Here is a 67,924-nt window from a genome sequence, read left to right as displayed (position 1 = left end):
GGAATTCCCAGTCATGGGTCTAGAGTATGGGCTGTGTTCAGGTCCTGCCTGGCATTTTGCCAATGAGGTTCTAATACAGGGGGCACTGGGACCAGAGGCTCTGAATTTCTCATGCTCCTGGTGGGCCATGGTGACAGCTGGGACCACAGCAAGAATCCAGCCAAGGGATGTACCTGAGCAGCACACAGAGGGTCCAGGTGCTGGATACCCACCCCCACCTAACAGTCTGATGGTCCCTTTGCTGTGGAGCTGACAGGAAGAGCTCCAGGTGACCCAAGTGTGCAGCCATGTCAAAGCCCCTGTGGGGAGGTTACACGTAGCAGGTGCCTTGCCGTCTGTGGGCCAGCGGGTCCACCTGTGAGGGCAGTAGGAAGGGGAGGCCAGGCAGATGGACATGTTACATTCTTTCTATGAGTACCTAAGGCAGAGTCCAGTTGGAATAGTCTAGGTGTAGAATACCTAGAGTACGTACAGCTAGAATTTTGTTTATTATCACATCTAGGCTCTCCTGCTCGGGCACCCATATAGTCAAACTGGTTTCTGTGGGAAGGAAAACAATGAAAATTCTCTTGCCACTACTTTGCCCTTTTTTTCCTTTGGGGCAGTTGAGTCAGTCTATAATAAGCACCTTCAAATTTAAATGCAACTACCTTATTTTTGTAAGGTAGTTGTAATTTCTCAATGAGCGAGTCCTACACATGTTCTTCAACACTGGAACCATTTATGGCTTTGAGATGTTAGGGCAACGGAGCAGAAGTGTGGGAGCACCCTGTGGTCTTAGCCGTTCTCAGCACTGGGGCCCAGTGTGTGGGTATTTGAAAATACCATCATCTGTTTGTGAGTATAAAGATGCTCTCCAAAAGAGCAAAATGTGAATTCTTTGAACCTCTCTGAACTCTGTCTTCATGACTTGTCTCTGAGTTTCTGGAAGGAGGCACGTGGACTGCACACACATTATCACAATGACCTGGACACAAGCCTGTGGGAGGAGGGGCTGAGACCTTGACAGAGGGCAGTTTGCCCACAGCTCCAAGGACACAGAACTAGGTGCCCCACAAAAACACCTCAGGGGATGGGGGCCCTAGACCATCATCCACCTGGCAGCTATAAAGCACCCCTCTCCCTCCTGACCTTAGAGGCATCAGGATGGTCAGGACTGTGACCTCCACAACAGGAGCACAGCCATCCCCTGTGGTGTCTGTGGAACCCACACAGGAGCCAGAATTCTATCACCCAACAGTGATGAGGAGCCCACCCTGGGCTCACCAATGGGGAACCTAGACTTCCACACAGACATACCCTTATTTCCCAAGTGATATGAAAATGCCTAGTTTCAGTTGGTGATTGGTCATCACACAAAGAACCAGGGAGGTTTCAAAGTGAAGACGGTCAAGAGGCACCAATAAGAAAGTGACATGTTTATTACCTGAGCATGATTTTAAGGCAGCCATGATTAAAACGCTTGGATCAGCAATTATGAATATGCCTGAAGTAAATGAGAAAATAGAGAACCTTGGCAAAGAAATAGAAAGCTTAAGGAAAAAAAGTTAAAAGAACATAGAAATTTTATTTGAAAAATGCAATGATCAAACTTAAGAGAGGGTTTAATAGCAGAATGAAGGGGACAGAGGAGAGAATCACTGACACACAAGATGAAACAGTAGAAGACACGCTTTGGGTGTTGGGGGCCCATGCACCATAGCAGAAGAGCTTCCATCCGTGTCATCAGAGTCCTGGAGGGGCACAGAAAGATAACAGGGCTAAAAAGGAGGAGGAGGAGGAGGAGGAGGAGGAGAAAGAATGCTGAAACTCCCTAAACTTGGCAAAAGGTGTAAACCTGAAGCTTCAAGAAGATGAGTGAACCCCAAGCAGGACACCCTGCAGTTCATACCAAAGTGTGTCACAGTGAAACCTCTGAAAACCAGACAAGAGAAATACTCGAATGTAGCAGAGCTCATCAGACACTGGGGACAGAAGGAGATGGCACAATAATATTTGAAAGAAAAGACCAAGCAGAATCCTAAAGCTAGAAAACCCCTCAGGAATGAAGGGAGAATTCGGACATTCTGAAATGAAGGAAAAGTTACAAAATTTGTTGTCACCACACTTCCTCTATAAGAATATGTAAGGGAGGTTCTTAAAACAGGAAGAAAATGATAAAGAAGGAGCCCTGAACACCAAGAAGGAAGGAATAACACATGAAAGAACATGAGTAAATTTTAGACTCATTTACTTCTTGAGTTTTAAGTTATTTCCAATGACTGAAGCAAAAATGATAATATTGAACAATTCTAAATGTGTGTACAGGAAATAATTAAGATAATTACATTATTATGAACAGGGAAGACAAAAGGAGGTAAGGTTTCTATATTTCACTTAAACAATAAAATGACAACATCAATAGAATGTGATAATTTATGTATATGTGATGTAATGCGTAGAGCAGCCAATAAAAAGATATAGACTAAAACACTATAGATAAATCAAAATTGAATTCCAAAAACTGTCCAAGTAACTCATAGGAAAGCAGGAGGAAGAATACAGAGAAACAAAAAAGAATAAACAGAATAAATAAAACAGAAGAAATGAGCCCTACAAATCAATAATTGCATTAAGAATAAGTGGTTTAAATACATCAATCAAAACACAGAGATTTAGTCAGGTGCCAGTGGCTCACACCTGTAATCCTAGCTACTCAGGAGGATCGTTATTCAAACCCAGCCTTGGCAAATAGTTTGAGAGACACTATCTTGAAAAATACCCAACACTAAAAGGACTTAAGTGGTAGAGTTCCTGCCTAGCAAGCATGAGGCCCTCAGTTCAAACCCCAGTAGAGCCAAAAAAAAAAAAAAAGATTTATACAGTGGATAAAGACATAAGAGCCAACTCTGTGTTATCCATAAGAATGTCTCTTTAAATTTGATACAGGAAGGCTGGATGGGAAAGGCTATGCCATGCAAATACCAATCCAGGGAAGCAGCTCTGACTCCCTCAATATCATATAAAGTAGACTTCAGAGCAAGAAAGCTAGCAGAGACCTAGAGGGACTTTGTGTAACAATCAATCTGCCAAGAAGACCTAGCAATCCTCAATGTCTATTCACAAATCAAAGAGCTGCCACATGTGAAAAGCAAACGCAAAGAACTGAGAGGAGAAATAAACTCCGCAATTACAGCTGGAGACTTCACTCCTCTTCCTTCAACAATTGATAACAAACCGAACAGAGAGTCAGAGGGGGCGGGGGGAAGGGGGGAGAAATGACCCAAACAATGTATGCACATATGAATAAAATAAAAATTAAAAAAAAGCAACAGAGTCAGCAGGGATAAAGAAGTCAACAGTACCACCAACTGAAGGATGTTATGCCGAACGCTCCAGTCAACAACAACGCAAGTGGGTGCAGTGGCTCACACCTGTCATCCTAACTACTTGAAAGGCAGAAATTGGGAGAATTGTGGTTTGAGGCTAGCCATGGCAAAAAGTCAGAGAGACCCCATGTCAACCAATAAAATGCCAGGCATGGTGATGCATGTTTGTCATTCCAGCTACTCAGGGCAAAAAAGTGATGCCCTGCTCAAAAAATAGCTAAAATAAAAAGGGCTGGGGGCATGGCTCAAGCCGTAGAGCACTTGGAATTCCAATTCCAGGACTGCCAAGACAAACCAAAACCAACCAACCAACCAAAAAACCATAGAGTACTGTGACTCACGAAAAGGAAGGAACTGTGGATACACCACCGCCTGCGTGAACCTCCAAAGAATTACGCCAGCGAAAGAGCCAATTCCGGGGTCATGCGCGGGTGGTCCCGTGAACAGTGTTCTCGCAATGGCACGGCGTAGCAACGAACAGATCGGTGGTCTCCAGGGCTGAGCGGGTGGGTGGGCAGGGGGTGGCTGCAAAGGCAGCAGCAGGGTCCTGGTGGGACGATGTCCTGCGTCCATTGCACTGATGTCAGAATCTGCCGAGATGCTGTGCTGTGGTTTGGGGAGCACTGGGGATCTCTCGCTTGTTCCTCACAACTTCAAGAGAATTTAACATTATCACAAAATAGAAGTTTAATTTTATTAAAAAGGATTCCCAGAGACGAGTTTGGGAGATGCTGCCTACTGTGCCCCTCTTAGAGAGCCAAGTGTGCTATAAAATCTCTGATCAAGTCCTGGGGTAGAAAACAATTCTAATGCCGGTAGCCAAATGCTTTCCAGCATAGCTGATTATGGGACAGCCTGAAGTGGTCTCCTCAGTCCCGTGTCTCATGCAGTCCTGACCTGCAGCCTCCACAACACCTGGGAGTCAGAGGTGCAGGTGTGAGACCCACGCGGGCTCACTGGCCAGAATCTGGACTTGGTCTGGCTCAGGGTGCACTGGGAAATGAAACAGAGGCCACCCTGGCCATCACAGAATCACAAGAACCATGTCCTCTGATCCCAATGGGGCAGGAAGGAGTTAATGTGTCTGGCCCAAGGTCACCAGCTGCTAAGTGGCAGGGCTGGGATTAGCACAGGTCTTCTGGGGACGAGGGATGTTTGCTCACCTCAAATATTTACTCACCAGTTCACCTCCCATAAGCCCTTGATAGGAGGCTGTGGGGCCGTGGCTGCTTGGCCCAGAAGGCTCTAGTTTCTGCCTCATTGGTCACAACAGAGGTCCCTATCCCCACCTGCAGAATCCCAGTGCCAACCTAGATGAGGCAGATGGGTTGGACGGTCCTCCCCTCTCCCTGGCTCAGACCTGCTTCTTTTCTGAGGCCCCTCACTTCCTCTCCTCTGTAAGCTGGGGCAAACTCCTTGCTTACTTCCTTGTGGTTCTCCCCTAAACCATTATCAATCACCTACCATGTCCTGGAACGAGACCCACGTGGCTGTGCCCTCTTGGAGCTGACACTCCTACCATTCTACCATGCCAGGTGTGCCCCCCCTGAACCTCGGGTGTACCTCAGATGTGTCTCAGATGCATCCCTGGTGTGCCCAGGTGTTTTCTGGGCCTCTTCGTTCTGCGTATGTGTCTGACTCACTCCGATAACCCTCAATCAGAGTGTAGCTCTGCCAGGAGAGTGCACCTGTTCCCTGATCCTGTCACCTGTCTCATCCCTTGCAAATTGGAGCTGGTTATTCAGCAGGTGCCCACGGTCTCATCTGTGGACTGTGGGGGTTTCACTCAGATTCCTGTTATCAAGAGAATTGCTTCTTGCTATTTTCTTGAAAATAAACCACCCTGCCATGTATACAAATGAGGGATTCTTGGGACTCCTCCTCTCCCTCCAGACCTGAATCTCTTGAGGAAACAGACAGGTCTCTGTCTCCTCTGCTGAGGGGTGACAGTCTGGAAGGAATCTGGTGCCCTCCCAGGGGCCCGGGGCTTGCCCTTCCTACAGGAACATAAAGGTAGCCCCAGGAGGAGGGAGCCAAGCCAAACCCTCTGTCTAATCTGATTTGGAGTGGCTTAGAGGATTGTCTTTTTCTGGCACCTACTGGTCACCCCTGTAGTGTCCTCTGTGACCTCAGTGGGATTTAGCTAGATGCTGTGTTAGCCCTGGGTTCTCTGGGGTTTCCCAGCGGGTCCCCAGGCATCCTTGCCACAGCTGGGACACTTTCCTTGTCCCACAAGGACAGAAAACAGGCCATAGGCCAGGGGCGTTGGAGCCAGGCCTGCTCTGGCTGCAGGTGCCGCGGGCTTGGCTTCAGCTTATGGCTTCTCATGCCTAAAGTGGACAAAAGGCTGCGTCAGGATGGATTTTGGGTCCTTGGAAACGGTGGTGGCCAACTCTGCTTTCATCGCCGCCCGGGGCAGTTTTGATGGGAGCAGCACCCCATCTTCCCGGGACAAGAAGTACCTGGCCAAGCTCCGGCTGCCCCCGCTGTCCAAATGTGAAAGCCTCCGAGACAGTATCAGCCTGGGGTTCGAGAGCATGTGCTCAGAGCAGCCCATTGGCAAGCGGCTCTTCCAGCAGTTCCTGAAGACTGACGAGAGGCACGTGCCAGCACTGGAGCTCTGGAAGGACATTGAGGACTACGATATGACAGACGATGACCTGCGGCCACAGAAGGCACAGGCCATTGTGGCTGAGTACCTGGACCCCCAGGCCACACTCTTCTGCAGCTTTCTGGATGAAGGCACTGTAGAGAGGGTGAAGGAGGGGCCAGCCGGGAGCCAGGACGGGCTCTTCCAGCCCCTGCTGCAGGCCACGCTAGCACACCTGAGCCAGGCCCCCTTCCAGGAGTACCTGGACAGCCTGTACTTCCTGAGGTTCCTGCAGTGGAAGTGGCTTGAGGCCCAGCCGATGGGCGAGGACTGGTTCTTGGACTTCAGGGTCCTGGGTAAAGGAGGCTTCGGGGAGGTGTCAGCCTGCCAGATGAAGGCAACTGGCAAGATGTATGCCTGTAAGAAGCTGAACAAGAAGCGGCTGAAGAAGAGAAAGGGGTACCAGGTAGGCTGTGCAGTGAGCTGACAGGATGCTCTCGGGTTGCAGGTGGGCCAGGAGGCTGGTGGGATGGAGGGTACCTGCCAAGACACCTGTGGAGCTCTGCACCTCAGCTGCCTCATGCTCCCCTGCCTTAGGAGCCTCCTGGGTCTAGCAGTCCTCGGCAGGGTCCTAGTCCATCTGTCCGTACATCAGGAGCAGTTTAGGGGAAGAGCTCCTTGTGGGGAGCTCTGAGTGTGCACCCTGCTGTCTGGAAACCTCTCCCCACAGCCTTGCTTGCACTGTGGCCAGACACACAAGGAATTGAGGCAGGACTGCCATGGCATCGTTTACTCAAGGCAGAGCCTGTCTGAGACGCTGGGTGCAGGTTTTCCAGGGAACAGGAGGGAATGGGAGGCAAACACAGGCTGCCTACCTTTTACCCACCCCACACTGGTGCCAGAGCGTGCAGCAAGGACAGAATCACTGGAAGCTGCTTAGTATCTGAGGGGTACAGCCCTGAGGCAGCCCCCGCTGGAGGTTCATCAGTGCTGACATCAGGCTGGACAGAGCCCATCGTCACAATCTGTGGGCCCCTGACCCTTTGGTGAAAGGTCAAATTCGGGTGCTAATAGCAATGGCTGAGTGGAAGTGCCTGGCAAATCGAGGGCATCCTCACCAGGGACCGCAGGGTTGGAGTAATAATGCTTCGTGTGACCTACCAGTGTCTTTTAAAGACCAGCTTTGTCAAGATGCAATTCACACCCCAGGGTGTTCACGTCTAACTGCGGTGTTAGTGCAGCCAGTAGAGTCTCTCTGACTTCAGTACCCTGAAGGGACGTGGCGGGCAGAGTGAGGTCAGACTGCTGCCTTGTCCCTTGCACAATGCGCACGTCACAAGGGCTTCGATGGAGAAAATGGTGAAGCTGGAGGATGGAAGGCAGATCAGGGATGGGCGATGGCCCATGGTGGGTCACCCGCTTCAGCAGACCCCACCTCTGCCCCGAGTGAATTTGCACGTCCAGTGTACTCTGAAGCAAGCACCTGAAACGCCTTTTTAGGTTATTTTAATTATTTTTGAAAACGTCTTGCAAGTTTGTCCACTGGCTGCAGGCCCCTTGCCACAGTGTCCTGTCTGTGGATGACCTGGCACCCAGTCCCTTCTGCTCCAGGGCGCCATGGTGGAGAAGAGGATCCTGACCAAAGTGCACAGCAGATTCATAGTGTCTCTGGCCTATGCATTCGAGACCAAAACTGACCTCTGCCTGGTGATGACCATCATGAACGGAGGTGACATAAGGTAAAGGCTGTCCATCATGTGGGGCTGGAGCCCTGGGGGGCCTGGGACCTACTGAGTGTTCCACATCCCTGTGCAGCATTCATGAGGTATTTGGTGGGGGGACGACAGTGGGTATGAGGTGCTGTGGACGGGTGTGGTGGAGCAGGACATTGCTGCGGGTGAGGGCCTTGGATGAAGAGGTGGGAGACAAAGATGAACGCCATCAGTGCCCACTCCTGGAGGGACAGAGAGCTGAACTGACTGTCAACCCAGGAGTCTAGCTTGCTCACTGCTGGCAGGGGAGGATACCACGGTTGGCCCTGACTCTGGGCTTCGCCTCACTCTGGGGCTGGCCCTGGGCCTCCAGAGAAGTCAGGCCACCTGCTCTGAGAGGGGAAGGAGTCACTTGCCTGTTGGGTGACTTGCTTGCTCTTTGCTTCAGTTTCCTGATCTGTAAAGTGGAGGTAAATAATAATCCTAAGTCCAGAGGTGTTATGAGGACTAAGTTGACACAGGCTAGACCCTTGGGTGCTGGTGCATGTAGGATTTCACCAAAGGAAGCCATCGTCACAGAGGTACTGGGCCTGCACACCCTTGTCTGCCTTCATTCCATCTATACTCCTCAAGCGTCTGGAAGCCTGTTTTCCACATGGGCCAGACACACAGCCAGTCCGAGGTCCCCAGGAAGGGTCCCTAGAGAGAGGCAAGGCTGTGAGAAGGGCAGGCGTGCTGGCTTGTGCAGGAGGACATGTGCGGCTCTTTCCAGCAGCATGGGTTGTCTTTCAGGCTCCCGTCCATGCCCACCCTCCCTGAGGTCACTCATGCCTCCCGGCTGGTGGGCTCTGATTCTCCGAGAATTGTGAGAGTGGCCAGCATAGGAAGGGACAGACATTGTGAGAGAAGGGACTGTAGTAAAAGCTGCTGCAAAGGTTCAGGGTTGGCCAGGGCAGCCGGCATGTCAGAGACTGTGAGCGCTCGTGCTGGTCCAGCCTCCATCAGCCCTATTCATCCCCGCGGCTGCCTTACAGTCAGGAGGCGAGGTGTACACAGGGTGAGCCTCTTCTCCCTCTAACGTTGTAGGGTGTGGGACAGCTGAGGCCACCAGCAGTCACTTGGGCTTCTCCAGATGGATGTGGAGACTGAGCGATTGTGTTCTGTGCCGACACAGTGGGCTTCGAGGCCCTCGCTCTGTGTCTGGGCTTTACTCCCCTTTCGCCCTGGCGTGAGCCTCCCTGCTGTGCTCTGCCCCAGGTACCACATCTATAACGTGGACGAGGAGAACCCCGGCTTCCCAGAGCCACGTGCTGTCTTCTACACGGCCCAGATCATCAGCGGCCTGGAGCACCTGCACCAGCGGCGTATTGTCTACCGTGACCTCAAGCCGGAGAACGTGCTGCTGGACAGTGACGGTGAGGACTGCGCCGGGGCGGACAGAGGCGGTTCAGCCTTGCAGGCTCTCGCAGTTTAAGCCGTTCTTGATTTCCAGCCACTTTTGACAATTGTTGCAGAGGCTCTGAGGGACAGGGTCGGAGCTGCAGTGGGATGCAGGTGCCCAGGACCCTGCACTGAGCAGAGCTAGCAGTTTGCGGCCATGGCAACTGAGCCCCTGGACACACACTAAGGCTGTGGCTGCAGTGCCGGGAGACAGAAAGTGGAGGAGGAAACCAAGTCCCAGTGCAGCCTTGGCTCTGCGGCCCTTGGTCAGGCCAGGGAGTGTGTGTGCATGTGTGTGTGTGTGAGATGTATATGTGCATTGTATGTGGAGTGTGGAGTGTGTATGACGTATGTGTGTATGGTGTATTTGTGAAGGGTGTGAATATATTGGCCCACATGTGTGTGCATGGTGTGTGTATGTGTGTGATGTGAGTACATGGAGTGTGTACATGTGTGGTATGACTGTGTACATGGTGTGTGGTATGTGTGCATGGTGTGACTGTGTACGTGGTGTGTGGTATGTGTGCATGGTGTGACTGTGTACGTGGTGTGTGGTATGTGTGCATGGTGTGACTGTGTACGTGGTGTGTGTACATGTGTGGTGTGACTGTACATAGTGTATTTGTGTGTGGGGTGTGTATATCGGTGTGCATGGTGCATGTGTTTGTACGTGGTGTGTGTGTATGTGTGTGATGTGAGTACATGGTGTGTGTACATACGTGGTGTGATAGTGTGCATGGTGTGTGGTGCCGGGCCCTGGGCTAGCCACGCACTTCATCTGTGGAGCTGTGTGTGACTCTAGTGTCTGTTTGCTTTCAGGCAATGTCCGAATTTCTGACCTTGGACTGGCAGTGGAGCTGAAGGAGGGGCAGAGCAAGACCAAAGGCTATGCAGGGACCCCAGGTGAGGCCTGGGAGCAGCAGCCAGGGAGGCTCTGTGTCCATCCTCTCTGCAGGGGCCAGAGGCAGCAGTTTCCCATGGCCTGGGAGTGGAGGTTGTGGGGAGCGCTTCCTTACTCAGAGCCAATAGCACAGTCAGGCTGCACCGTGCCTGGTTGTCCCTGCGGTCACAAACCCCTCCCTACCTGAACAGTCCTCTGAGTTCCCTGACATGCTCTCTGTGGTGCCTTGTCGGGGTGGGTGGCTGGTCCTACAGACTGCAGCAGTTCTCTGTGCCTCAGCAGAGCAGGTTTATCTAGTGTACCTGATAGTGGGAGTTGTGTCACAGAACCTTGGGGTTAGGGACACATTTCAACTGTGCACACTCAGCTTTTTTTTTTTGGTGGTACTCAAGTTTGAACTCAGGGCCTACACCTTGAGTCACTCACCAGCCCTTTTCAAGATAGGGTCTCATGAGCTATTTGCCCAGGCTGGCTTCGACCTGTGATCCTCCTGATCTCTGCTGGCTCACACTCAGCTTTAATAAAGCCCTCATGAGCATCCACCAACATACAGTGTGTGCACCTGTGCACAGCATGCATGTATATGTGTCTGTGTGCAATAATATCTGTGCGTGCATGAACAAGTATGCATATGTGCACTTGCATTTATGTGTGGACATGCACACACGTGTGTTTTGAAGGTGTATGTGTGTGTACACATGGGTGTCTTTGTGAGCGAGCATATGTACACGAGCATGTGTCTATGCATGTATGCACCTGTGTGTCTGTGTCTGTGTGCCTATGTGTAGGCATCTCTATATTCGTGCACACATTCATGTCTTTTGAGCATGTGTGCACAAGTGTCTGGATGTGCATACATCTGCTTGCAGGAGTGTCTGTGTGCACACACGCATTCCTATGCATCTCTGTATATATTTATGTTTGTGCATGTGTGTACTTGCTTATGCCTGAGTGTGTGCATGTGTCTGTGTGTGTGTGTGTGCATGTGTCTCTGTATGCATGCCCAGTTCATGTCTATGTGCACGTGTGTGTGGACACACAATGTGCACACATGTGCACACACGTGAGCTCTGCGATGTGTAGTTGTGCACGTGTGCACTGGCACACACGTGTCTGTGTGTATTGTGTGAGTGGACTCACACATGTATGTGTGACTACATAGACACATGTATTCTGCTTCCCATCCCATTCACCTCCTCTCATCCTCCCTCAGGCAGGGAAGAGGCAGTACATGCAGAGGAGAGAAGAGACCTGAGTCAGGTGAAGCGAGTGCATGCCCCAGGCCTATTGTTAGTGCTGTGTGACCCTGGATGATTTACTTAACCTCTCTGAGTCTTTGTCTCCAATGTTTTCTATGCTGGCTTATTGTGAGGCTATCCTGTGGCCTGGCACCTGCATTTTAGTCCTTCTCTCCACAGTCTGGATGGCTCTGTGTGTTCAGGCTTGTTTCTTAGGTTTTCCTTCTTCTCCTGGGCTCTTTTGGTTTTGGAGAGCACTGAAGTTGGGATTTTTGAAGACTGGCAATTTGGATTTTGTTTTGTGTCAAAGGATCCCTGGTTCTTGTGCTTCCAGCACTGTCAGAGACTGTCCTCACTGGCAGCCTGATTGAGGGGAAAGGCCTCTCAGGATGAGGGATGAGGGCTGCTTCCCCTCTGGTCCGAGGGTGGATTGGACATTGAGCTCCTCACATGGATGTAGCTCTCGTTTGGGGCTCAGTAATCAGTGTGTGATGAAGGCCCTGTGCAGACCGCACAGTGCTGGAGATCTGAGAAGATGGTTCTGGAAGCAGTTTGGCCTGGAGCCATTCCACAGCCTAGAGAAGCCTTGGCCAAACCTGCTTTTCATGAGATAGTTCAAGCCACACTGTGTCTGCAGAGGTGAATGAGGCCTTCCCTTGAATCTCCACTGTCTTCACCAAGTCCTGATCTGAAGAATTTGCTTCAAGGGTAGAAACGGACCCAGCTGTGCACTGAATGTGAGGCCTGCTGGCCACTAGAGGGCCCCATTGTCTTCACTGTGGCCACAGAGTCACAGATGGACTCGGGACTCTGGTACTTCTCCACCCTGTGCAGCAGGATCAGGCTCTGGCTGAGACCTGAGCAAGTTGCCAGAGATGCTGGAGTCAGGATGCAAACAAGGAAGCTGGGGATCCTTCAGGATCATTCTCCCCTCTGCAGCCTCCCAGCTCAGGCTCCACCTGCAGAGCAGGAATCTGTGCCCCCTTTGCTGTTACTGTTGCTGCTGCCAATGCCTGGAAGGAGGGGTTATCACTCTTCTGTCCTCCAGCCAGGAGGGGGTGAGTCAATGACAGAAGAAGCAGTAATCCACTCACTTTCTCACCCAGTAACACTTGTGGGCACTGGCTCTGCTGCAGTCTCTGTGGGAGAACCCACCATACATGGCGCCACCATACAGGTGCCATGTCCCTGTAGGGCCTGGAGTCACAGCCAACATGTGCCCCTGTGCTTGGGGTGGGAGGCAGCTGAGGTGTCAGGTGCACCCTTCAGGAGGAGAATGTGAGGAGAAGAGCTTGGGAGAGCAGGCTATGCAGGGTTGTGTCTGCCCTGGCAGTGTGAAGGGAAGAGCAATGCAGAGGACCAGCAGCTGGGTAGGGACCACCCAGGCTTTGTGTTTGTCCCAGTGGCATGACCGAAGAAGTAGCTGGAGAAGGCGGTTCTAAATCCCAATCCCAGACAGAGCAAAGGAGCTGCAGTAAGGAGGCCAATCATGAGCCTCACTGAGAAGGGACTCAGGAGGCATCTGGCTGTTTTGGAGTCAGGCCAGGCAGAGGAAGGTGAACCCCTGGGGTACAGAGGACAGGGGTGAGATCAGTAACAGTCTAGAACAAGTGACCACAGGTCGGCTTGTGGTGGGCCCAGCCTCTCCAGCATTCCACGGTCTGGCTTACCAAGAAAGAGCCCAGGCAAGGGAGCAGAGCTTAGCACCAATCTGGTGAAGCCCTTGCAGCAACCCTGAGCCCCAGCACATGTATCATTCCTGTTCCCCCTGAAGTCCCAGACAATGGCGAAGGGATTGCACTAACAGCAAACCCCGGCATACAGAGGAGTGGACGGGTGAGCTCTGGGGGAGTCCAAGCTCCCAGCACCAAGCGCGCCTGGAAGGGACAGGAAGGCTGCTGACCATGGGACACCTGCTGGCTAGCAGTTGCATCTCCAGGCCCGAACCTCCCTCCGAGGACCCGGCAGAAAGCAGAGGCTCATTGTCTGGAGAAGACGCGTGGGCAGCGTTGCAGGATGGGAGCAGCGTGACGGTCAGCTGTCCCAGCCCTCGGGCCGCGCGGCTCCTGGTAGGTGGAGGCCAGGCCAGGTCCGAGCTCCCCTCTGCGTATCCGACCAGCACCCCGGAAAAAGCCGGAAGGTGATGATGCAGAGGCCAGAATAAGAGAACCCAGGAAGACTGCCTGCAACACCCCTGTCTCAGCCCCAGCCCTGCTCCCGCCTCACCTCCCCGGTAGCCCAATCCTGTCCGTAGCCCCGCCCCTTCCACGGCCCTGCCCACAACCACACCCGCCCCTCCCCAGCCCCGCCCCGTCCGCGGCCCCGCCCACACCCCGCCCCCACCAGCCCCGCCCCGTCCGCGGCCCCGCCCACATCCCCGCCCCCGTCCGCGGCCCCCGCCCACATCCCCGCCCCCACCAGCCCCGCCCCGTCCGCGGCCCCGCCCACATCCCCGCCCCCACCAGCCCCGCCCCCGTCCGCGGCCCCGCCCACATCCCCGCCCCTCACCAGCCCCGCCCCCTATAGCTCCACCCCAGCGCACAGTCCTGCCTGTCCTTGGGACAACCCCCACCCCCACCCCAAGCTTGCAGCCCTATGCCCAGAATCTGCCCCATTCCACCTTGGACAGAAGACAGGAAAATGTGAGGCGTCACTTTCTCAAAGTGAGAGGAGACATTGTGTCCATCTGTAGCCACAGAATTTGACAAAAATGAGCATCCAAACAGCTTTAGAAAATAAGAAGTATGGCAGAAATGAAAGGGAAAGAGTTGAAAGACAAACTCAAAAGAAAGTAGATCAAAGTACGAAGTGATGGAACGCAGGAGAGGCTCACAAGAAAGCTGAGGACTGGTCCAGAAAGCCCAGCATTTGAACGGTAGTCACACCAATTGTCATGACCACACTGGACTGCAGTGGGTCAGGAAGATATCTAGAGGCACAGCAGAATTTCCATTCTGAAAACACCCTCTCAGCAGAGCACAGATCCCAGAGACACCCCACGAAGAGGACACAAAAACATCCCACAAAGAGAGCTAGGGACGCTCTCTCACAAGGTTCAGGGGTCAGGTGGTAGTGGCTTTTCTCCCAAAGAAATACCATGGGGGAGAGACAATAGAAACATCTTAAAAATCCAGAGAGAAAGGAAGGGCCTAGGACTTCACCCAGACAAACCATGGGTTCAATGTCAAGGCAAAAGAAAGGAATTTCAGATAAGAAAGTCCTCAATAGTGAGCACTGCTCCCTTCCCAAGAAACCTCGACCGAAATGAAGAAGCCCTCAGGAAGGTGGAGAATCCAGGGTCAGAACAGAGAGACAGGGCTTCAGGACACAGGAGCGTGCACACTTGTCCAGACCAGAGCAGGAAAGGTTCTGGAGGACTCTGCTGAGGTGACATTGATAACATATTTACTGTGTCAAAACAGGTCAGAGATTAGTCATCATAGAACGTAGCGTCAAATTGGTGACAAACACCCAGGAAACCAAGAAAATGGGAAAAAACAAAAGAAACCCAATATAATCTGTGAAAAAAATACATTGACAAGGGGTGACATAATTGCAGCTTAGTTTTTGGGCCAGTTGGGAGTGAATTTGAGCCCAATGTTGATGGCCTGCAATGACCTGGAGGGAAAAGGTTATAAGCAGGACACTGGGGGAAATGGCCAGTAGCTTGTCCTCCAGAAGGGATACCATCAGGGAGCCCACAACTCCACAGTGTGAGTGTGTCATCTGGAGGTCCAGAATATTCAGCAAGAGAATGGCGGCGAGGGAACCAAGGTGGATGGTCAGGACAGTCCTCTGTTGTGGAGCTGTCTGGTTCTTCATGTGTGAACAGACTGGCTTTGGAGGGTTTGCCCTGAGCTGGAGGGCAGTGCAGTGACTGGGAGCTCAGATGCTGCCTGGGGAGCCGGGATTCGAGCCCCTGCTTTTAGTACCTGTGTCCTGAGCGAGTTGTACCACAGAGAAGCCTCATATTCCTACTCCAGGAAAGGCTTCTCTCTCTGTGTTGAGGGCTGAATGTGATAAGTGTGTAGCTGAATGTGGCAAGATCACGAGGGGACTCAGCTGCAGCCAGGTACCAACAGGTGGATTGTGTCATGAGGGGACAAGGTCTCCTTCCTGGTGAAGGTGCAGACCTGCCTTGCCAGTGTCCCCAGGTTTCAGCTCCCCAGCACACACCCGGGTGTCCACGGACTCTTGAGGGTGCCTGGCACAAATCCTGCTTTTCTGTCCTTGCAGGGAGACAGGAGTCAGGAAGCCACAGCAGTGCCAGCCTCACCTGCCTCCCTGCATGTGTCATGCACACACCGTTTTGCTTGTCCTTGAGGTGTCAGAAAAGGGGAAGGAGACTTCACATCATGCCATGTTGGGAGACATTTTTGGTTGTCATAGCTGGGTGGTGCTATCTACTGGGTGGAGGCCGGGGATGCTGTTTTCTGTCCCCAGACATCAATGGTGTTGAAAGTCCTGGGGTGGTGGCCATCAGAGCATCCGTAACTCTGGGGCAGGGTAAGAGCTGTGTGGAGGCTGCTGAGGCTCTTCACTGCAATGTATTCCTGCTGGCAGGCTTCATGGCCCCTGAGCTCCTGCGCAGTGAAGAGTATGATTTTTCTGTGGACTACTTTGCCTTGGGGGTCACGCTGTATGAGATGATCGCAGCCAGAGGACCCTTCCGAGCACGGGGAGAGAAGGTAGGCACTGCCCAGCAGTCTCTGCAGGGATCCTCCTTGGGGCCATGGTGTGTTTGTCCCTTAGGCAGAGCTGGTGTTAGGGTTGTGCTGAGGATCAGGTGAGGACTAGGTTGGGGTTTTGCTCCTGTGTGGTGTTATGTCTCGAGGGTGACCTTCCTGGCCCACTGGAAATGTGAACAGGCCTGTTGGATCCTAAGACCTGTGGGTGGAGCTGGAGGGGTTTTACCTCAGAGTGAGCAGGTGGCAGGAGCTAGTGAATACCTCCCAACTGAGAGCTTCTACCCTCCATGTGCAGTGTTGGTTTCTCCCAGGTCTTCCAGGGCAGGAGGTGGGGGACTCACCTCACCACAGCTCTGGACAATGAGCAGTGTTCAGGACAAGAGAAGCTGGGACCATCCCAAGCCCCAGCCAAAGCAGGTCCTCAATTTCTGGGGGCTGCCAGGTCAATGCTGTTAGAGACATGGCCAGGGCTCCCACCCCTGGGATGGCCTCGGTACTCCTTGTTTCACAGTAAGCTCCTCCCCCGCCCCAGATGCCAATGCCTTGCTGCCCACCACAGGCATGGAGCTCCCCGAATGTCTGGGAGGGAGGTGGACATCCGGTGCTGTGCCCCCTTGCTCTCCTCACGTCTTATCTGTTGCATGTCCCTGAGTGTCCCAGGCTGCCCCTGGCTCTCTGGCCACCTGAACCACAAGTAAAGTGAACACGGGGAGGCGCCAGTCCCCTACTCAAGACAGTGGAGCAGAACTGGCTTCTTCTCCATAGACAAAGCTGATAGGGAGCTCGTGGGCCTGTGACTGAGGAGGGCATGTAAGGAGGTCTCCTGCACAGCCCAGTGGGAATGGCATCCACCTGTGCTGCTTTTAGATGCTGCCCTGTCCCAGTCCAAGCTGTGGCTGTGTGGAGGTGCTGGCCCTGAACTCACAATCACCCCTCTTCATGCCTGTCAGAGGGTGACAGAAGTGTTGGCTGTGACACTGGGGCTCCATGGGCACCAGAGCCAAACTGACCACACCACTCACTTACAGGGGCCTTCCTGGTCTGGACTGTCCCTCAGTAAAGCTGACCAGAAGTAGATGGGTAGAGTGGGACTGCAGAACCAGACACACTCTGCAGCATAACTCTCACTTCTGGTTTTTCTTCTTTTTGCGATGGAATATTCTGTAAAGGTGTCAATAACTCAGCCAGAGTTCCCTAAAAATACCCTGTGCCCAACTGTGGCGGCTGGGGTTCACCTTGAGGATTTCATTTCCTTGTCTCAGGGTCTGAGTTTTTCCAATGCACCTGCCTGGGAAGGCGCACTGAGACGCTGAGGCATCTCCACCCCGGCCTGAGGGTGTGAGGCTCCAAGGCTTGGCCTGGGCTCTCAGGGGCTCCAGTGATGTGTGTGCATGCTGCCCTGCAGGTGGAGAACAAGGAGCTGAAGCAGAGGATCCTCTCTGAGCCCGTCAAGTACCCAGACAAGTTCAGCCAGGCCAGCAAGGACTTCTGCGAGGCACTGCTGGAGAAGGACCCTGAGAGACGCCTGGGCTTCCGAGATGGGTCCTGTGATGGGCTTCGGGCCCATGCCCTATTCAAAGACATCAGCTGGAGACAGCTGGAGGCTGGTATGCTTCCCTGAATGCCCTACCCTGTCCAGAGGCCATAATGTCTGCAGAGCAGGGGTGTCCACGGTACCCCAGCTACTTTCTTGCTGTCCACCAAGCCCACTGTTCATCTCCAGTGTGCCCAGGACTGGGCTTTAAGGTCAGACAGGGACACATGGGGAATATATAGGCCTTGCTTAGAACCGAAGTTCCAGGACATCTGTGTCTCTCTTCCACACTCCTGAGCTCCTAAGGGGCCCAGAATCCAAGTGAGGCAAGGTCTGTCTGTCTGGGAAAAGTCACCCACCCCACGGTGTTTATCAAGTTGTAAGCACAGGATACTATGTGTGCCTGTGTGCCTGTGCACACCTGCAGATGTGCTTGCCCATGTGTACAAGGGTGCACATGTATGTGTGGGAGCCTGTGTTGGTATGCCATTTAAAGTATGCTTGTACATGTGTGTTGCTATGTATGTGTGTACCCATAGGTGTGTGCATCTGTGGGCCTGTGTGTTTGTATATGTAGCTGTGTGTCTATGTGTGTGTGTCTGTCTGTGTGTCCTGTGTGTTCTGTGCGTGTCTGTGTGTCCCCTTTGTGTCTGCATGCCCTTGTGCACGTGTCTGTGTGCCATGTGTGTGTGACCCTGTGTGTCCTGTGCATGTCTGCACATCCTTGTGTGTGTGAGTGCTCCTGCATGTGTGTCTGAGGGCCCCTGTGTATGTGTATGTGTGTCCTTGTATGTGTGTGTCTGTGTCCCTGTGTGCTTGTCTGTGTGCCCCTGTGCATGTGTCTGGGTGTCTCTGTGCCTGTGTGTGTGTGTGCGCTCCTGTGCTTGTGTATGTGTGCCCCTGTGAACGTACCCATGACAGGAAGTGCAAGACACAGCCAAGCCCTACAGGAACCTGTGGGTGGGTGATAGAGTTAGGCAGCCTTTACAACAGAACTACAATCAGTTACAGTGGGAAGGGTCTGAGGAGAGCATAGGGATGAGGGCTGAAATGTGTTCAAAAAGATTTCCCTGACTTTGGGAATCTCCTGCTCCACCCATCTGATACTTGCCCACCTGACTGTGTGGCCTGGGGCTCCTTAGGGACACTGGCTTTCTTGCTAGCTGTTGAGAAGAGCAGCTTGGGCCTCTATTTCTGCAGAGTCTAAGTGGGACCTTGACTTACCGTGTGCATCTGGTCTGTGTCTTCCGTGTCTTCACAGGAATGCTGATCCCTCCGTTCATCCCGGACTCCAGGACTGTCTATGCCAAGAACATTCAGGATGTTGGTGCCTTTTCCACAGTCAAAGGCGTTGTCTTTGACAAGGCAGACACAGAATTCTTCCAAGAATTTGCCTCCGGCAACTGCCCCATTCCCTGGCAGGAGGAAATGATTGAGACGGGCATCTTTGGGGAGCTGAATGTGTGGCGTCCTGATGGGCAGATGCCAGATGACATGAAGGGGATCACTGCAGGGGCAGCGGCCCCTGCATCCAAGTCAGGAATGTGTCTGGTCTGCTAGCCAGGAGTCCTGAAAGAAGCAGGGGTCCAGGCTGGGTAAGGAAACCAAAGTGTGTGGAGCTCATAGAGACGGATACAATGTCTGACATCAGCCTGGATGGTGTGTGTAGGCAATGGTGTGGTCAAAAACCCACCATGACCCTTAACATCCCAGGGAAGACCACTTGGTGGGAGGCTTGCTCCCCGTTCCTTCAGAGGCTGGTGAACCACAGCCCACAGGTGTTCATGCACCTCTGAGAGGGCTGGAATCAGCACCCACCCCCACTGTCCTCATCTGGCCCTGGCCTCCTCAGCCACCTGCACTAGCTGCCATCTGCACTCTGAGGACTTGCACTCAGGAACGTTGAGTCCTGCAGGGAACAGGAAAGATAGAACCACCCTGGCCTTAGCTGGGAGTCCCTGTCCTCCCCCAGCCCTGCCCTCAAGGAGTGGTGGTGACATCTGCCTCAGATGGCCAGCATTCTGTCCTCAGTCAAAACCACCTATGGTGGATGCCTGAGTCCTCAGACTGTCCCTGAGCCACCAACTTCTCCCTACCTCCTGGGAAAGGTGACCTGCAACCAACAATAATGATGGACGATTGCTGGCTGCAGCCAACACTGACCCAACAGCGCCATCTGGTTAGCACCCTGGAAGGGAACACAAGTGTCCCCTGAGCTGTGGCACAAACACCTGTCAGGAGCATGTTGATAACAAATCCCAGGCCACTGTGCTGTGGAGGGTTCCAGATGTTTCTGTAGCGGTATCTTGTGCACTGGAGAGCGATGCTGGACCCTGAAGCAGTCCCCCAGAGGGACCTTTGTCTTCTCTGAATGGCTGACACTGTGGAGCCTCAGGATGCTCTGAAAGGCCCTTGGGGCGATGACCATGCCTCCTGGACCATGATCTGAAACCCTTGGGCAGCTCCTGGCAGGCCTGTGACTGGTGAGCTTGTGCTGTCTGCAGGACAAATCACCTGTTGTCTTTCCTCTGCCGTTCCGCTCTCTAGAGCTCAAATAGTAGTTACACACTTTACTTCACCGCGTTGTGGAGCGAGAGAGAGTCCACTGCTGCGTTTCTTGGCTCATCTTAATCTGCTCTGGGTTTAAGGCCCTGGGCAGGTGAGCAGTCTAGTCCCAGGCTTCACTGGGATCCAGGGGTCTGGAAAGGGTGCATTTAAGCAGCCGCAGCTATGTCGGTAGAGACCTGGCCCACATCACTGTATCGGCTGCCTGGTGCTCAGGGTGCTGAAGGTGGGGCTCACACAGGCCGACTGCCAGGGTCTCTCTGCCTCACCTGTGCTCGGGCTGCAGACAAAATACAGGACATCCAATTGATACTGAATTTCAGATAAACAATTAGTATTTGTCCAGTGTGTATGCCATGCAATATTTGGGATATACTTCTACTGTAATACAGTCATTGTCTATCTGAAATTCAAATGTATTAGGTGCTCCGTAGGTGTTTCTTTTTCTAAATCTGACAAGTGCGTTGCAGACAGTGAAGACCTGGGAAGTCAGCAGCTGTTCCATGCACTTGCAGAGGTGCTAGGACAAAACCATAAAGCAACTCTGCTTTGGCCGTGCTGTCTCTTTGGGTATGATTAGGAGAGGTCTTCTCTTATCCCGGCTCACACAGGGAGACATGTTTCAAGGCTCAGTCAGTGAGCACACAGGCGCTCAGTCATTCCATCCCTGGTTCTGGATCCAGCATGTGCTGGCCTCACCCATGATGCCCCCATCACTCCCCCAGGCAACTCCATTTCTGCCTGCAGAAACACTGTAATCACATCCCAGAGCAGTGACCTCAGTGTGTCTAGCCTGTGTAGTAGCACAGCTCACACAGACTGGGGTTCAACTCCCCTTGTTAGTTGGGCAGGTGGCATCTGAGTGGAAGAGGGTGAGTTAGTGGCCCTGGGCTCTGGGTGGGAGCTTCTTCAAGGGTCTTTGAGGCCGTCTGCTGTGGTGGCCTCTCGGGCACATCCCTCTGCCCTGACCCACAGATGTCCTGCCTTTCCACTCTCCCTCCTCAGCTCTAGGACTTATAGCCTCCAAGGTTGTAGACTCCATGTCCTGCCTGGACATTGGCTCCTGGTGGCTGCAACACTCCTGCTGTTTTTCCAGCAGCCAGTGTCCTGCCTTGGCTCATGGTCTCTCAGGAAGCAGATGGCAGAGGCCAGCTGCCCAGCTGTCCAGCTTCAGGAGGCTCATGCACCTCTTGGGGAGTCTGGATGGCACTTGCACCAGGCCTGTGCAAAGACCAGCTTGGGGTGCTCTGCAGAGAAGCTCTTGGTTCCAACCTTTTTATCCTGTGTGGGGAGCCGGCCACAGGGTCCCAGAAACCTGCCTGACATCCCTATGAGGCCATGAATTTGTTATTTCAGCCTCTGATATCAATCAGCTCATGCCCTGGCAGATACACAGTGAAAAGGGTTTCACTTCTGTCCGCCCGGTCAGGGGGCACGGAGCTGTGGTGAGATTGTGATCCCTTCATTTCGGTAGTAATCTAATGATTCTCAGCCCCCAGAGGCACCCCTGGGGGTGCTGCAGTCAGAAATGACTGCACTATGACTTTTGTTTAATAGAAGAAAATGCAATTTTTATTCAAGTAAAAAAGGATTTTAAAAAGCTGAAAACAAAGGGGCAGATTCTCTGGATTGTGATGTGTATTACAAGTTGCATTCTTTCCTTCAAAATTACACACTCATGTATGTACCTACAAATGCACACATGCATGCACACACCCTACTCATGTGCACACCCCCCATACACAGCTCTACACATCTGCATACAGCTCTACACACATGCACACATCTCTATACACAGGCACCCACATCTACACACACGCACACAGTCCATACACACATGCACATGTCTCTACACACATGCATGTATCTCTATGCACAGGCACACACCTCTACACACATGCAAACACTCATACACACAACTCTACGCACATGCACACACTTCTACACACATGCACAAAGCTCTACACACCTGCACACAGCTCTACACACATGCACACCCCTTTACACACATGCACACATCTCTACACACATGCACCCACATCTACACACATGCACACAGCCCATACACATATTTACATGCCTCCACACACATGCACATATCTCTATGCACAGACACACACCTCTATACACATGCAGACACCCATACACACAAGTCTACACACATGCACACGTCCATGCACACACATCTATACACATGCACATCTCTATATACAGACACACACCTCTACACATGCACACAATTCTACACACATGCACATACCCCATACACAAGCACACACCTCTATGCACATGTACAAATTCCCCACACACATGCACACACCTCTGCACACATGCACATATCTCTATATAGACACACACTTCTACACACATGAACACACCTCTACACACATCACACACCCTCACACATGCACACACTTCTACACATGCACATAGCCCATACACACAGGCACACGCTGCTACACACATGTATAGATCTTATGCACACATCTCTACATAAATGCATACACTTCTGCACACAGGCACACACCCCTATACACAGGTGCACACCCGTACACGCTGGTGCACACCCCTATACACATGCATACCCTTCTGTGCAAGGCACACAACCCTAACACATCCACACACCTCTACATATGTGCAACACCCCATACACACTGCACACATCCTGTACACACATGCACACATAAACACACAACTCTGCACATGTGCACACCGCCCATACACATATGTACACACATACTGACACAACACACAGTTATATTTCTCCACATGTCAGTACTCAGTGCACCCTTACACACATACCCAAATCCCTACACACATGCACCCCTACATTCATACACATGTACACAGCCTCCTACACAGTCAGCTCTAAATGTGAGTGTACACACCATGCACACACCTTTACATGTGCCCCCAGCCTCCATGCACATGTGTACACTTATCCCTACATACGCACATGAACATAATACTTACATAATTCACATGCACATCCCTCCACCTGTCTACACACACCCCACCCCCACATGCACTCCACATCTATATGTGTGCACATGTCACCACATACATGCACAGACCCCTAAATAACATCTTGGCATGTTCCCCACACTGCTACATGCTCACTTACATATACACACATACACATGCATACACATCCTATGCACATGTACACCCCTACATACATGCCCAACATGCACCCCACATATCCCTACATGCTCACTTACAAATATGCATACATATGCACACCCCTGCAAATATCACCACAGACATGCATACACCCCTACACACATGCATGTGTGCACGAGCACAACCCCTGCATATGCATGCGTACATGAGCATACACCCCTTACACACGTGTGTGCGCACGTGCACACACCTCTACACACATGCATATTTGCATGAACACACACCTCTATACACATGCATATGTGCACAAGCACACACCCCTACACACATGCATATATGCTTGAGCACACACCCCTGCACACATGCCTATTTTCATGAGCACACACCTTTACACACATGCATATTTGCATGAGCAAACACCACTACACACATGCAGATGTGCACAAGCACACAGCACGATACAATGCAGCACTCACATGCACTTGCACACACATGTGCACACACCCTACATGATTGCACACTGCGTGCACCTGCACACATGTAGTACACTCCTACACATGTGCAAATGCTTTCCTTGTCCCCTCTCTTAGCAGCAGGTTTTAAGCCTTGCTGGGCCTGCCATGTTCTCAGGTGTGGACTCCAGGCGCCTGCACTCAACACTCTGCTTTGTCCTTGAAGCAGGTCTTGGGCACCTCTTCCTGTGGCTCATGTTAGCCAGTGGGCCACAGTTTACATGTGTAGCTCCTTCCTGCATCTCCGCCCACTCCCGATGAAGATTTTACTGTGACCTGAAGCATGCTGTGCAGAGCCTCCTCAGAGATAGAGGCCGCCTCTTCCACCTGCCCCGCACGTCCAGGGATTTTCTGCAGTGACGCAGGCACGATGTGCAGAGGTGATGGTCAGCACAGCAGTGAACAGGACCAGAGGCCTCGGCTGCAGGGTGCAGTGGTAGGAAGTCACTGGGGTCAAAGTATTTGTATCAGCTGCTGTGGAGAGAAGCACAGAGAAGCAGACACAGTGGTCAGGCCGGGCGCCATGGAGCATGCCTGCGGTCCCAGCAGCTCGGAAGGCTGAGGAGGAGGATCGCATGAGCCAGGAGCGGAGGCCAGCCTGGACACATAGTGACACTCCATCTCACAATAAGAAACGAAATAGGCATGGCATCTCTGACTGACCCACCTGTTACTGTTCATCTTCTGGTCAGCTAGCCATGAGCACCTCGGGGTGAGCAGACTGTCCTGAGTCTCTCCCGTCTCTGCTGTGCTCAGGGCCACTTGCTCCACAGACACCTGCCCAACTCAGGAGAAATGCTTCCTCAAGGCTTAGGTCTGAAAGATGTGGCATTTGTCATAAGTGAGACTTTAAATGATCCTGTTTTTCCCACTGCTCTGTGGGCCTCGGGTTAAACAGAGGACATTTGGGGGCAGGGAAAGGCACATGGAGGCACTGTGAGTTGTGGGGCCATTATGTAGGTCTTTGCAGCTCTGTGTTCAAATCAGTTTTGGTCTTTATTTCTGTGATTACCAGGTAATGACATTTTCTGACGGGCCTTGCAACTCTTCCCAAACCCCACAAAACATTGTTCTGAGGAAGCTCAGCCTGAATTACTATCACATAGCATCCTGTAGTCTAAGAGCTGAATTCACCTGCTACAGTTGAATATGACTTTACTGTGTCCCCAAAGGTTCATGCTTGTGGAGTTTGGTCCCCAGCATGGTAATGTGGGAGGTGGGGCCTAGAGGGAGGTTGTCTTGTCATTGGATTCCCAATTGGTCCCCAAGGCAGTGGACTGTCCGTAGGAGTGAGACTGACCCCTGAATCTCTCTGGCTCCCTGTCTCCCATGTGGTCTCTTGTTTGCATGTGCTCCCATCTTGAAGCTGTCACCTGAGGTCCTCTCCAGAGTTCAAACAAGTGGGCTGCTGATCTTGGACTTCCAGCCTCCAAACTGTGACACAATAAACCTCTTTTCTTTACAAATTACCCAGCCTCAAGCATTTTGTTATAGCAATGGGAAGAGGAGTAACCATCCCCTTTTTAATTTTAAATCCATATGAAGTAGATTTCTGGTTCTAGACCACATGGTGCATGCATACTTTTCCATATTCTGCTTGCTAGGTACAGGTAAACACACTGGGTGGAGAGCACAAGACAAAGATAAGAGGACTGTGAGGATGGGGAGGGGGCACAGGTGGTGAAGGTCCCAAGGAATAACATGGCAGTGGGTTTCCTGGAGTCCTTTGCCTCATGTGCCCTAATGGGTGTAGCAGAAGCCACCAGGGGCACAGGCACAAAAGGCCCCAAGAAGAGCCTAAGGACAGAAAAGGGGCAGGCCAGCAACTAAGATGACCACCACCTTCACCATAGGGCACTGTAATTAAGACCACTACCCTTGCCACAGGACACATGTATTGCAGCCAGCATAGCATATGGGGAAGGACATTCTTCTACGTTTGTCCACACTATTTCCAATGTCTTTTATTCCTTCCTGTGGTTCCAGTTGCCACCTGGCAAGGCTGGGATGAGGCAGGCACACAGAGGACTCAGGCCAGCATGATTCTGGTGCTGCTTGCACCTGCAGGGCACCTGGAAGCTGCTAGGCCTTGCAGGTCTCTCTCTAGTCACAAGGGTTTCAGCCTCCGGGATTCCCTTTTGCACTTCTTATAAAGCACGCCTGATGGAAATGGAGCCCCGATTTCATCTGTTTTGGAACTTGCTGCCTCTGTGTTCGAAGGATGGTTTTGCTGGTCTGCAGCTCTTGGTTGGCAGCACTGAGATTTTTCAGCATTTTGAACAAGTCACCCACCACCTCTGGCTCCATCCTTCTGCAAGAAGTCAACGGTAGTTACCTCACACGTGGATCGATTTAAATTTATCCTATTGAGGTTAAAATATCTAAGGCTAAGAGAAGCTAGCTGCTGTTTTCACTGTGGAGATTTCAAACCCGAGGACCCGTAAAGAACAGAGGATGGAACTGTCACACTGCCGCCGGTTTGGTTTCACTAAAAACCCCATGGGCTGAACACAAGCAGAATTATCAGCACACATGGCATTAGATTTGGGACCAGGATCTGTCTGCTTCCTAGCTTCAGTCCTTCACCCCGAAGCAGCCACCACTGGGGAGCCTTAGGCAAGGGCCCTCAGTCGACTGACAATGATGCCTGTCAGTTTGTCCAGAGCCGTCAGTGGGGTTCTGAATGAGCAGCCCCTCCCTTATACTGGGTGGGACACCTGGCCTTCCTCAGGGCGGGGCTGAGGACACCGGATTGATGCTCAGGCCGGTCTAGCCTGGTGCAGGCAGGTTGTTGTTCTGCCCCTGACTCAAAGGTGATGATCTCACACTTCTCCTACTACTTCAAGACGCTATTTGTTGTTTTCTCCCATCCTTAGTCTTTATGGGGTTGACAAACACATCATTCTTTTATTTTGGGGGGAAGGGGAGGTAGAACTGGCAGGTAGCAAGGTCCTGACGCTTGCTAGGCAGGCATTCTACCACTTGAGCCACTCTGTCAGCCCTGTTTTGTGTTGGGTTTTTTTTGAGATAATTGTTCTCATGAACAATTATTTGCCTGGGCTGGCTTTGGACCATGATCCTTCTGATCTCTTCTTCCTGGGTAGCTAAGATTACAGGTGTGAGCTATGGTGCCCGGCTTACATCAGTCCCTTTGTTGTGAGCTCAGCAGTCTCAGTGGGCCATGCCTCACCCTAACTACTGCTTTGTTCTGTTGTGTTGGGGTCCATACTCTCTGTGTGCTCAGCCCTGCGTATGGGGAAGGAAAACCTCCATTTAAAATATGACCTTGAGAGCAAATGTGAGACTGGCTTCCCGGCTTCCTGGCTTCCGGACATTCAAAATGAGAATGAGAGTTTTAACTGATGCTTTAAAACCAAACCTCGACCTCCCGGGACAGAAGCAATGTCTCCAAGCTCACCCTCGTCATTTGCAAGACAAGCAGCTGAGCGCAGATGCTACTCGGGGCCAGGGCAGCCCAGGCTCCCTCACTGGCAGTGCCGGTGCTACGAGGTCAGTATGTGAGATGCCGGGTGTACCAGGCCCAGCAGGCAAGCAGCTCTTGTTTCAGAGCCCACGGAACCTCTGGTTCTCTCCTTTCAGCAGCACGGCCTGGGCATGCAGCGTTTGTAGAGTTTTTGTTTAAAACAGGAGACACCGGGCAAGCTGATTGATGTCAATGTCAAGGCCAGGAAAAGCCTCCTTGCTGGGGTGGGAGTGGGGACCTGGGGGTGTCACACCTCTGTGGAAATGGGAGCCTGGGGGATGTAATTGTGCCTTCCCTGCTGGGTCAGCGGGAGAGATCTCTATCATGTATCCTGACACGAAGGCCTTCCAGCAAAGCACTGAAATGTCACTAAATTTAAAAATTCATGACTCTGAGACGTCTGTCATCTCGTGCCTGGGCTCACCTCCCACCCTTCCATGCGGGCTGTCATCTTCCTGATGCCTGGGTCTGCATTATTCATCTCCCGGTTTCATTTCCCGGGCGATTTGGTTTCAGGCTGACAACTGGTTATACTTGGCCCTGGAGATTCCCACCTGCACAGGGCCCAGGAGGGGCCAAACCACGGGTGTGGCTGGTGAAGGTGACACTGGCGGCGTTACGGCTGTTTTTAATCCCCGTTTGCTTATAGAGTATGTGGGGCTGCGTTCTTGTTTCTCAAATCAGTAGATATCCCAGTTAGTGAGGCTGCCGTGAGGCCCCGTAATTGCTCACACTGGGCCAGGAAGACCAGGGCTCGGTCAGGACCTGGGCCTCTAGTTTCAAGTGGCAGAGCTGGCAACGACTTGGGAGGAAGTTACAGGGTCCTCCTTCAAGACGCTTGCTGTCTCCTGAGCGAGGCCCTATTTAAGGAGAGAGGAAAGAGGCCAGAGGCGCCCCCCCCATCCCCGTCAATTTATTCTAGTTACAGAACTGAATAGAACTGGCACTTGACACTCTCCAGTCCACCCTGCCTTCATGTAGGAGGTGCCCCCGGGGCAGGGCGATGGCAGAAGCTTCCAGCAAGTTCTTTCATCCTTTGTGTCTCCAAAGCTTAAACCTGGAGCAGACCTGAGCATCAGTGAGAAGAGGGAAGAAGGGGATTCAAGACAACGATGAAGCATTTTGAAAAACCAGCAAGGGCTCCCCTGGGCTGGAGGAGAGAGATTAAGAAGCTCGGCCAGTACTCAGAGCAGAGGAGCCCTGGTTTGCTGTCCGGTCCTGCTGTGGCTGCAGGGTGGGCAGGGAGGCCACCTGAGTTCTGAGGTGGACCTGGGGGAGACGACGTGTAGACCCGTGGACAGATGTGCCCCTATTCCATCCCCCAAGACACAGCTCTGCTTAAGACCTGGGACTCCGAAACAGCTCATGTGTGTGAGCAGACGTGAGCGTGTGTGACAGCCATGTTGAAGGCGGGAACTCCCTGTCCACAGTGCAGACAGGGAGCTCTTAATCACCCCAAGGGTCTGTGACATCCATGGACTCCTCACTGTGGGTCCTCTACCACGATCATTGTCTCTGGTTGCTCCAATCACCTTCTCCTTCGTGTTGTAAACATGGGTGATTTTAAGTTCTTACAGGGCAGGTCTGCATGACTTGTCTTTGCCCTTCTCCTAGCATCTGCCACACAGAAAAAATTCAATAAATACTTGTTGATTGACTGAGTGAAAGGTTAAATTATAAGTCAACATTCATGTGAATACATTTCTTATCACCTGGAAGATGGAGTTATATTTTCAAATCAGACCTACCTGACTTATGTCTTGTTCCTGACATTGACCAACTGTTTGATTTTGGAAAACTTATTTAATGCTGTACGTCTCAGTTTCTCCATTTGAGAAAATGTTGTAGCATCCCAAGGACTAAATAAGGCAGTGTGTGAAAAGGGCAGTTCCAGGGTGAGTCACACAGTCGGTGCTCAATCAGGGCGAGGCCTGTCTCCCTGACCCTGCCATGCCTCATGCCTTCTGAAGGGACAAGTGCCATTCCACCCAAGTCTCCGGGTGTGGGAAATTGCTTGGAACCCTCGTTGTTTCCGGGGAATGTCAGGGCCAGTGTTGACCTAAAGGAAATCAAGCTGGAAACCCGAGGCTGTGTTAGACCTTTTGCTCTAAAGCAGGAAGGAATTTGGTACTGAGAGGATACATGCATCTCTCATGTCTGCCTAAATAAACTACCTTCTAAACATCAGTAGCAATTTGTCCAGCCTCTCTGATTACCTTCAGAGTGGTGGAAGACAGATTTTGTCTTCTTCTTATGGTTGACTTTTGGAAGAGAGAAATTAAATTACCTTTAAAAACACCCCAATACTGACCACTACTCCTTGCAGAGTTAGGCTTGCTACAGCCCTGTTGACCTAGAGATGTACACCAGCATCAACTGGTGACATGATGAGGGCTCGTGGCAGGCAGGAGACATACAAGGCTGCTGCCTGGATAGCACGGTGAAAACACTGCAAAAGCATATTCTAAACTAGTGCTAAAGCTGCTGTGGAGTAAACATAAACACAACATGTCCCTTATCAACAAGCATCATGCATCATTGTTTTACTACACTTTGCACAACATCCCCACCACAATCAGTGAGGCGTGTGTCGCGCTCTGCTGTTACCATGGCTATGATGTCACCAGATGACATCACTTAAGCAAGGAGCCCCCTTCATCAAGCACGTAGAGGGGTGCCCCTGCACAGGAGCTCAGCTTGTTGGATGTTGGCCCCACTGCAGAGCCTGTGAAAGTGTTTCATCCAGAGAAAACAAACCCACAGTGGGCGAGCCCACTGTATCCTGTGAGGGCTGGTGGCTCAGAAGGGACTAACTTCTTCAGCCCTGAGCGTGAAGCACCCCACTCCTCCTGGAAACCTGTGCCCACTTGCCTCCTCCCCATCTGCCAAAAGGTCTGAGCCCAGGGAGATTGCTGAGTGAAGCCACCCCAGGTGTGCAGCTGGCTGGCAGCCTCAGAGCCTCTTGCCACCAGAGTGCAGCCTCTGGATCTGCCTCTCTGATGAGATGTAAGTCACATAACACACAGGTCACCTGTCAGAAGTATAAAATCCGGAGACTTTAGGAATACTCACAGACACGTGTAGTCACCACCATGTGGTTGTGTAGTATTTTCACTGAATCTTAAACTCCTTACTCTCCCCCCACTCCTGTGCCCTCTCCCCTAACCTAAGCAACTACTGATTTGCTTCCTATTCACAGGACGGGAGCTGCGTGATACACTCGGGACTTTCTGAGTCTGGCGTCTCTCCCTTGGCACAAGGTTTTGAGGTCCATCAGTGCCATGACCCATCTCAGGGCATGCCCCTTCTGTGCTAATGGTCCAGTGTGGGGACAGACTGCATTTTGCTTATTCGCTTGCCTGCTGGTGGACATGGAATCACTTTCACATCTGGGCTTGTTAAAACGAATGCTGCTGTAAACGTCTGAGTGCACGTTTTCATGGGTGTATGTGTTCCTTTCTTCTGGGTATAACCTAGGAGTGGAATTGATGCAACATTTGATCATTTGAGGACCTTCCCGACTTTTCCCAAAGTGGTGGCACATTGCGCGTTCCACCAGCAGTGAACGGGGCTTCCAATTTCCCCACACTGTTGACCACACTGTTGGCACCTGACTTTCTTTTTTATTGTAACCGCCCACTGGCTGTGAAGTGTGTGTCTCTTTGTAGTTTTTTTCTAAACAGATTTATTTCTTTATAGTTCTGGAGGATGGGAAGTTCATAGTAAGGGTTTTTTTTTTTCTTTTTGGCAGCACTGGGGTTTGAACTGAGGGTCTCATGCTTGCTAGGCAGACGCCCTACCACTTGAGCCACTGCACCAACTCTCTCTCTGTAGTTTTGGTTTGCATTTCCCTGATGACTGACGGCGTTGGGTGTGTTCTCATGTGTTTATTGGATGTCCGACATCCTCCTTAGAGAAACAACTGTTCAGCTCCTTTGTCCATCTTTTAGCTGGGTTGTCTTTTTGTCAGTGAGCTGTATCAGGAACCCCATAATCCTGGGGCCAGGACATTTGGTCACCTCTCTCCCCTCCAAATGTATGTATATCAGCTTCTAAGAAATTCAGTTTTCCCCTTAAGCTTACATCCTGAAACACTGTATGGAGTTCCTCGTTTATGAATAAGTCATGTCCCCTGTGTTCTTTCCACTGACCTCCAATAGACCTTACAGCTCTGACCCATCCTTGTTGCTGCATGTGGTCATAGCTTACACCTTTATATCATCATGCAGCTTTTCACTGTTGGGTATCCTCCATTGTTTCTTGTGAAATTACAGATTTTACAGGTGGCAGATTGTGACAACTCTGCTATAAGCATTCTCTAAGGAGAGCTTGGTGCCCATTGTGGGCACTTAGAAGTGAGACCACTAGGTATGGCACACCTCTTCACCTTCCGTGGATGACATCCAACTATCTTCTAAGTAGTTGTGTACCCTGCCACCAGCATGCGAGGTAACACGCGTGTGTGTAAACCCACCTGTGTCTATGTGTGCTTATGTGAGTCTGCATGTGTATGCCTGTCTCTGTGTCTCCGTACACATGTGTGGCTGTTCCTGAGGCAGGCAGGGTTCTCTTTATGAGGCCCAGGTCCTCCTACAGAAGCTGAGAGCCGTAACTGTGCAGTGGGCTTTTCTTCCCACTTGGCCTCAGGTGGCAGACTTGGAGGGGCTGAGATCTGCTCCTGTCCCGTGTTTCCCCTCTGGCCTCGGGTCCTGTGGCCATTCCCACGTCAAGCTTTGCATCTTTGGGGGCATCTTCTGTGTGCTGAGGCACTGGCTTCCAGCCCTGAGGGGCAGTGTTTGGGTGTGGATGCTGCACGTTGTCCTTGCTGGGCTCTGGGTCCATCTGTGTGTCTGGGCCCCGCGATGCATCTTGAAATCTGTGGGGTGCAGCTGCCATTACCATCTCTCACCTTTGCCCGCGTAGGAAGGTTGTGTGGCCTATGTTTGGATTCCATTCTTTGGAAACTGCTTTCTTAGCATCCTGGTTCTGTGAGGGCACGGAGGCACTTTAGGGACCTCCTGGGGGGATGTCTGGCTTCATGGACATCCCCCTGCTCCTAGCACAACTCATCATTGATGCATCTAGGCCATTTGATGCTGGCAACCAGGGTCAGGCCCTCTGAAGGAAGTTTCAGAGCTTCTGGGCAGAACATAAGCGCCTCCTAGTCTGTGAGTGTAGGGTTTCTAAGACCAAGGACGGGTCAGCCCCAGACTTAGTCACAATGAACTTACTGGCTTCCTTCTAGAAGTTTGCTTGGAGGATTTGTGCAGTCTACGTCTGGCAGTGCCAGATCTGATGGCTCATCCAGATTTGATGGCTGTGTTTGGGCTGGTGCTGCAGGGAATCTGCTGATCCCAAAAGGAAAGCCGAGAAGTGCGTCTGGTCTGGGAGAATTTTTCTAAGAGGCTGGTAGAATTGTTGATGTGCCATTTGAGCCTTCAGACTTGGGGGAGTCTGACTGTGGCTGGTTCTGTAAAACACTTGTGTCTTCCTGAAGCTCCAGGCTCAGGCAACCAGGAAGAGCCTCTCTGGTTCCCACAGCCTCAAGGCATGGCACCTGCCTGTTCTGTCTGCCTCTGCTCACAGCTGGTCAGGTTGCCCCTTCTTGGCCTTTCCTCAGAGCCATCTGTCTCCACGTCTGCTTCACGACTAGGGCCTGGGCTCCTTCAAAACTGCAAAGCAGTGAAACCCCCCCGCCTGGGTCTGTCAGCACCCACCAGGTAGGTAGCTGAGCTGTCAGTGCCAGCCTGGGGTGGTTGCCTTGGTCTCCTGGTCATGGAAGTAGGTGGGAGAGTGGACAAAGCCAAAGGCAGAAACTGGGTATCCATGGGGGAGCAGAGAAAGGAAAACTAGGCAAGTGAGGGGCTGGACCTGTGTAGGCAGCCCTGGGAAGGCTAGTCCCTGTGCAGGCCTCAGGAGTGAGACCTGATCTGGACCTTTTGTAACCTCCTCACATTTAGTGGGAAGAACTTTTCTCCTCCTGAACAGGCTCTCCCTAGCTCTGTCAGCATCACACACACAAGTCAGTGTGCTGCTCTTGAGCTGGAGGCTGGGAGGGGGCCTGGACTCGGGGCCACAGCTCAACCACACAGAGCAAAGCAAGAGCTTCCTGTCCTGCAAGCAACTGGTGAATCTGGATGGAGGCCATGCAGGAGCTCCCTGCACTATTCTTATGATTGTTCTTTTTTTTCAGGGCTGGACTCAAACCCAGGGCCTGGCCCATGCTATCCAAGTGCTCAACCACTGAGCTATTCCTCAGCTCCTCATAGTTGTCTTTAAGCTTGAAATTATATCAAAATAGTGTCCTTAATAGAAATTAACACAAGGGGATCTTGAGAAAAATAAATCTCACAACATACCTCCCTTCTTTTTGGGTTCCACAGGCAGAGGCTCCTCATTCAATGCTGATATTGCTTTAGAAATCAGCAAGACTGCACAAAGGGCAAGGGGAGACATCACTGTTATTTCCTTACCTTAGAACCCATTCGCTCAGCCCAGCAAATAAGTTTCCTTAACATGGCCTATAAAGAGAAAAATGCTGTGTTCTTGTGCATTTTATTTCACTTGATTCATTCACGTTTTACCAGGGACCACGCCAGTTATTAGATATGTTATCATGAATCAGCTGTCAAGAAGCTTGGCCAGTGATAGCATGCTGGTAAAAATTTTTTAAAAAATGAAGTTTTAAAAAAGTAGATTATTCCAAACACCCATAAAAGTATTGAGAAGAGTCTAACATCCCCATAATAACCATCTAGCCTCAATGATAGCTAAGCATTTTGCCATGTTTTTTCAAGTAGTTTAGCTTTCTAAAAGAAATTGAGGTAGTGTCAAAGCCACCCTGCTTCCCCCACACAGTTGTCCACAGTTCGGATGGAGAACATGTTCCCTCAGCTCGTGTTCTGCTGCCTTATGTGGCATTTCAGCACCGATACAGACATAGCTCGTGGTACTTCCAGATCTGCACGCTTAACTCAGGCGTTTCTGTACTGACATGTCATTCATGGCGTTGTATGTCGGTTCATATGGTTCATGGCATTTGTCTCTACAGACATAATCCACGCATTTATGTACTGATCACAGTGTCCATGGCATCTATCTATGGTGTTTGTGTTCTGGCACAGTGTGAAGCTGGTCTGGCCACATCTCGTCACCTGCACGTTCCCATCCTGGTCAAGTCATTGTTACTACTCACTGGATCATGATCTAAAACAGTCCTCTCTGCCCCCTTCGTGCTACCCTCCAGTGGACTCTCCAGTGACCCAGCCCCCATGTCCCTTAGAGAGGGGCCAGAACCGCTTCAGTGCTATGGATAAAAAATGTGGAGGAGGAGGAGGCATCAGAAGCGTGTCAGAAGCCACAGCTCCACATCATGTGGTGCAAAGTGGCTGTAGAATGTGTGAATTTTAATGCTGTGCACTGCTGCCCTCTGCAAACAGAAGAAGAAACCCAAGAGCAGCCACGAGCTGAGCCGGCACCAGCAGGAGGACCCTGGTCTGCATCCCTACACCAGAGCTATTCAATGCCTGCCTGGCCACACTCTGAGGGAGGTTGTGGGGCGCAGGACTTCTCCAAGTATTTTCCTCGTCTGGTCAGGTCTGTGTTCTCTTGCAGGAGCAGCAGAGAATGCTGGAGCTTGAGTCCCTTTCCCTGGACTCTGATTTCCAGGAGCCAGGAGTCCAGGAGATTAGCAGTGTGGGGAGGGGGAGGAGGACAGGAGGGAGGGGTGGAGGGAGGGACCAGAGGAGAGAAGGGGCGGGGCAGTGACTTAGGACAGAGGAGGGAGGAGGGGAGGGCAGAAGAGGACAGAGGAGGAAAAGGAAAGGAGGGAGGGGGCCGAGGGGAGAGGAGGGCAAAGGGAGTGGTGAGAAAAAAGCACAGGATGCTTAGAGAGGGGCTGGAGAGCAGAGAGGCAAGGCGGTGCTCCTGGCTGCTGCTCCTGGAGCCACCACACTGCCCAGGACTGGACTGTCGCTGTCATTGCACACGGGAAGAGAGGAGGAGAAGCCGCTGAGGGCTCTTAGCTCTCTCTGCCTCTGGGATGCAGCCGCTCCCACAGCCTGTCCCCGGGCCTCTGGCTCTGCTGGACACCACAGGTGAGCTGGGGGTGACTTGTGTCCTCTCAGACTCCCGGGGGCAGGGGAATTGCAGGGAATGTGGGGTCTGGGCCAGGATAGAAGGATCCCAGCCAGAGCAGAAGGGGAACTACTGGGAGGACTTGGCGGGGAGCGGGGTGGGGGGGGTGGGCGGCAATACTTCCCATTCCTTTTGGTCTTTGGGACTTTGTACTGGCACAGGACAGTCATCCATCTGGCCACCACCCACCCATCCATTCGTCTGTCTATCCCTCTGTCCGTCATCCATCCACCCCTACCTTCACCGTCCATCTACCACCCATCCATTCTGTCAGGACACCCCTGACTTTGTGTCCTCTGGCTTTGTGTCTATCTCTCCTCACGCTAACTCTGTGAGTAACGAACCGTGATATTTATACTTGGGACAGGCCAACCTGCACAACCACCCCAGCTTTTCTACCCTACTTGTTTCAGTCTCCAAAAGTTTGTTTCTAAGAACCAAGGTAGCTCCTTCCTTCTTGCAAGTGGACAAGCTGCTTCCCGGGTTCACAGTGCTGTTGGTTCAAGCACATCCCTCCCACCCACCTTGCCTCATTCACGGAATTTCTGATTGCTTGATTTCTCAAATCAGGTGGGTCAGGAAAACAGGAATCTTGAGGGAGGAAATGGCCAGGCCTGGAGAGAGGCTGGGTGCTTTTCCTGAAGGGCAGAGGCAGGGGAGATTTTAGGAAGGAAAGACTGGGCACCCCTAGGTGATGCTCTGATAGCCAGGTGGAGAGATCCAGGGATGGGTGATGCCCAGCTGCAAGGCTGCTTCTTCAGAACCAACCCTAGAACCACTGGCCACCAGCCTCAGCTCTTATCAGCGCACTTTTGAAAAATCTCTTTAAAAACTAGATTGGCTAGTGTTGTTAAATAATAATTAAGAAATCTGGCTTCTTTCTCATACTTGTCACTATAAATGCCCTGGGGTCGAACTGATTCATATGTGTTTCCATTACTTTACTAGTGTCTAAAAATAACAACTATTTACATTTATTTATTAATTAGTTTTTATTGTTATTATACTAGAATAACTTGATGGTTCAAAAATAGCTCTTGACAGCTTTTTCTTTTGATAAGGACTCAAAACTTTAAAACACAATACTAGGATTTGGTGTTTTATTATAAAATAATAGATCGGTGTGGCTGAGATAGGGCTGTGGGTATTTCATACTTCCTACTTCTTTGTTTACTATTCTGGGCAGTGCTACGTGTAAATCAGAACAAACCCAATGGCATGTATTCTGCCCTGACTTGTGCCACCTGGGTACCACTTGCCTCTGCAGCTGGGTATGCCCATGTGGTGTGTGTTTTGTCTTTGTTTTGAGATAGGGTGTCACAGGCTGGTCTTGAACGCCTGGGCTCAAGTGATCCCTCTGCCTCTTCCTGGGTTCACAGGTGCACACCCTTATCTGTCTTCCAACTGGCTAAACTGTCTTTGGGTGCAAGAGCCCTGCTTGCAGGGAGCCCATGATGTGGAGCCCTGCCAAGTGGTGCTACGTCCAGGCTTTGTGACATTCCCTTCCTGGCCCTCCTAAGTGAAGGACGCAGTCTGGGGCAGTGATGGGTGTGCTGTCCATCCTTACACATTGCAGGTGGTCCAGGTAGAACTGCAGATACCTGGTCAGCAGTTCCAGCTGAGGCTGGGAGGGGTGGGGGAGGGAAAGCAGAAGTGTGGGGATGGGGGTGGGTGGGAAGTGACCAGGTGATGTGCTGAGGTATTCTGGGTGGGATGCACCTGCGGACAAACTAGATGCGGGAACACTAAGCAAGTAGCTGAGAAATAGCTGTCAGCAGCTCAGGAACTCTGCAATCCCCCATTGGAGAAACACTGGTTAAATGTGGCCGCCTGGTCTTCCAGAAGCAAACACCAGCCACAATAGCAATGAGATCTGCCATGTTTATAAAACAGTCACTAGTCTGCTCGCAGATGGCCTCTCTGGATCCTTACAGGAGTCTCAGAGGTGGTAGGGGTCATCTTCATTTCCATCCCCACCTCTCTCCATCTCCAGGGAACCGGAGTCCTTCTGCTCACCCAACACCAGGCTGTGCCTGCATCTCAGATCTGAGCCGGGCAGTGGGCGTCAGCCCAGAGGTGTGGGCTGCCCAGGTTCACCAGCGCTGAAATCTCACCACAGGTGTCTGAGTTCATCAGGCACATAGAACAAGGTTGCTAATAACAGGGCTGGAGAAGGAGGGAAGGGATCAGGAACCACATGCATCTCTCATCTGTGACACCCCTTTTCTTCCAAAACCTGACCTAAAATGCATGTAACTGACAATTTCAAAGATATCCTACCTTCTTTCTTGTCTTGAGTTTGCTTTTCGTCTCCTTACTTTTACACCCTATGGTATAAGTATTTATAGAAGGTACGTAAGGCTGACACTTCTTTTTGTCTGGGTCATTAGAATATCACTTATTGGTTCTTGTCCAGTGCCACATAACATGTGCTGGTTTCAACCCTTGCCTGACCTGAGAACTGGGATGGATAGGGCACAGCTTGAGCACTCTGGTTTTCATTATGTAGCAGTTTGGGGAAAAGTCAGACCTGGGAAATAGGGCCAAAGGGCAAAGCCATGTTGGAAAGGCTCATGGGAGGAGTCTGACTTTTTGCTCAGTGATTGCAAGTCAGAATGCTGCTGGCTGAACAAGGACTGACCCAGTGCCATCAGCTTAGGGTCTCACCAGACCCACTCATCACGCTGACAAGCCAACACAGAGCAGGACACAGTCCAGGGTGCAGACAGCAGGTGCCCACCACAGGCACGGAAATGGCTTCCAGGAAGAGTCCACCCGGAGTCTGAAGCAGATGCTGGATCCTTGGTCAGTTATTTTGACCATATTTGGTGTGCAGTGCACTTAATTAGGAAAAAGAGAAAAGGAAATCCTTTGAGGAGAGCATCTGTCTGATAATTTTCTCAGATTCTTAGTCCACAAAATTCAGTTATAGAAGTCTTATTGCTCCTAAAACATTTAAACAATGAAAAGATTAAAATGGGAGGCCAAGGGAAAAAGTGGTCAAGGAAGAATTGCCATACAGGAAACTCTTTCCAGGAGGAGCAGCTGGCCTCTGGCCACCTTCATAGGTGCTACCGGGCTAGAGGGTGACCTGGGAGGCTGGAGAGGCCAGCCTCTGATGAGGTAGGTCAGAGAACTCTGGGAAACAATCCTGTCACTCACATCCCCCGCCCATGTGATCAACAGTTTCCTCACCTTCCACAAGGTAGAACAGGACACATTGAATCCTTGCCTAATCTAAATCCTACCACCCCAGCTGGACTCTAACTCCGAGGTGCTCTCTCTCCTCTCTGACCCACTCACAGTGGAGTTGTCTGACTCTCCACAAAGTACCCTGTGCACTTAGCATTGACTTCAAACAAATTACAAGGATTAAGTGAAAAAAAAAGATTATAAAACATTTAATCCCAGTTTAAGAAAAAATGCTTAAAAAGCGCACAAGTACATTGGAAAGAGACATTCCTGCTGTTAACTGGCAGTGACATTGCTATGAGTTTTATTGTCTCTTTTGTATTTTCTTGTGTCTTACAAATATTCTACAAAAAATAGCATTGCTTTTATGAACAGAAAAAAAAATCCTGATTTTTTTTGTATAACACTTAGTCTTCCTTTTCCTTGTAACAGTGTCGTTACCACCTGTGTAGTATTTTCTAGCCCCAGTTAGGACTGGCTTTCAGTTCACAGACATGATGGGAGATGTGGGGGGAGTTCGGAGGAATGGGTAATGGAAGTTGCAGGCAGGGCTGGGAGCTGAAGGAGGCCTGAGGGCTGTCTCTGCAGATGCCTCTTGGGACCAGGTGGCCCCACTCTCTAGGCTGTGTCCAGTCTGGGTAAGAGTCCAGCTCTTGGTGATGCTCTGGGCACCATGCAGAAACAAGGGCCTGCTATGGTTGAGGAGAGCAGTGTCATCATCAGTACCCCAGAAGGCCACACACACCCGTGTCCCCCATGGCCATCCTGCAGAACCGCCAGGACGGTTTCACTCAGCCCATCCCTCTTCCTCTGAGCTTGTTCCCAACAGGACATCTAGTGGGGTGAGGAAGGCAGAGAAAGTGGAATCCCCTCCCGACTGAACGCCTCTAGGCCTCTCCTGGCTCTCCTTCCTTCTGCCTGGGAGCTGCCCACCTGCTCCCCTCAGGACTGTCACCTGGCTGGCTGGCTTGCCGGACCTCACACAGGCTCTTCTCCCTGGCCTTGCTTAGTTTTCTTCCACTGAAAATGGCACTTTCTAACACCCCATATGGGGTGCTTGACCTGTGTATGTATGTCGGCCTCGTCTCTTGGGAATGGAAGCTCCTGGGGGCAGGGGAGACAGGTTCACCTTGTGTTCACTGAGGCACATCTGACACCTAGAGCCTCCTGCTTGTGGTACAGGCTCAGTTAAGTGTTTGTGGAGTGAATGAGTGAATGACTAAGGAGAGGTGTGTGTGTGCGTTTGTGTGCATGTGCACCTGCATAGCACGTCTGCAGGTAACATTTAAGGAAGGCCCTAAAGGTGAGCTGAGGCAGGTGCAAGGGCCCTGCGGACACTGGAAATAAACCTGCCTCTGCAGGAGGCAGAAGTGGGGAGCCAGTGAGTGAGTGTGTGTGAGGGTGTTGATGCTACATCTGAGATGAAACCAAGGCTTGCAGTGCCTCACAGACAACATCACCACATGGGCCATGTTTTCTGGTCAACAGAGCCTTTCCCGCCATCACTCGAGGACCTAAGGGCCACGGCAGTAGCTGGGTCGAGACTGAGGGAAATCCTTGCCAGCTGCTGGGAGCTGCCGGTTTGTTGTTTCTGAGTGGGAATCAGATTCCCTCCAGGGGCAAGGTGTGATTAGGATGATAGTCTCAGAAGAAGCCTGTTGCCCTGTGTCTGAAGGAAGGTGGTGGTGTGTGGTACGGGCTGTGTCCTCCTGTCCTCCCTGGGAGAGACGCCCTTGCGGGGTCAGTTGGATAAAGTGGCTCTTCGGCGGAGTGCTGTGAAGGTGAGTGATGATGCATGGCTTTGTGGACTTTGTGTGTAGTGCTTCCTTGGTGTTATAAGCTTAGGCTTTGCTGCTGGGATGGAAAAACTGTGGATCTCTCAGAGCGTGACAGTCTTTGGGTGCTGGCCCAGCAGCCTTCTAAGATGGACTATACTCAGGCATGTGGGCTCCCTCTCCGTTCAGCATGTACTTGAATGTACACTCGTGCTTGCACAGGTGAACACTCACACACATGCCCTCACATTCACTAAGCATTGACTGACAAGACTTTGGAGCAGGAGGGAGCCACTGGGGTTCTTCCTCCCCAGTTCTGGTTGGAGTGACTCAGTGTCAAACGGCCTGGCTGCATCAGAGCTGAGCACCTTGGTGGGACAATTGTGTTTGCTAGCAAATGGCCACTGTGACAGAGCTTCATGGAAGCTGCCTGTCTTCCCCAGACCACCAGGGTGGACAGTCAGGTGGAAAGGATACAGGCAATGGGCAGGGTTCCTTTTCTGTTTGTTTGTGTGAGTTGCGCAGCAGTTAGAGTTTGCTTTGCCTGCAAGTACCTGACCATTCTAGGTGTGGCTTAGGTCCAGGGACTTTATTTTGTCCCCTGACAAGATGTAGAAGCAGGGCCCTCAGCAGTCTCTGCCCCGCCATTCTTAATGTGTGGCTTCTGTTCTCAAGTCCTTCATGGCTCAGAAAGGTCCCTGGCCTCTGCCTCTATATTTGTATCCCAGACAGGAGGCAGGATGAAGGGGAGAAAGGCCAGGGCAAGCTCCCTGAAGATGTTCCTGGGGGCCCCATAGACACCTGGACAGAGCCTGGTCTCAGCCTGAGACTGGCAGGGGCTGCCTTTCATCTGGACTGGAGCATACCCAGCAGCCCAGTGCTAACCAGGAGCAGAGCAGGGCGTCCTACTCAGTGCACTCTGTTGCTTCTCTCGCAGGCCTCCTGTCTGTATCCCTCCTTGGCCTTGAGCTGGGGGAAGACAGATGCAGACAGGAGACTCCCCGTATCAGGTGATGAGCACTTGCTTACGCTAGGTGTGCTCAGAGCCAGGTGTCCAGGAGGGGAGGAGCGAGGCTCTTGGTGTGAGACTCAGCCTGGTCCAGGACCTGGCTCAGGTCTCCCCTTCAGGCTGTGGGCTTCAGAAGGATCCAGTTCTGTTCCTGTGTTTGCGGTGTTCAGGCTGGGCTTGGTGATAGTAGGTGCTCAGTAAATGGCCGGGTGTGGTTCCTGCTGCGTAGACATGAGGGTGAAGTTTTCAGAGGACTCAGAGAGCCAGGGAGGGCAGGACAGATAGGACACGAGCTCTGCTGGCCTCGATGGCCAGCCAGTCACACCTCGACCACGTCTCAGCCACGTGTGAACACTGTGGCTTGATGCCCTGGGCAGGCCAGTAGGACCAATGTCCAGTGAATAAATACAGGAGCACTTGGTGACAGGAGCCCAGACTGGAAGATTCCAGGTGAGGGGCTCTGCAGCAAGACCTGGATCTGAGGGGCAAGGTGGGATGGGATGTGTGTGTGTCAGGGGGCAGGGGCAGCCCAGGAACATACAGAAGGTAGAGTTCAGGAGCTGGCCAGTGACTCCTAAAAGTGCGAGGGGGGCCACAGGCCTGGGGGTGGCCTGGGAGGTTTTTTGGGGCTGGCATCTGAAGGGCTGATGGGGGGCAGGGGTGGCGCTCTCCAGAGGCTTTCAGAGCTGCCAGGTTGTGGGGAAAGCCACTGGAACGAGAAAGTGCATCTGTGGCCACCCTGTGTCAGTAACGGTCCTCTTGTTCTCACAGAAGGGTTCGCGAGGAGGAAGAAGACCTCCCTGTGGTTCGTGGGGTCTCTGCTGCTGGTGTCCATCCTCATACTGACCATTGGCCTTGCTGCCACCACCAGGACAGAGAACGTGACGGTGGGGGGCTACTACCCTGGGATCATCGTGAGTCCAGGGCGAGGGAGGGTGGACAGGGTGCTCTGTGATTCCACATGGTTGACAGAATCCACCTACCTCCTAGGGCTGGAAACCACCATTGGTTTTGTGCTCAGTAGAATAATAGACCCCAGCCATGTCCATGTCCTGATCCCCAGAACCTGAGATTGTGGTCAGCTGTGAGACAAAGGGGAGTTAAGTGTTGTGGTCAGCGAACCCTAAAATAGGGTGGGGTCAGCAGGCAATATGGAGGTGTCTCAATGTCATCTCAGAGTCCCTACAAGTAGGGAAAGAGAGGGCTCAGGGCCATGTGATATGCCATGGCAAAGGTGAGAAGGGACATGGCCAAAAGAAGTGGGGAATGGATTCATCCCAGAGCCCTGGAGGTGGTGCTGCCTCTGGATTTTAACCTGAGCAACCAGCACTGACCTAAGCAACCTTGGAAGACTGATGGGTGGCTTTAAGAGTCCTGTGCAGAGGCCACAGATTGATGATGTTATTAATAATGTCACCATTTGGGAACAAGGGGAACATGGTGGAGCTGATGTCACCCACTCACACCTCACGTCAGATGCCAAGAGACACTATGTGGTGAGCTGAATTCGACCCAGACTCAAAATGATCAGGGGGATTTTGGACCAGTTTAGTTCTGCTAAACTTGGTTAGTGACAAGGTTCATCTGCCCCAGGAGTCTGAGTTCTGCACTGCGTCCTCTTGGAACAACCTTGGAGCAGCAGATGTGCCCTGGGCTGTGGCCTCACTCAGCCAAAATCAAGATTTCTTTAAAATGAAGCCTTTTTAATCATGTCACTTTCAGTAAAAGTACAAGGACAATTTGTTACTATTACTGCCAACAACTTCAGCAAGGATGGAGTTGTAGACATATTTTACAAAATTGTTTCTTTCATCTTTATATTACTTACACATTTCTCCATACTTTATAAGCATACATTATCTTCCTGTGTGCAACTCAGCATAAACATGGACAAACAGTGTCTGTGCAGAAAAGTCTTTTTGGTCAAGTTGAGGACCTGGCCTCACACAGGGCTTTCCTGTCCTGTTTCCCAGGTAGGACAGAACCTCTGAATTCAGGGAGGATGGTGATTGTGATGACGCCCCATCCCAAATTTGCAAAATATCAAGAGCAACCTGGTGTGGGAATTTTTCCTTTGTTCTCAGACATAATTATGTTCCAGACATAATTGGGTTTTACCCAGCCCTGCTCTGTAAGAGATCTGTTTCCTGGGTAATGGACTGACATGAAACCAACCAGAATGAGATGAGTTTAGTCCAGACCATCCTGAAGGCAATCTGGAGGTGACAACTGAAGGAAAATATGGCTGAAAGTCATGTCTGTGAGATCCTGGGTTCAACCCAGAGACTGGAAGGATGGAGCCGATCTCAGAATGTGAAAATGCCACCACATTTTGGAAAACAATATTTTCTCAAATTCAAATTTGAATTTAGTGAAACTTAGGCATATTTTAATATCTTTAATACCTGCTGATGGATTTTGATACTTTTGAACTGTGGTCTCACAAAGGGCTGTTCATCTTCTTTATCCCTTGAGAATTCCCAGATCATGGGGAAGTCACTTGTGTACTGGTATGTCACCACAGATGTGATGACAGACACAGGCACGACTGTGGTCACAGATGGGGCAGATTTCCAGTGCATTAAGTTAGAGTGCTGCCAGCTGTCCACGTGGGCCCCACCACTCCTCGGAGTGATGGGCGGGGACCTGTGTTTGGGAGCCAGGCTCTTACCCAGGCCAGAGCTGGCCCAGCTGGCTGCCCTGCACCTGCCAGAGGCATTGCCCGGTAGCTCAAAGCGGTTTTCAGGGGCATTGCTCATGTCCTGGTGCACAGACTCTGAGCCTTTGTGTTAAGACCAGGATAGCTATGGCTTGCTTTTCGAGATATCTGCCACCATTTTCTTCTTGGGCTTTCCTGGGAGCAAGGGGAGACTAGGAGGCTCACATTGCATGTTCTGTGCCTCTGCCCTGGGCCTGTCCTCTCTCAGGCCTGGAGCCTCCTACCTTACTCCCCCTCAAGCCGAGGTGGCCTGTGTCTTTGCTGCCCTGAGCCCAGAGCCTTCAGCTGTCCTGGTCAGTAGCTGTCCTGTTGGACACGGTGGGCTTAGCTTCCTAACATCCCTCTGTGAAGTTGCTCCCGATGTTCTCAGGCTGGCTGGGAGAAGATGGCTTGAAAGGTGCCTGTGATGGGCTCTGGGTCCCCATGGAGATGTCCTGGGGACACAACATCCTCTCCTGTCACCAAGAGCTGACTGGCCTCTGCAGAGCCAGGACAGTTGTGTTCAGCATCTTCTGAGCCACCAGCTGTGAGGGTGTGAGGTTCCTGAACAGCATCACATCTCTGTGGTGTGGTGGGCTCCTCACGGTGAGCTCACGTGATAGGCTCGCTCTCTGTGGCAGGCTTGGCATGGCGGGAGGTGCTTCTGAGGTGGGAGTGGCTACCCAGCACAAAGCATTTTCAGGGCGGCATCAGAGGCTGTCTGTGTAGTCTGATGCTAACCACATTGTCTTTCTTGCTTCCACTCCGGGCTCAGCTGGGCTTTGGATCTTTCTTAGGAATCGTTGGCGTCAACCTGGTGGAGAACCGAAGACAAATGGTGAGAGAACACACTTCTTCCACTGTGGAGGGCAGAATGTTGGCGCCTTGACAGAAGATGCTACAGCCACAGCTGGGCTCCCGAGGAAGGTCCCCCCCCATGCATCCCACAACCCACAGGCCCTTACTGCCCAACCCTGTACTTGGGGTCTAGTGGGTGCCATTCTCACTTTAGTCTAAGTGAGCATTCGTCAGAATGCTAGGTGAATGTCAGGCTCGTCCAGACTGTGGAAAAGGAAGTAAAAACGGAAGAGAGCAGAGGCCCAGGGTTGGGTCTGTAGAAGTACACAGTGGACATCCAGAAGTGCGGTCCATTGCGTGGGCCGGGGATGGCAGCACTGCTCAGTGTGATGTGGAATCTGTTTGTTGATGCACTGTCATCAAAATCAGTGGTCAAGTTTCCCTATTTCCTGGGACAGGCAGAGCTGAGTTTCGGGAGCCTGCTCAGAGGGCTGTGTCAGCCATGTCTACATTTCCAAGCCCTTGCCTTAGACCTTGCTGGCGGGTTCAGCTCTTACCCACACTGGCTGTCATCTCACATGTCACCAAGTTGGAAAGTAACCTTCCTGCATTTTTACCAGGGTGTGAGGAGCATAATGGACCATTACCTGCCCAACCCTGGCGCTCCCTGTCCCCGGGGCCAAGAGCCCCAGTGCCTACCTTGTGACTCACAGCAATGTAGCAGGGAGTCTGCATGGAACCCAGCCTTCGACAAGTAGGCCTCTTGTGGGCATGGGGCTGGGATTCTGGTTTTGCAGAGAGCTTTGTCCTGAACGTTGACAACGGTGCCCTGCAGGCTGAGCTGTGTTCTCAGTGTTGCAAGATGATGGAGAAGGATCTGCCTCTCCACACCTCACAGTAGTGGGTCCCGAGGACAGGGCCGTGGCTGGCCAAGGTGGGCACAGTTCTGGAAACAGGAAGTCAGGATGTGACTGCTGAGGGCCAGAGGTCGCCTTTGGGAGTCACGTGCTTGCATGGTGGTTCCCTGGGACATAGCTGTTCTCTCTGCACCCAGAGTCAGGAGGTCTGGCTGTGCTTGGCATTGTGGTCTGCAGATCGAAGGCTGCACGAGTGCTTCTTCACAGTTTCCCCAGAGAAGCCGAAGTGGTACGTGAGCCTGGGGTGGGCAGAGCGCAGGGCTGGCACCACCTACCTCACTTTCTGGTGTGGACCTGCATGACCTGAAGGCTGATTTCGTTCCTTTCTGTTTTTCTTTTCTTTTCTTTTCTTTTTTTTAAAAAACAAAACAAAACAGTGTTGATAAGATTCATTCAACATCCATACATTTTACCGCTTGAAGTGTTTGGCTCAGTAGCTTGTAGGGTTTCCACACATACGTGCAGACATCACCACCAACTTTAGAACATGCCGTCAATCCAACAAGAGCCCATCTCCTCCAGCTTTCCCCGACCCACCCACCTGTCTGCCTCCTGCCTCTGTAGGTTTCTATGCTGGACTTTCACACGAGGGGAGCAGCATGTAATATTGGTCTTTTGTGTCTGGCTTCTTTCATTGAACATAGCGTCCTCAGGGCTCATTCATGTTGTAGCGTGTGTCAAAATTCCCTTCTCCTTTAAGGCTGAATAATATTCCACCATGTGGATGGACCACCTTTTTATCCACTCACCAGTGGTGGACATTACAAATGTCTTCACCTTTTGGCTACTGTGAATGTACTGCTGAGAATATTTGTGTGCAAGTTTCTCTGGGAACACATGCTTTCATTTCTCCTGGAGTTGTACCTAGGATGAGGATTGCTAGGTCATGTGGTAAATTTATGTTTAATTGTTTGTGGACCTGCATCCTGCACGGGCAGGTACAAGGTTTCCAATCCCTCCACATCCTTACCAGCACTTGTTCTTGCCTGGCTTTTTTATTCTAGCCACCTGAGGGGGTGTGAAGTGATAACTCATTGTGGTTCTTTCCCTGCATTTCTCTATTGGTCATTTGATGCATCTTTGGGCTTTGCTTGTCTTTTATTACTGAGCCCCTTAATAGACACCTGTTCTGTGTGTTGTCTTTTCACTTTCCTGGAGGTGTCATTGAGGAACGGTAGTTTTTAATTCTGATGAAGCTTTAACACTTCCATTTAGGCCTCTGATCCAGGCTGATTTTTATATATGGTGTGAGGTGGGGTCCACATCACTCCCTTGTGTTTTTCCAGTTGTCTGAGTGTCGTCTGTGGGAAGTCTGTTCTTTCTCTGTTGAACGTCGTGGTGCTCTTGTCAAGTCAGTTGACTGTACTTATGTGGGTTACTTCCATCCCACTGGCCTGTATGTCTGTCCTTCCCTAGCTGGATCCCTGGCAATTTCACAGTTTTAGAATCAACTGGTGAACTGCAGGCAGCCAGCTGGGGTGGGATGGGCACGGTCCTGGAACTGCTTTGCCGAGAGGCTGAGTGTTCCCTTTGTGGCACCACGGAGGGCCCTGACCCAGGAACACGGGAAGTCTCCATGTTTGCCTAAGCCTTTTTAGTTGCTTTCACCAGTGCTTCTGTGTTTTCAGAGTGTACATTTTGTGCTTCTCTTGTTAACGTTATTCCTATTTATTTTGTTCTTTCAAGGTCATTGTGAAGAGCATTGTTTCCTTAGTTTTGCTGTTACAGTGTTTCTTTCCACTACTTTCTGCAAGTTCACCTTCTGTCCTGCGACCCTGTAGACCTTGTTTCTGGTGATTTCTCAGTGGGTTCCTAGGGAACCTGTCTGCAAGACTGTGCCATCTGCATATAGCACTTTGGCTCTTTCTGTCCAGTCTGGAGACTTGGTCTGCATGTCCAGCTTTATTCAAAGAAATGCAGGCCTTGCAGCGGGAGATAAAGATCCAGAGGTGGTAGCACTGACCAGGGTGGCAGGTCCAGCTTCAGACAGGTGCGAGGTGGTCACTGGGTCCTCAGTCCCCTGAAGGGCTGCGTGATCCCTGTACAGTCCCCCATGTCCTCAGGGAAGTGTCCTCCTGGACTAATTTTGTGTACCAAGCACACATTTTAACCTAACATGAGACCCGGGTCCACTGCTCACGCCGTGGCCTGGGGGGACAAAGTGTGTTTGGACCTCAGCCAAGCCCAGCACCCTGGGCAGACTGGTGGGAGCAGCTGAGACCTGCCTGAGGGAATGTCCAGCCTAGTGTAGGGCCTGGAGTGCTGAGAAACTGGTGTCATCACTCATGTCTCTAAGCACACTGATTTGTGGCGGCTTCAGTCAGGGAGACACCTTCAGGCACATACAGACACTTTCTTCTTGATTTGTTTTAATTTTAAAATTGCACTACAGAAAAATTTAAGCATATGTAAAAGTAGACAGTTTAGTCTAATGGACCCATGCCTGTCATTCAGTGTGACCACAGTCAGCTCAGGGCTTCTCTTGTTCTTCCTCTTACCACTCCTCCCCTTCATGGGCTGGTGGAGCAAATTCCAGACAGGACATCATCTCATCTGTCCACTCTGAGGGTGAAATCTAATCATTACAAATGGCCTCACCATTATCTCTGCCCATCTAGTCCCAGTGGGAGCTGAAGGCACAGATGGAGCCAGCTTTTGGTACTTCTCTGCCTGAATGAGCTATTTTGCTCCTCAGTCAAACACACTCCCCAATCATTGATTTCACTAACAGCCCTGTCTATAGTCTAGCTTGTCCCCCAGGGACAAGGATGGAAAACAGGTTAACTGCCAGATCCCCTGCCCACATGTGCACACACATGTGCTTGCACAGACATGTGCAGATGTGCTCAGGTACCCCTCCTTGGAACACTCCACTGACAGAGAAAGACCACAGTAACTTACAGATTGAGAAAAGCTTCCTACAAGGGACCAGGGCATCAGGCCTGTGGGTTAGGCACCTTTTTTTCTATTCGTCTCAGTGTTGGGAGTATAGGGACCTTGCTTGTCTTTCTTGCACCTGTTAGTGAGGGACTTGAGCCCTCAACTTTCTCCTACGAGCTGGGACAGGCCCAGGCATCCGGGCTCCAAGCAGGTGGGGCTGAATGCAGAGGGTCAGCCCTAGGGTTCAGCCTGGGTAGAAATGGGAGTGTCTCCTGAGATCCTAGGTTCCCAGGGCTGGGAGGACCTGAAGGTCATTGGCAAGGACACATGCCAGCATCCACAGTGAATCACCTGAGAATAAGCTAGCTGCACAGAGAAGGCTGTGCAGGTGGAGTCCCAGGTTGCAGAGGGCAGGGAGTATAATGGCCATTCACATACCCACAGCCTCACTGGAGGCACCAGGACCATCTTGGCTAATGGCACTTGAGGCTACCTGAGTGTCCCCTCCTATGACTTCATCTTCCACCCTCTTCTTCACCATCTAAAGACCACGTTAGGACCAGGAAAAGGAAAGTGCCATAGGGCCTCTGGTCTCAAAGAGCTCTGGTTGGGGGGGAGGGCCTTAGTGTGTTCAGAGCCCAAGGACATGGAATGGAGATGCCGGGGAGCACCCAGGAGTCTACTGGGGCTGGGACACAAGGTGGACAATGGCTGAAACATGGCTCAGGAAACCAGGCAACCTCGGCCTTTGGAAGGCCATTATGGGCTGGATTCTACTCCTGGGATGACCCTTCCCTGCGTCTCTCACCTGTGGACCACTTGTCAGGCTCTTTTTCTGACAGTGAGAGGCTCCTCCTCTGGCAAGTTCTCCTTGCCTTGTTTCGGCTCAGAGCCTGCCCCATGTGTCATCTTCTCCTGTCCTATCTCTCCTTCTCCCCTCGGTGGTTGTCAGCATCTGAATGTCCCAGAGGTGACACTCTGTGTCCTGTCTGTATGGTTGGCATGAAAACCAAATTCTCATAGCAATGGCTCTCAAAGAGTCTGCACAGCTGCTTGGGTTCCCATTGTGTAATAAGAATCCACTCTCCATTTTGAAGTGGGCCTGTGCCTATGCATCTGTCCTACCTCCTCAGCTCTATCTCACCTGGAACTGTAGGTCAAAAACACCACCTGCTGGAAGGGGCTCCAACTTCTTCCTCTTCTCCAGGTGTTCTTTTCATTGTCTCTGTTTCTTCCTGTGTGGTTCTGCCTCTCTCTGATTCTGTATGTCTCTGCCTGCTTGTCTCTCTCTCTATCTCTGTCTCTTGCACTGGTACACACCGAAGACTGTTTATCTGCTGCTGTGTGTCGGTCAGGGTGTCACCAGGAAGGCCTGGGGGTTCTGGATGTCTTTACTCCAGCACATCTCAATTTGCACCAAGCCCAGCCACATACCAGCTGTGTGACCTGGAACCTGGGACCTCCCAGGTGCTATGCTGCAGGGTAAAGGCTGACTCTGGGTTCTGGCCAAGTTGGGAATTTTTCCCAGTGCATAATTCCCACAGGATGAAGGTTTGGGGGGAGACTGGCTGTGTGTAGTTGTCTGGAAACGCAGTAGGAATGCAATGGAATAGCATGTTCACAACCCTCTGTGAGCTGCCAGTGGGCTTTTACTGATATGGCCTGCATGGGGCTTCCTGCCTTTCCAGTGCTCATGTATTAATTAACTTGCTCTCCTGGGGGCTGTGAGGAAGGGAGTGACCAATACCCCAGATGCTGCTGGGAGTCAGCTTGGCCAAGGGCCCGGGGTGACATGGATTTGGGATGAAGGCCATGGGACAGGAGGGCTGGGGTAGTAGGGCCAGGAGGAGGCCTCTGGAGAACACCCTCCTTATGGTGTAGTTCTGACCTTTAGATCCATGTCCAACAAATAACTGAGAGGAGTAGGGGGAGGGAGAGGGTACCAGGTGCGGTGGTGTGGCCCTGGCTGCATCACTAAGGAGCAAGTGGCACCACAGGCAGGGCTGGGGAAGGACCAGTCTAAGTGCCTGGGCAGCATCTGACTTCTCTGAGATAAAGACAGAACTGCTCGCTAACAATGCACTCTAGCTATGAGGCGTGTTTCCCAAAAGTGTGGTTGGTAATTCCAGTGACTTTATGTGTGTTCTAGGACTGAGCACCAAACCTACGCCTTGTAGACAAGATTCCTACCTGCTGGAGAAGGAGTCAAAGGAAGGAAAGGGGCTATGTGTGTAGTTTTGCAGGTGCAAATGTATGGGGCAATCTGAGTGAAGGATACATAAGAATTATCTTCCTTTCTTCCTTCCTCCCTCTCTCCCTCCCTCTCTTCCTTTCCTCCTCTCTCTCTCAGTGTGAGCCTAAGGAAAGAGGTTTTAAGAAAGGTTTTAAAGAAGGTTTTAGAAGCAAGGTTTTAAAGAACTGCAAGGAGTAAGGCCTTAAAGAATAAAGATAAAGAAAAGAAGCAATGAGGGTTGTGCATCTCCACCTGAGCACCCAACACACCTGATTCCACTTTCTGTCTGTCTATCCTGTGTCTTTTCTGAATCTCCAGTTGCCCCCAGTTAAACCCAGTTAGATTCAGTAATAACCAGGGAGCGAGAGAGAAAACCTCACTCCGGCAAGGGAGGGAGCACAAGAAGCAGCACCTTCTTCATTAAAGAAATGGCCAAGAAGTGTAAGAAATACTTTCAACCTTGTTAATCTTCAAAGAAATGCAAGCTGAATTAATGAGACAGTCTATTTTTGCCTATCAGTATGTCAAACCTTAAAAAAGATCAATAATTTCAAGCATGATTCAGAATATAAGGAAATGGGCATTCTGCAGTTTATGGGTATAAAAACTAGCAAAGAATGTTTATAGGACAGTGTAGAATTCTCTCTCAAAATTTTAAAGTGAAAAGAACTTAAATATGTCCTATATCAAAATATTGGATTGATGTATGTTTAAGAAATTGATCCTACAGAAAAACTCATATGTCAGCATATGCGTGTTTATAAAGAACCTATTTGGAGTTTTGTAGCAGTTTATAAAGGCAGAAACTGTAGAGTGCTCACCCATCAGTAAGTGGGGTTAGTCTGTGATGACCTGTTGCTGCTCCAAGGCCTCTAAGCACAGGGTGCATGAGGGTACAAAATGATCCAGGGACTTTCAGAGGCTTGCAGCAAACACACAACACACACACACGCACGCACAAACAACACACGTGCACACACATGCACATGCACAAACATAACACACATGCATGTGCACAAACAACACACGTGCACACACATGTAAATGGGAGTAGGCATTCTAGTTGTGTACACACTGCAGTCAGGAGCCATGTGTCAGCACTGTGTGGAGGGTGAAGGGACCAAGCTCACTTCCACAGGGAAGGTGACTCTGGAACAGAACTGTGTTGGTTACATTTTCTTCTTGCTGGCAACAATTTAAGGGAGAAAAGATCCATTTTGCTAACAGTTTCCCCATCATGGCAGAGATGGCATGGAGGAGCAGTTCGCATCATGATAGATAGGAAGCAGAAAGGAACAGCAACAGGAAGGGACCAGGGCAAGACACATCCCCCAAAACATGCCAGCAGTGACCCTCATTCTCCAGCCAGGCCCCATCTCCCACAGTTCCGCCAGCTCCTAATAGTCTATTCACATTTTGAATCCATCTGTGAGTTGAGCCATCGATTTGGTCAGAGCCCTTGTGACCTAGTCTCTGGTAATGCTGTAGTGGACACACCCAGAGCTGTGCTTTCTTAATCCCCAGGTGTCTCTCAATCCAGGCATGCTGACACCACGATGAACCACAAAGTGCACCCAAATGGACGGGTCTGGTTGGGCGGGCCTGTCCTGGGCTGTGAATCACTGGGTGGGAGGTGGAGGTGGAGCATGGCAGTCTGTGCAGAGGACCCTAACATCAAGCTGGGACTCTGGATTGCTTTCGAAACATCTTTGGTTAGGCTGACAATCCACACCCTCTTCTTTCTGCTTGCAGTTGGTGGCGGCCATCGTGTTCATCAGCTTTGGTGTGGTGGCTGCGTTCTGTTGTGCCATTGTGGATGGCGTGTTTGCAGCACAACACATTGTGAGTACCATCTTTGGCTGCCTGTAGTCTCTCTCCTGGGGTTCAATATCTACATAAAAAGCTAAACTTCACTTTGCAGAGCTCAGTTCTCATGACGTCAAGCTGGTTCCTTGCTTGCGTCTGCCAGTGCTGGGTCTCATTCCTGCAAACTGACACCCTTGCCCTACACACACCACACACACCAGACACAAACACATCACACACACATGCCACACACCCACATACACACACATCACACATACACACACACATCACACACACACACGATACACACACACACCATTACATCAAAGTCTAGTTCTTGCCCCTGATTCTTCCTCTTTGGTCCCAGAGCTCCTGTGTGTCCAGGTCACTGCCCTGGGCTCTCACTAAACTTAACACAAAATCCATCCCAAATCACTGACTGACTTCCTAATGTTTTTAGTTCAGCATTCTCCATTTCAAGATTGTGGGGACTTTCTCACTCAATGTGGGGCTACAAGTATGCAAAACAGTCTGTGAAAAGATTTGTTATGTAAAAATCTTTTTACATAACCGAGTGGGACAAGCAGGAAGGAAGGAAAAATCTTTTTACATAACTGAGTGGGACAAGCAGGAAGGAAGTTGAGTATATATTCAATCTGTGACTGACCTGAGCTTTGTCCCTGTACAGAGCCAGGCCTGACCTCACTCACTCATCTGTGCCCATGTCTATGCAGCAGCTATGGGCCAGGTGGGCTAGAGTCAAAGTTCCCACAAAATCAGGGAGACCAGAACAAATAAAAAAACAAATATTATGCCAGGAGCTCACACCTGTTATCCTAGCTACTCAGGAGGCTCACGGTTCAAAGCCAGCTCAGGGAAATAGTTCGCAAGACACTATCTCAAAAAAACCCATCCTGAAGAAAGGGCTGGTGGTGTGGCTCCATGTATGCCCTGAATTCAAACCCCAGTCTGCAAAGAAATCAAGCAAGCAGTATTAATGCTGTGTAAAGCATCGTATGACCTGCTATGATGTGATGTGTGCCCTAACATGACACGATTGTGCAAAGCCGTGTAAAATGCTGCAGTAGAGTGGGATGTGACCGGTGGTGGGATGTAATGCGCGGAGTGTGGCGTGTGACGGACGGTAGGACATGACATCAACACACTGTGGTGTGACGTGGGATATGGTACACTGTGCAGACACAACACAATACGGCACAGTGCGTGTGATGTGTTGTAACATGGAATAGTGTGTTACGAATGTGACCACACAGGCGTGATGCACAGTGCGTGATGCACAGTTGGATGATGTCGTCTATTCCACAGGACACGGTAAGATGTGGTGTGACTTGCACTCTACACCTTATCCAATCAGTAAGATGTGACATGTGGCATGGCATGACAAGGTATGGGCAGCCAGGTGGGGATGCTGTGCCTCTGTGTGTGCATGTGTGTGTGCACATGTGTGTGTGTGTGTGTGTCCTTCTCCTGCCACCGGCAGTCAGGCCTTCTGCACCCACCTGTGGGCTCAGGCACATCTTCTGGCTCATGGCTCATTACAGGACAAGTGAGAAACAGCAAGGCAGTGGTCACGCAGCTGGACCTTCAGCTCCTAACAGGGCAATTCCCCTTTGCCAGAGAAATGCCCAGTTTTGACTTAGTGTTAACTTTGGGACACTGTCAGTGGTTGGCCAATGTCAGAGGAGCTGGGGACCTGACTGGGGCACCTGATCGGGGGTGTGTGACCTTGGGGTGTGACCAGGGTAGACAATTCTCTCTGTGAAGGCTGTGAACCACATGGTCCCTGTCACAACTGCTTAGCTCCAACATTTTAGTGGAAAAAGCAGCCACAGACAAGGCATGAATGGACACAGAGGCAGAGAAAGCACCAGGACCAGCAGTCCTGCTAAGGGTGAACGTTGGTCATCTTGGTATTAGTTACGTGGAACCATAAGAAATAAAAGGCCTGATGTCCCTCCTGACCTCTCACTTGGGTACTGAAAGTCCCTTTCAGTAGGGCACTTCTGCCCCAGAGGTGAAGGTCATCCCAGAAATAATTTCCACCTTCTTTACAGATTCAAAAACCAAATTGCACGACTTAGCCTGGATGGAGATAGGTTACTGTTTTATTTAATTCCAGCTAGTAAAAATTACTTCATCTGAGGGAACCCTGAAGATCAGGCAAGATGAAGCCAGATGGTGGAGTTCTGCCCGGGGAAGGAGCCACTGGGAGTCCAGATTTACACTGTGGGTTGGTGTTTCATGGCTGGCCCTGGGCTGGACTAACCTCAGGCTGGAGGCCTAAGGGTGACTCCAGGTGACCCCAAGGGCATGCCTTTCAGCAGGCATCCAATGATGTCTGAAAAGGGTATTTCCACGTCCCAAGGTGCAATCACACGCCTGAAGAGGCAGCAAATGCTCATGGGGCTGAGCCATGAGAGCGCTGAGTCCTGTTCCCGAGTTTGTCACCACCATGTCCACATGTCTCTGGCTAGGTTCTCAGGAAGTGACACTGAGATAGGGTAGCTGATGTGAGACACAGCAGCTGTGAGCCCCTGGAAGTGAAGGAAGGAGGAGAACCAGGTCAGTGCAGGCTGAGGGGCCGAGGCCTGGCAGAGGCATGGGTGGCACACAGCCTCACCCAGTCACTCTGGGTCCTGGATCCCTGGCATCCTATGGCCACCAAAGCACCACAGGTGGGTGACCAGGCCAGTGGCGACAGAGCCTATAGTGGTTCACCCTCATGAGGACACTGGTATGGGTCAGACTTCCCATGGAGAGCAGAGACTGACCATGCGGATGGTTGCTGAGACCCCAACACCACGCTGTGCAGACATACTTCCCTGGAACACTTAGGGGATGAGGACTGGGTCTTGCCATGTTGGTGACAAAAGCTGTTAGTCCAATATCCCTGAACAGTGTCCCAGGAGCTTTGAAAAACCCTGCACTGCAGCCACTGGCCTTGACCTTCCTCTACTTCCTCCATCTCTGCACCCCCTCACACCCTTCCTGCTCCTCCTTGTGCTCAACCTGCAGCTGAGGGTCTGCCTCCCAGGAATAAAACACCACAGGGACGAGACTCAGCTGTCTTCCTGTTACTGAATCAACCCAGACTGTCCTAGCATGTAAGTGCCTGCCATAGCTGCTGCCGGAGTGAATGATGAGGGCTGTTCCTGCCCACTACCAGCGTTACTGGTGGTTTTAGACTCTTATTAGGTCAGAAATAGCAATGCTTTGGGAAATATGATAATAGCATGAAGACAACAGATATTGGGCCCTTAACTCCTCTACAGGTTACGTGGTTTCGTGGCAGTTTTCAACTACTGTGTCCCTTGTTATCCTCTGCCACAGCAGTTGTAAACACTCTCAGTTCATTGGTCTGCCCCCTTTACTGGTCTATTAGAACACTGGCTTACCTTGGCTTCCTTGTAGTTTGGCACTGTGTTCATTCCATGAAATGTTGGAGGCAAATAGTGGAATAGGACCACTGATGAGTGAATAGTCAACTGGTGGGAATAGGGTGTAAAAGATAGATGGATATGGATGGATGGGCAGATGAACGGATGGGTGGGTGGATGAATGTGTGCGTGGATGGATGGAGATGGATAATAATTGGGTGGATGGATGGATGAAGATGGATGGGTATTGGTGGATAGATGTTTGGATGATGGATGAATGATAAATGGATGGACGGATGGATGATGATGGATGGATGGATGGATAGATGCACAGGTGATCAAATGACTGGATGAAGAGATGGATGTTTGGGTGGATGCTTGTGTGGGCTGCTTGGACAGAGGAGTGAATTAGTCTGAAATACTACTTGTTACCTTCCTAGTTAAAACAAAAAAACAAGCAAACAAAAAACCTGTTTTGCTTTTAGGGAAAGACAGGAGCCCAGGTGTCTTGGGTGTGGTTGGGGGATGCCCCTCAGCAGGTCTAGCAGTCGTGTTCCTTTGGCTCCCTGTGTTTATGGGTGGAGATGATGGGTAAAACTGAGGGTGCCCCTTCCTGGGCCTTCAGTTGATTGCTTCCTGGATCCAGGGCCCAGCTGCTCTGCCTGGAAGGCTCTGACTGGTGTTGGTTTCTGTCCTGGTCCAAGCCCATGGCAGATGGGTCTGAAATGGCCTCTGGCCACTCCTCATTGGGGTGACCAACACATTTCATTTGCATTAATTTCTTCTAGGAGCTGAGGCCCCTGAGCACGGGAAGATGCCAGTTTTACTCCAGTGGGTCGGGGTACCTGTACGATGTCTACCAGACAGAGGTGAGCCCTCTGACTCGCTGGATATTAGCTCTGCTGACTCCATGATCACCCATTTTCTGTCCTGGTCAGAGTGTGACTGTTTTGATTCTGACAGACCTTCCTGTCATGTCTTTGCCAGTGGGTGGGAGACATTTACGGCTCTGCATTTGTTCCTGAGCTAGCCTTGACTTTTCAATGTACTCTGTTTTCTCTGTAATCACAGCTGTGGACTTGTTTCTTTGCTCCCAGTGTTGGAATTGATCTGTCCAGTTCTGCATGATCTCTCCAATTTGCATTTTTCTGACTTAATTATTGCAGTGGAACACTGGGGTGATACATGTGCACTGTCTAAGAGCCCCGGGGGCTTTCCCTGGGCCAAGAACAGCTGCAGCAGGATTTCACTCTTTCTCCCTGGGTGAGATGCCAGGAATAACAGGTGCACCAAGCAGCCGACACATGGGACTGTCCCAGGTGTGCCTGTGGCTCTGGCTGTTCAACCCCAAGCTGTGGAGATTTGTCTATTTAATGGAATACAGCCTCTCAAACCAATGTCAATGCCAGAGGGCATGAATCTGGAGGCAAATGGCAAGCTGACGTTCCCTCAGCTTGCTCTGGGGTTTTTAGACCGTCAAAGAGGTATCAGTGCTTTAGATGTTCCAGAGAAGAGGTGTTGTGGGCTCAGGGAGTGAGGGGGAGTCCCCACAAACCCCCTGCTTCTGAGGAGGAAGGGGAGAAGAGGGTCCAGGCCTGAGGCACTACCCACTCTTGGGAGGAAAGACATCAGGCCCTCACACATCTGACTGTCTCTCTTCCCCCAGGTTACCTGCTACTCCCTGAATGGCAGGTGCCAGCTGAAGGTGAGGAGCAACACGTGTTATTGCTGTGACCTCTACACCTGTGGGAGGTGAGGCCCCCCCAGAAACCCATTCACACACACACACACACACACACACACACACACAGAGCACACGAGCACGCACACACCAGGCATCTGCAGGGCAAGACGTGCACACCGCAACTGCCCTTGGTGAGATCCTGATCTCCCTCATACCATTGCTGCTGGCATCCCCAATCCTGAACCCAAGCCTCCTCAGTTACCCTCAGACCACTGATGCCATTCCACAGAGGAGGAAATGGGGACTCAGAGAGGTTCAGTCACCATCTATGAGCACACACAGCATATGTGGGGAAAACCTGGCCTGGCCTCTGGCTGTGATGCCTGGGACAGTCACCAAGGTGACAGCTGGCATGTCCTGGTACTGCCTCCTCTCCAGGCGGGGATCCCCAAACACCTAACCCAGGACCCCAACTTCTCTCCCCTGATGGTACGTGTGGAAAATGAGAGCATAAAGTGTTGGCTTACCTTAGTGGCTGAGGCCTTGGGCATGGCTGACTTCCCTGGTGTGAAGGGCAGGGCAGCCATGGGTTCAGTTTGGGCAATGTCTTCTTGGTCCTTAAGAAAGTTCAACATTCAAACGGTGACTTCTCACAGCTCCCTGAATTTGTAAGGGGTTAGGGTTAGGGTTAGGGTTAGGGTTATGGCTAGGGTTAAAGCTAGAGCTAGAGTTAGAGCTATGGAAGGGTCTGGGTGATGGCTAGGTTTAAGTTTTGGGTTTGACTTTTGTGATGTCATGAGCTACTGCCTATTCTAGACAAGACTGGAGCCTGTACGAGTTGATGAATTTAGGGTTAGTGTTTGGGTTAGGGTTATAACTAGGTTTAGGTCTAAGCTTATGGTTAGGACTAAGGGTCTGGGTTAGGGCTTGGGTTCCTTAGAGTTTGGCTTAGTGTTGGAATTAGGGTTAGGACTAGGGTGAAGGCTAGCATTAGAACTACAGGTTAGGTCTAGGGCTAGGTTGGTTAGGTTTAGGGTTAGGTGGTGTCCTGATCCACTTCCAATTCTAGGCAGGACTGGAACCTAGATGGCTTGGTGAGGTTTTTCTCACTGAGGAGATGTTTTGTGGCCCAGAGTTCAATCCTATACTTCTGTGGACATTAGGAAAGGTGCCTTCCTGTTTTCTGCTTGGGCATTGGACTTGTGGGGAGGCTGTGTGTCTAACACCCAGGGTTTCACTGACCATTGATCTCACACTTGGGGTGGTCTTCTGACCTTGGTCTTAACGCGGAGTATACTCACCTGACAACAGCTCCTGCACATTATCTGATGCCCTGACCCAGGCTTTAACAGTCAGGGCGGTCACCTGTGAGTCTAGCACACAGTACCTGCCACAGCCACACTCTGGCGGTGATGGTGAGTTCTCCTGTTCTCCTGCAGCATGGAGCCGTCACCTGCCTACTATGAGTTTGTGGGTGTACGCAGCTGTCAGGACGTCATCCATCTGTACAGGCTGCTCTGGGTCTCCACAGTGCTGAACGTTTTGGGCCTGTGCATGGGTATCGTCACGGCTGCGGTCCTGGGAGCCTTCAAGGACATGGTGAGTGACATCTTCCAGCATGGTCTAGCCACCCGGCCACAGGCTGGGGCTCAGTGCCTCACCTTGGTGGCTCCCTTGATGGAGGAGGACATGGTGTTTGTTAGGGCTCCCCTGTAGGTCAGATGGCAGCAGGTGATTACTGTTGCTTGCCCTGGAAGCAGGCCCCCCATATATACTTACAACAGCTGCCTACCTTTGTCCTCACCCACACTCCAAAGTAGGCAGCACTTGATTCCCATCTGAGAAGTAAGCTCAACTCTGCTGGAGTCACCACGGGGTCAGTGGCTGCCTTGGTGCCGATGTGGGCCCCATTTTAGTGAGTTCCATAGAGAAACTCTGCAGTCCTCCAGTGTACCTGCTCCTCTCTGACGTGGCCTAGGCTGAGCCTGTCCTCGAGTCTTCAACCCACTGACCTTTCAAGGGGCAACTTCTCACTGGGGCTGGCTAGCAGAATCGCCCTTCTGTCCCCTGAGCTCTGAAGCAGATGGGTGCTGGTGCATTCTGCAGTAAAACTTATAGAGATGTGGTCAGGAAGCAGCAGGCGCAGGCCAAGGCAGTGTTCCCTGACCCCTCATCCCGCGCCCCTCACCAGAGCCCACCCAGCCTGAGCCCAGGCTACGTAAGGCAGTGCCAGGCACACGTAAGCAGAACACAGTCCACCATGGCCAGGAAGACTCCTTTCTCACCAGCCTGCAATTCCAGGGATTTTGGTCACTGGCCATCGGCAGTAGCAGGCTGCCTATCCAGGCTCCACCCTGCTTCAGGTGGTAACTCCAGACGGAGGGAGAGCCCACATAGAGGATGCTGGGATTCTCACTATAGGGAGGGCCGACCCTGCCCTCCCTGGCTTGGGGATGGGGCTCCCCAGAGGGCAGGGACCATAGGCCAAATGCTGCCCCCCATGGATTTGAGGGTACCACACTGACCCTTCCCTTCTCCACAGGTCCCTCTGTCCCAGCTCGCCTATGGCCCGTCCTCCCCACCTCAGATCCTCTACAACCCTGCCCAGCAGATCCTGGCCTACACTGGCTTTTGCACACCGCCTGCAACCGTGCCAACCTGCTCATCCTACCCTCTCCCTCTTCAGGTAGGTGTGCTAAGGTCAGGAGTGTTGTGGAGGGCTGGGAGACAACCAGGGGTCCCGCTGTGTTGCGGGCTCCTTGCCATATTTGACCCTGGCAGTCCATGATGGTGTTCTGCCAGCCACTGCTTTTCTAGCCGTCACTGGCCCTACAGACCTTGGAGACTGAGGATGCTACTAGCTGCCTGGGTAGTGGACACCCATGAGAAAAGTGGGGTCAGGCACTTGCTAACATCTGTCTACATTTACCTGCAAAGATGGTGACTTCACAGGGTTCATCCCGTCAGTCCTGCTGACCATGAGGACTGTTTGGGAGGATGGCGCGGGCGAGCCCTTGTTCACGCAGGGTCCTCTCTCCTCCCATTTCCATGTCTGGCTTTGGCTTCTTCACATACCAGGAAGCTCTGGCAGCCATGGGTGAAACAGACCCAGGTTGTCCAGTGGCACTTTATTGACTGGACCTTGGCACTGTGGACGTTCAAGGCTGTCTGTCATACCCTGTGGCTGTGTCCTAGGCTCTGTCCACCCTTGCAGGGTCAGTCATGACAACCAAATGTTTATAGATGTTTCCCAGTGTCCCCTGTGTGGCAGGCTGAGAACCCCGGTACAGACAGAGGCTTCCTTTCTGGGTGGGGAGGCGCTGGTGGGCGGCAGCGGCAGCATCGAGATGCACAGAGCTCTGAATCTGCAAAGCTCTGTGTCGCACACCAAGCTGGAATGTGTTTCTGCACCATGGGCAGTGGTGAAGTCATGTGTCTTCAGATGTCTCTCAGGGCAGGAGAGAGACCTGTGGGCAGGAAGTGAGACCTCACTGTTTGGGGATGGTGGGAGCGCCCAGCCCCGACCACCCAGGACAGAGAGGGTCTGTCAGGGCCCAGGACTGACCCAACACTATGCTAGGAACAGACAGCACCTGAGAACCATGTGACCATTTTGGTTCCACATCCTTGAGGAAGTGGGGTGAACCCTACAGATACAAAGAACATGCACCCAGTTCACAGCCTGTGGCTGGGCATCTTCCTTTGTAACACCGACACCCCATGGGGGAATGATGAGGGAGAACTGTGCGAGTCCATCAGGTCCTTCCTCTGCCTGGAGCCTGGACCTTTGGGCTGTGGTCCTGGTGCCTGTCTGTCTGGAGGAGGACAGAGGCCATGGAGGGTCAAGCACCAGCCTGGCCCCACAGTTTGGACTCTGACCTCCCATCTGAGTCTCTGCTAGGCAGAGTGTGCAATTCTTTCTGAGGTGCTTGTCCCTGCCCTGGTGGTGGTGGTGAGCGATCAGTCCTCCACCATGCACACAGCCTAAAGGGGTCTGGGGACAACCCACTGGGTCTCCCTCATGGCGCTCCTGCCTCTCTGCCCTAGGGAGCCTCTGTGTTTCCCAGACAGTGGACGCTCCCTTTCCTCCCAGGGGAGGCCTAGGTGCCTGCCCTTCAGTGGTTGGCTTTCCTCACCAGCGCACGTGGGCCATAACTGTGCAACTGCAGAGACCTGGTAATCAAATTCAGAGGAACAGGCTCATCGGATATGGCCCCATGTGCTTCCTCAGAAGAACAACGGCAGGATAGATGCTCTGCTTCTGCTGACCAGCATGATGGAAAGGAATTATTTTAAGTGTCTTGAAGTCATTAGCAGCCCAAAATGACTCTGTATGATGGACGGCCAGGAACAGGGCTGTTCTGAGCAGTGAGTCAGAAGGAAAACCTTAAAGGGGCCGCTGCTTGCCAGTCCCCCTGGTAGCTGGCCAGACACCACACTGGCAGATGTCGCCCTGAGTCCTGTTGTAAGGGATTCTTGTCCACCCCCATGAGAAGGTCCCCTGTGGATAGGGCCAGCCCCTGGGGAAACTGTCTCTATTGGGGTGTTTTCCTCCAAGTTTCTCTATTGGGGTTTACTCTGTGGTTCATGATGGTTTCTTCTGTGATTCGTGGTAGCTTATTCTATGGCTTATGGTGGTTTGCTCTGTGGTCTGTGATCATTTCCTCTGAGGTTTGCATGGCTGCTCACTTTCAGTGAAGAGCAGACTTCACTGAATGTTCTCTGGAGACTCACCTGGCCACCACAGTCAGAAAGATCATGGATTTGAGAGAGAAACAGAGAAAAGAAGAGCCCTGACTGTCCACCTTGACCTGACCACCACTTAAGCATCCTCAGCTGCAGCTACACCTTGTGAGGAAGTCACTTTCAGGAGTGAGGGTCTCCTGGCTCCTGGTTCCTGCTGTGAGGTCTCCAGGGAGGCTCGGGTAGCTCTGGCTGGCAGGCATGTCACACGACACACCTGGGGAGGTCAGCTTAGAAGCTGAATTCTGTGTTACTTCATAGGCATTTAATTAATTAGTTTATTTATTTAGATTAATTTTAGGTTACTGATCCTTTTGACTTAGAGTTGGCATATCTGCTCTGTGGCACAGAGCAGGCTGGAGACCAGAGAAAACCTGGTTTGGCCCCAATCTGAAGGTCTGCAGGCAGAATTCCCTTCCCCTTCTCCTCTTCCTTCTCTTTCACTTCTCTCCTCCTCTCCCCTTTCCTGGGGCGGGGGAAGTTTTAGTTTGTCTCAAACCCTGCAAGTGATTGGACAGGTCCACCCACATTAGGGCAGGCAAGCAGTACTGATTTAAATCTTAATCATATCTGAAAAATACCTTTCCTGAAACCTAAAGTAGGGTTTGACCACACCTCTGGTCAGCTGACAGAATTAACCACCATGATGGGCTGAACATGTTGACGGTCTTGCTTTTTCCCTGCAATTTGAAGAGTGGGTGGGCCCTGAGAGCCTGGCTCCTGGGTGCCCCTCTGTCAGAGCGTGGTGAAGGCTTTCAGGTTGACTGAAAGCTGAGAAGGTGAGGAAGCGAGAAGTCTGTGAGGAGCTTTGGCGCCCTTCCCTGTGCGTCTCCCAGTGGCTTTGGAGGCTGTTTGCTCCAGTGAGGTCCTGGGGAATGGGCTCTGGGCCCTGACTCCTGGCTGTGCCTGCAAGCGGCTCCCTTCGACTCTAGTGAGGGGTGGGCCTGGGTCTGGGCGGGTGTCATGCCGAGGTGGTGCAGGCCTGTGTTCTGTACAGCATGTGCATGGCTCCCACCTGCTGACCGAGGACACCTCTGTTTAATTGCAGCCCTCTGGTGCCCTGCCGGCCTCAGCCTCTGCTGACCTCTGTCTGCCTGAGGACGCGAGGCCTCCCTCCAGCCAAGGGCGGCTGCCCAATGCCCCTCCGCTCTGCGCGCCAGCCTACTTCCTCCCAGGGGAGAAGCCACCCCCCTACGCACCGTGACAGCGGTGGTACATTGAAAAGCCACTTGGTTTTGATTTATCAAAAGAAATGAAGAAAAAAAGTCACTTCTAAAAATCCTGTTTCTTCAGCCCACCTCTGAGAGACCCCAGAGAGCATTCTAGAAGGCTTGTACCCCTCTCCTCTTCCTCCTGAGCACATTCTTGGCCAGCGAGCACAGGCCAGGAAAGAGATGGAAGCAGAGCTCATTGAGAGAGGCCCTGGCACAAATGATCCCTGTGTTTCCTGGCCCCAAATCCACAAACCTTGCTGGACCCTGGCTTCCTTGTTCAGTTGTCACTTGAAAACCAGCTTTGTCCCCAGGGCCCTTGAAATCAGTTAGCAGTAGCTATTTTGTGAAGAATACAGCTCTGGTCTCCTGCGTGAAGATCGTTCCTTCAGGCTTCTTACTTGTGTGTCCCCAAGAGGGTCAGGCCCACCCCTTGGTGCTGTGTTCTCCTGACATTTGGTCAGGTAACCAAAGCTGTTCCTGTAGAGACCTGTGAGCTCTGGTTGGTGCTGTCTTCTCAACTTGGGAGCACAGACTGTGCCCACCTGGGCAGAGGCCCTGCACCTGAGGTACTGCCACCTGTGGTGTCTGGCTCTGCTGTCATTCTTCCTCTGTCCCCACTGTCCCCTGTAGCCCTGTGGCCTAGAACATCCCTGTCTGCTGAGGAGGTGCTTCTGTGTGACCAACTCTGCTCTGAGTGGGATGGTACTGGATAGTCCCCAGGTCCTTCAACTCAGGGCCCAGGGGTGCTATCATAAGCTGAGAGTCGCCCACACACCTGCCTCTTGCAGACACACCTGATGTGACAGGTGAGGCTCTCAGAGATCATCAGAGCAGGAGTTGATTGACAGAGCAGAGTCCCTGCAAGGAATTAGTGAGGGGCAGATGTGTGCCCAGGTATGTGCCCTGGTGCATTGGCACTTTTAAGTTGAAGACCTCTGACTCAAGGAGGCCCACACCCACCAAGGACATCAACCAAGGACAGGCACCCAGGGGGACCCAGTGCCCTCTGCATGTCTCCAGCTGGGAGGAGGGTCCTTGGAGGAGAGAGAGGAAAGGGAAGGCACTGGCAGACCAGGTTTCCTCACCTTTGACCCAAGCCATTCCCTCTACCTCTGTCTGCCCCTAAATGTCATCTCACTTCTTTCCTGTAATGCCTGTGCATTTAATAAACCTGTCCACTTTCCTGCTGTTGACCTACCTGTTGCCAATCTATGGTGTGTGTGGCAGTGGGGGCTGCGGGTGCTTTCCTCCCAGCACAGCCCTGTACAATCAGGCAGAGGAGGACGTGGTCTATGAAGACACAGCTCCTGTGCCCCCTGCTGGCCAAGGCCACAGCGTCCAGCAGACTTCATTCCCAGCTGCCTCCCACACCTGGTTCTCTGAGCACAGCGGGTTTCCCATGAAGGTCACAGCACACAGGATGGTGGCAGTCCTGGTGTGTGGAGAACACAGCTCAGGAGCTGCCCACCGGTCCCTGAAGGGACAAGACGGTCACTGGTCTGTGGACTGTCACTTTGTATCATCATTTTGTTAAATGTAGCTCATAAGCCTGTTTTCTAGCAGAGAGCTCAGTCTCTGTCTGGTGCCAACTGACCTTGGGCTAGCAAAGCCTGCCTTTCCCATGATCTCCGGGAGATTGACCCTGGCCTGTTTTTTTGTCCTTCATAGTTCTTTGGAAGTTGAGTTCTGAAGGTCATTAATGGAGCTCAGTCACCAGCCCTCGTCAACTTGTAATTTTAGGTCATGCACTCAAAGCCCAGTATTACTGACTTGTTTGACTTCCTTCTCCTACATCTTTAGAATCAGCTAAGTTAGCAAAAATAAGTCCATTGGCTGAATGGACTATTAGACACTGCAGCAACACAGGGCTCAGGGCTGTTATCTTGCTGTCCTACACCCAATTCAGCTGACCATCCTACAGCCCTGGAGTTCCTACAGCTTCACTGCAGTTCTCAGGCTGATGGCCCCAGGTTCCCCCTTCTTAGTGCCGAGGTTCTTGTTCACTGTCTGTGTCTGTTCTTCACATCCTAGTTCCAGGTGACCTCAAGGAAGCCAGAGACAGTCTGGGGTGCTAGCCAGGAAGACCAGCTAGGGTTCTCCATAGGAAGCTGAAGACAGGCTGGGGGTGCCAGCTGGGGGCTCCCCACAACATAGTTCCATCATCTGAGATTTTTCACAATAGAGACCTGGTTTGAATTTTACATAAAATAGAATCCAAATAATGATTGCATTTCTCTATTGAGATCACAAGTCAGATGCTGAAAGAGAATCTGGTTTCATTTGGGTGAAAAAGAGCTTCCTTGTGGTTTCTGGAAAGGGAGGCAAACCTCACCATCATCTTGAGCCCTTCAGAGGACACAGGGAGGCCACAACCTGGTCTGTGGCTTCAGCTGCAGTCAGAGGCTAGCTTCTGTGACCTCTAGATGTGGCCGGCTCTTTGTGGGTGGCCCACATGTTATGAAAGTCACGCGTGGAAATGCAGTAACTTTCACTACAGTATGAGGATTGGGTGGCACTGGATATCCTTATTTAACGGAGTCATGATAGAAAGTCAGTGTACAAGTCACATAGGGTAAGTTGAGCAGTGTCCACTGCCAGGCTCCCAGCTCTGGGATTACACCCTTCCTCGGTGTGGATGTAACCAGAGTGGTGGTGGTAGACACTGCAGGTTAGCCTTCTCCAGGGCTGGAGCAAAGGATGCCTTGGTCAGTGTAACAAATTGAACAACCAAGAGGGAGGTCTTGAGTGTCAGACCTTCCTGTGCAGGGCCTCCATGTTCCTCCCTATTGGCTCTCACTTTGTGGTGATGAGCTCTTGTGTTCAGCAGTCCTCCATGTCCCAGGCACACTGGGGATCCACATCAACCTCTCCAAAGCTAACCATAGGGCCTCTGCAGAGCAGCAAAGCTGAAATTGCAGGTCTGGGTGCTGAGCCTCTGCTCACTGGAGCCATGGTCCCCAAATCCCTGTCATGAGCAAGCCATGTCAGAAACATAGATGGGCAGGCTTGTGTCTTTCCACAATGTCAGAATTCATCCGGCAAGAATAAATCCACAATCAACATCAATTCTGTTGGCATTAATTTGCCAAGTACTACTGCTGCCACTTGAGAGCCACGAGCCATTGCCAAGCAGGTTCTTTTATTCCAACTTCAATTACTAATATTAACCCTTAGATCCCACATTCACTTCACACAGGACCAACATGGAGGTTACAGAATGCTAAGAAAGGATTAAAGAAGCTGCAGGGCTCTGCAGGGAGCTGTGCTGGAGGCACAGGCAGAGGGTGACACAGACACAAGGAAAAGTCTCGGCAGGGGACCAGATAAGTTCTGTGAACTGCAGGCTCAGAGCTGTTGAAGGCACATTGACAAATGCAGGTCTGGTTGACAGGCATCAGAGTGCGCTTGAAGTGAGCTGTGTGTCACAGCCAGGAGAAAATGCACTTGAGCTGGAGTCTGGGGACAGAAGCAGACAGAGGTCCTTTACTTTGGCAATTTTCCTGACCAAGACTTATGAGAGGTGACCAGGTGATGGGTCAGTGTGCCTGCTACGTCTCAATCTTGGAGTGCTACTTCTTTTATGGTCCCAGGGGAGGAGGTTACATCTGGTGTGATTGATAAGCTCATGTGTCTGGGGTTTCTGATATGATTTGATATATTCACACATTTGATTGTTCATTGGCACAAATAAATGATTTATCAGTTTGTGTCTCATGGTGTGCTGGTAGATGGTGCTTGTTTACTTGTTGTAAACAAGATGTGGAGTCATTCTACTTTGTCACTAATACTCAAAATGGAATAGCTTAGGTCAAAACTACTGCTTTATGAAAAAGAGTAACTCAAGGATAGGCACAGCCTTAATCTACTGTTCTCTACAACATAGAGCAACCCAAACAGGCCCTGCCTACTCTCCTCACCCCTAAGCCATCCAACACCAAAACACCCAGGGAGTAACTTTACCCACCAGGTGCCGACCAGAGTCAGAAACGCATGTGCCAGGAGCAGGGGTCCAGTTCTTCCCCAAGACTTTTCCTACCAGCACCCTCCCTGGCTCAGTCTTCATCCTGCCTAGAGGCAAGTGCTGTTAAGAAATATTACACTGTAAGGTCAACAACTTTGTTCATGCCCACAAAAATGTCTTTCTCTTCACCACAGCCACAAAGAATGTGAACAATTCCATCCACCGCCTGGTGGTGGCTCTGGCACCCTGGGAACCCAGGGCAGACCACCTGCTGTAGTGGGGTAGACAGCCCCTTCACGAGGAGCCCCAGTGGTCTGTGGGGCTA

The 67,924-nt window shown here is 51.5% G+C and overlaps 2 protein-coding genes across 2 annotated transcripts; both read left to right on the top strand.

The window, feature by feature from the left end:
* Positions 1-5,725: 5,725 nt before the first annotated feature.
* Positions 5,726-19,340, top strand: Grk1 (G protein-coupled receptor kinase 1). The gene is made up of 7 exons (XM_074044614.1): positions 5,726-6,424; positions 7,570-7,697; positions 8,928-9,085; positions 9,930-10,013; positions 15,813-15,937; positions 17,343-17,544; positions 18,733-19,340. The coding sequence occupies exons 1-7, from the start codon at positions 5,726-5,728 to the stop codon at positions 19,029-19,031; spliced, it is 1,695 nt and encodes a 564-aa protein (XP_073900715.1). The 3' UTR covers positions 19,032-19,340.
* Positions 19,341-34,944: 15,604 nt separating this feature from the next.
* On the top strand, positions 34,945-67,314 carry Tmem255b (transmembrane protein 255B). Its single transcript, XM_020164480.2, has 9 exons — positions 34,945-35,251; positions 42,039-42,181; positions 44,741-44,803; positions 52,546-52,635; positions 56,786-56,866; positions 57,664-57,749; positions 59,121-59,280; positions 60,224-60,367; positions 63,473-67,314. Exons 1-9 carry the CDS (start codon positions 35,197-35,199, stop codon positions 63,626-63,628), a joined length of 978 nt encoding a protein of 325 aa, XP_020020069.1. The 5' UTR covers positions 34,945-35,196; the 3' UTR covers positions 63,629-67,314.
* The last annotated feature ends 610 nt before the right edge of the window (positions 67,315-67,924 follow it).

The sequence above is a fragment of the Castor canadensis genome, chromosome 10, assembly GCF_047511655.1.
Source record: "Castor canadensis chromosome 10, mCasCan1.hap1v2, whole genome shotgun sequence".
Lineage (NCBI taxonomy): Eukaryota > Metazoa > Chordata > Mammalia > Rodentia > Castoridae > Castor > Castor canadensis.
The sequence above is the reverse complement of the archived record's forward strand: the minus strand, read 5'-3'. Positions and strand labels throughout refer to the sequence as shown.

Bases quoted from the DNA above. Each gene is read 5' to 3' on its own strand.
- Grk1 (XM_074044614.1), top strand. From the start codon at position 5,726: ATGGATTTTGGGTCCTTGGAAACGGTGGTGGCCAACTCTGCTTTCATC. The intron at 10,014-15,812 runs GTGAGGCCTGGG...TCCTGCTGGCAG, and splicing joins AGGCTATGCAGGGACCCCAG to GCTTCATGGCCCCTGAGCTC. The intron at 17,545-18,732 runs GTATGCTTCCCT...GTGTCTTCACAG, and splicing joins CTGGAGACAGCTGGAGGCTG to GAATGCTGATCCCTCCGTTC.
- Tmem255b (XM_020164480.2), top strand. From the start codon at position 35,197: ATGCAGCCGCTCCCACAGCCTGTCCCCGGGCCTCTGGCTCTGCTGGAC. The intron at 35,252-42,038 runs GTGAGCTGGGGG...TTGTTCTCACAG, and splicing joins GGCTCTGCTGGACACCACAG to AAGGGTTCGCGAGGAGGAAG. The intron at 60,368-63,472 runs GTAGGTGTGCTA...GTTTAATTGCAG, and splicing joins CCTACCCTCTCCCTCTTCAG to CCCTCTGGTGCCCTGCCGGC.